A 72089-nucleotide genomic window follows, 5' to 3' on the forward strand; every position below is an offset into this window, starting at 1 on the left:
CTATCTGGGTCTCGTATCCAATAAAAACTACTTACTACATAATTTGTAGTGTAAATTACTTATTTCAATATTTTGATAATAATTATATTTTTTTTTCAATGATTGTATCACTTATTATAGGGATAGTTATATATTCAGCGTCTGAACTTTCAATTTTTTTCTGTTTTGATATCTCAATAGAAAATGGCAACGATTGAATGTCTAAATTTTTAAAATTTTACAATTAACTATCTCTAAATGACATGACAAATGGAAAAGATAATTGTGCACTTTTGTGGCCCAATTTTTACGACTGGCAGCTTATATGGCGATAAAGAGCCAGACCATTTGTCAAACAATCCATTGCTGACATGGAATTGGCCTGACATCCTCATTTTGACCTCCATTTATTGCATCCACCTACTTACTTTTCTTTCTTCCAACGCTAGGTGTAACCAAACCACAAAAACAGAACTCTCTTCTAATCTCCTCTTTGAATCTAAGCTCAAAGACTTCAAAATTTCAAAACTTTACTAATAGCCGCTAATTGAAAACAACTACAAAAACAATAAATTACCCTAAAAGAAAAGAAAGAGAACTTACATCTTCTCACGTGGGAAAAGCCGATTTGAATCTAAGCACCAAGAGAGAGTCTCGTATGATTCGACGTTGTTCAGGTGTGGGTCGAGAGTGAGTTCGATATGGGTCTTATTTGATGCCATTTATGATTTTACTTCAGTTTGAGTTTCAATTTCTGTTGCCTTCGTTTGTAATTTTTTTACATTTTGTATTTGGTTTTGGACTCCTCTAGGGATGGGGATGCAGTCATTGATAATAGAGTTGAACATACATAGGGATAATTGAATTGCAGTCCTCAAGGGATGGGCAATTGCATTGCATTGCAATTTATACAGGGACAATTGAATTTAAAAGTATATAACACTTTTATTTCTTAATTTTATTAATACATATTTAAATAGATTATTATTTTCATAAATTACTAATTTTCATATTATAATATCTTAATTTATTTTATAGCTTCTTATAAATTGAACTAGAAAGAAAATCAAATATTAGTATATTGACAACCAAAAATAAAATAATTGGATAATAATGTCTAGATAAATACAAAAATTAACATTCAAATATACTAATATAAAGCTTTTATAAAAAAAAACACTGTATACTTTATAATGACATGGTAAAATGATATATGTTATCATTATCAGTGATTTTTTTTTTTTTTTTGGTATTTTGAAAATAAGACTGACTATTTTCTCTTCAACGTTGACTGCAAGCAAATAAAATAATGAAATAAACTTTTGGGAAACAAACACCAGGCCAAAGTGTTAGTAAAGGGGAGGGGATAAAATGCACGTTGTTGAGGAGCTTAGATTCAAAGAGAAGATTAGAAGAAAGAGAAGTAGGTGGGTGGGATGCAATAAATGGAGATTAAAATGCAGATCTCAGGTCAATTCCATGTTAGCGGCGGGTTATTTGCAAATAGTCTAGCTCTTTATCGCCATGTAAGGCAAAAATTAGGCTCAAAAAATGCACAATCATTTTTTCTATTTGCCACGGATGTATCGTCCGGAGACATTTGATCGTAAAATTTTATAAAGTCAAATACTTAATCATTACCGTTTTCAGTTAACATATCAAAATAGAAAAAAAATTGAAAGTTCAGACACCGAATATATTATCCTCTTATTATTCAATAGTTGCAGGTATTAATAAAAATTATTAATTATAATTTATTTAATAAATTTCCCTTTTATCTTATTAAAACGACCCAAAAATTTATTTTAAAAAATTTTCATTTAAAATTTAAATAATAAAATTTTTCCATTGGGATAAAAGGGCATTTTCATTTTTCAAAAATAAATATATTTTTACTTTGTTAAATTATTTGATAAAATTTAATATGATTATCTATAGAAACCAAACCTAAAAAATAAACCAAACCAATAAAAAAGTCTATAAACCAAAAGAGAACACAGCAAAAACCCAGCTCAAATCGAATCGAAATCAATCTAAAAAGCCCTAGAAAATGAATTTACTATTTTGCCCAGGACATCTTTCTCCCTATTTCCCTCTAGGCCCTGCCTCAGTCCCTTTTCCCTCCCATTCTTGATTTTCCGATCGTCACCCTAGGCCAACGTCGCCGACTCCTCCTGCGCCGGCATTGCTCTCTGTTACTCCCTCTCCCTCTCTTTCGATCGATTTCAGCGCAAGTCGAAGAGAAGCAGGAGGCTGTGTAATTGCGATTCAAGCTGCGTTCCGGCCACCTGCGTTCGATTTGCGCCGACCGGAGCTCCTTGCTCCGTCTCTTCACCACTCATCTTCTCTCTCCTTCTCTTCCAGCGAGCGCAGCAAGAGTGAGCTACGATTTCTCTTCGACCGACAGCTTCTTTCAACACTGCCTTTGCTCCTCCTTGATTTTTCGCCGTATTCTACAGTCGGGTAAGCATATTTCGACCCTCTTAGATATATTTCATGAGTCCTTTAATCTTAGTTGAAGGATTTGAGGCATCAATGGAGTTAGTGTAGAAATCGGGACCCCTAGCTACTGTTTATGCAGATTAGTTTAGAAAATTTTGCTAAAAATTTATTATTGCAAGCTATAATCCGAGTTTTAGATAAGTTATCTAGTATATATATATATATATATATATATATATATATATATATATATATATATATATGCTAGCTCTTGATGGAAATTTTGATCTTTACCTTCTAGTTGGTATACGAATTGAATTCCTATTGCAAATATAATTGATAAATGTATAGAAATAGGTAGATTATTGCTTCTATTGCAATTTTATGAAGAAATCGAGGATCCCTTAGTATGGCAGCTACTATTTTAGCTGTTAGCCTGAGTTCTTGATATAATATGAAGGAGATTGATATTATACTTTAAAACTTTGATGGAAAATGAAACAATTAGCTTATGTATTATAGATGCTAATTAAAAACTCTGCTATTGTTTCTTAATTGAGGTATAAACTGAAATTCCATATAGAAATGAATGAATTATTTAGTTTAACACAGAATTTGGTAATGGAATTAAGGAACTTTGAAATGGCAGCAGCCACTTTAACTATTCAACTTGAATAATTGCTGATATGATGCAAACTAAATTAATCTTGATGGGAAATAGGTTAACTAGCATATAATGTATGAGTTTAATCAAGAGCTTAAGGTTTCTTTGATATAGTGACAGCCTCTAGCTAGGGAAAATCACAGGTTTTTGCTTGAACCAAGTTTATGTTGGTGGTATATATATATATATATATATATATATATATATATATATATATATATATATATGCTTTTTCATAATTTGTTCTGGATGTTCTAATCATCAAGTTTGATGGGAATTGAGAATGATTTTGAAATGGCAGCAGCTAATCTAACTATTTGCTAACATTATTACTTTGATATGGGACATATGATGTGATAAATCATGTTTTGGTTGAGAAAGGAGCCAATGGGCAAGAAATGTATGGGTTCTAATCAGAAATTCTGATTTCTTTAGCTTGGCAGCATCTAGTTAGTAAAATTTTATGAGTTATGTCAATTGAACCTATATATTGAGCCTATAGATGTACTATGTACAAGTAACAAGTATCGTTGATAATAACTAAGGATGAGATTGAGAAAGAAACATGGGTTATAGTTTGAGATGGCAGCAAATGTGGTTTAATGTAATTTCTTAATGTAAAGTAATCAAAATAAGGAAGTCTTATTAGTAAGTGCATTTTTGTAAATTAGTTATTTGCTAGATAGAGAATGAATGCTATATTTATGTCCTTAATAGGACTTAAAGGAATGGGGGGTATTTTATTTGTTAGTAAGCTATCTAGATTTTAATTTACTGTTCATGTGGAAATTTTAGGAGTTCTTCGTTTAATCTTGCTATATGAGAAGTGTTAAAGTTGTAACTTGCAATTTAGGAACCAAAATATGATTTTTCCTTTAGATAATTTGATGTGTTTGAAGCTTGAATCTTAGATGTGTAGAAGTTATGGTTCATGGAGCCCTGTTCATGCGCTTAGATGAGACTGAATTTAGATTTAATTGCTAACTAATTTCATAAATTGAATTCATGTTATTTAATGAGAAGAGTTATATGATTGCTATACATATTGGGTAAAGGAAATTGATTTTTTGTTCTAATGGCAGAAGCTGCATGGGAATCTCCATGGCTTTTATTTAAAACAAGTTAAGAAATAAAATTATAAACCAATTTCTTGCAAGATAATAAAGGAATTGATGTCTTTATGGCTAACTTTGGTTTGAGATTTGAGGTTTGTTGGTGCATGGTAGTAATCTTAGTAATGTTTATTAAGGAATTTAGAAAACGAGAGAATCATGAAAAAGTTAGCAGCTATACTGTTTGTTTTCATGAGTTTGACTGTACTTAGATTGAAAGGAAGGTTGTATATTTACCATAAATGGGAAATGAATTAATTAGCATATGAAAAATGAGTTTGGATTAGATAACAACGGTTCTTTGATTGGCAGTATCAGATTAGAGATATTCCATGAGTTCAGCTTGAATTGAAATTATATTGATGTTGTAAATAGATTCTCTTCATTTGGCAACAATTATGTTATAATTTAAGTTAGAAAAGGTGGTGAGTGGACAGTCTACACCAGTTATTTGCTACCTCTTATATGTTAGCTGATTTTATGTAATGAATAATTGAATTCCAGAAATTTTCTATGCGGTTGCCAAATTATTTAGCTTTCTAAAGTTGTAATGTGAGAAAAGAATGTAAATTGCACAGTTATTGCTGTTTAATTATTTGGTGGGATTAATTAAAAACTTTGATAGATGAGTTATGAACTCTACTTTTCCTTGAGTATGGGATTTGAGCAATGGATGTTGTTGTTAATATGAGATTCAATATTTTAGTTGAGATTTTGATTGTGAACTTGTAAGTAAAGAGTAATAAATGAAAATTGTTGAATGTTGAAACGGGTATGAAAAAGGAGGATGAGTGTTTGATTTGGTTGATTGTCCGATAGATCGGCTGTGTGAATTTGATTAATAAATGTTAGATATTTGATATTGTCTGAACAGGTAGATAGTCCTATTTTTAGCGGGGGTTCTGTCAAAATTTTGACAGAGTTTTAATTACTTATAATTGTAGCTAGTAAATTAGTTGCTAGATTTATTTAAAGAGATTTCTTACTTTATTCCTTTCTCTCCTCTCAATTCAATTTCTTATAGATCGACCGAACTCGTTGACTACTCCTGAATAAAAAAAAAAAATCAGAACTAGAACTTTTGTCCGCTACAATAAATAGTGCTTTGTTATTTGCTTCATGTGTAGAGATACTACTACATAATGTATAATTTCCTACTTAATTATTACTTATTTAATTTATTGCATAAACATTCATTGCTTTTCTACTTATTTGCATATATATTTATAGTTATACATTTGCATAACCTTTGTTTATTAATGTGCTGCATTAGTTTGATTATTTGTATTATGATATTGCTATGTCTTGTTTGTGTAGAATTGAGATGAAGTGGGTTACCACGGATTTGTAAGGGCAGTATATGATACCATCGGCCATGTATGGAGAGATTGGTGTCCTGTGTACATCTAATGATATGAATGATATGGAAAAGCCACAGGGTGGCCTCCTGTTGATATGGAAAAGAAAAGAGAGCATGAAAAAAAAAAAAAATGAGAGCGCTGATCAAGTGAGGTTGAGACCGGTCAACCATGTATGGGATTGGCTCCCTGGTGCACGTGTCATGAGAGGATGGGTTATGTGTGAAGATGGTTCATGGGGGTTTCGGTGACGCATAAATCAATCTCTACGTGTTTGATTATGTGAATGTGTACTTGTATGTGAGTGTTGTGCTATGTGTTTGATTAGATGAGTGTTCATTTTAGTATGTTAGGAAGCATTTACGTATTGCAAATTGGCCCAAGTCATGAATTAATTTGAGATGTTGGAATTGGGCCAAGGATATGTGATTACTTGATTTATATAAAATAATATGGGCTTACTGTTCGTAAGAATTCATTTGGCGTATATGGACTTTGTGGTTTAGGCTTACTATGGGCCTCAAGGGGCTTAAATTTACCTGAGCTCTAGTGCCGATCTGGCCCTTGGTTTCCGGTCGTGACACTTATAGAAAATCGTATCTCTTTCAAATTATATATTTTACTCTCATTCATGAAAATAATTTTATTTAATATCCTTATCTGTTTATAAAATTAAAAAATATATTTGTTAAATTTATTAAGTATGAAATTTATTGAAAATCACACTAATATTATTAGTATAGAAATTATTATTATTATTTTAAATTTTTTTACTATTTATTTTATTACAGTATATTATAATGTAATATTTATTTTTTAAATTTTTTGTTGAAATTATTATTATAGTGAAATATAATTAATGTAGTATTTTTATTTTAATAAATTTTACTATTTTCATGTATATATATGACTTGATAAATTTATTAAATTATTTTATATAATACTTTCTCCGTTCCATTTTGTTTGCTTGTTATTGTTTTTTTGGAAATCCCAAAATGTTTGCAATGTTTTTAAATTTGTATAAATAAATAATTATATTTTCCATTATAACCTTTGTGATCCTTTATTAAATGAAGGGTAAAATAATTTTATTAATTAAATTGTTAATATGCGTATTTTATCAAACTATGCAAGCAAAATGGGACAGAGGGAGTATATATGCAAAGTAAAATGTAATCTTGCAGTTGCTACACTGTATTTTTTAAAGTTGAAATTCTATTCCTATATGTAATAGACCATTCATTGTAATTCATATGTAATTGACAAAGTAATTCCCTTCGGCTTTTTTTTTTAAAAAAAAAAAAAAAAAAATATTTCTTTGCTAATAATTTACTGTTTTTAATTTGTAGTTCAAGAAGTGTATTATGCATGATCTGATTGAAGAAATAATTTTCTTTATTATATATATATATATATATATCAAAATTACAGATTCAAGCAAGCTTGATTTTTAGATGACAGTCTGCTTAGTTGATGTTTCTGGGAGTTCAATAATCAATAATTGTGCATAAGAGTATCAATTGAAGGACATGCTATATTGGGTTGAAATTTCAGGTGGCACCAACCTGTAGCTGATACCTACTGGTTGCACTTCTCACCCTCTGCTAGGGCTGAGCATATTTCAATTTAACTGACCCAACTGACTGGAGCGAACCAGTTCGTGATGCAGATGCCTAAAACTGAGACCTTTGTTGTTGTACTAATTGCAAATGATCGACTCCATTTGCATTCAGTGATAATATTTGGAATGATATTCTTGCTGTCGTTCCATGAGTTTGGCTTGATTTTCGAGTTCTGATTTTTTATTGTCTCAAAATTTCAGGAGAAAAGGACAGAAGAAATGGCTAGTCAACAGCAAAGTGAAAAGAATGAGCAGAGCAAAGCTCCTGAAGGTATCATACAAATGGTAGAACAACAGTATCAAAAAATTAAAGAGAATGCAGAAACCTATCCATATGTTTGGGGATCATATATAGTAGTATATGGTGGTTTTACCTTATGGACTGCCTACAGGTGGAGAAAACTCCGGAAGACTGAGGACAGGGTACGAGCTCTTCAAGAGAGACTACGCAAGCTTGCTGAATCTCAAGAATCTTCATCTTCAACGACTACTGAAAAGATTCCTTCTTCCATTGATAAATCCTCTAAACAATCTGCAGCATCAACAACTATTGGAAAGGTTCCCTCTTCCATTGATAAATCATCCTCCCCAGGGACAAAGCAGCAACATTGAAGGGAATTCCCTACCCTCCCTTAAAAAAATATATTCTCACAGCTGGTCCTGAGTTCAAACCTAATACCTGTGGCTTTTAGGAGCTTTATGCTAACCATTTGTCCCTACCATAATTTACATTTCTGGGCTGTCCCTGCTCCCCTCCTTCCCAAAATAGCTAGTTCACTTAAACTTCTTCCTCTAAGAAACAAAACAAGCATTTCCATCAAGTTTTGAATATAAATCTCCACTCATTGATAATTTCTCTACTTATTCTATTTAGAAATTCGCAAATTATTGAAGCTGTTAGTCAAATTTATGTGATACTATTGGCTTTTTGTTATATTGCAAAAATTTTTGGCAAAGGTATTTGAGTTTGCTTCCGGTGTTATCTTTTAAAATATATTTTTTATTTTTATTTTATAGTTGTTGCCTTTTTGGTATTGGTGATGCATTATGATTTCTATTTGTTTTTTTTAATTCAATTTTCTGTTAGACTGTTTGTGATACAAGATGTGTAGCTTGATATGGCATTTGCTTTGTATACTTTCAAGCACTTGGGAATTTGCAGTAGGGCTAAATGCTAAAATTTATCCCTGAAATATACAGGGCTAGCTTATTGTGGGATACAAATCTCATGAAAAACATTCCTAAACCAGAAATGAAACCTATCATAGAGATTGTGTGCCAAGAGTGGGACATTTTTCTTAATAGTAAAGGCGTAAAGGCTCAACTAGAGATCTTCTTTCGGTTCTTCCTTTTCTAACCTGAGACTTGTTACTCAAGATATGAGTTGATTGGTTTCATTTTGGTAATGGATGTGTTTTTGAGATTGATTTCAAAAAGTTGAGTTGATAGATTTTTTTTCATTTTTATTTCCTTTTTCTAAGTTTTTTAGGATGATCAATATATGTTGTGAGTTCACAGTTTGTTTTACTTTTATTTTATTGTTTCAATTTTTTTAAGATGAAATTTGTATTTTAAGCATTCATGAAACCCTAGATCGACATCAAGGAGATTGTCATTGAAATGGTTAATATAGTCATTTTTGTTATATGTTGGTTCAGCTTGCCATGTCATTTTCAGCCACCGCAACATTTTTTATCCAAATGATTCTGCCTCATAACGTGTCATGCCTACTATCGTCCTATTTGGACTTCAGGTGAGCCACATAGGCTAAACACAATTTTTTTTTTTTTTTTGAAAAGATTAAAATCTCATTATTTAAGAGAAAAAATCCAACATAAAATGGGGAGTACTATCCCAAATAACATGGCGAGCATGACGATAGGCAGCTCTAGCTAGAGTATGAGCTCCTATATTAGCTTGCCTACGAACCCAACGGACCTCAAAATCAGGGCGAAGTTCTAGTAAATAGAGACAATCCTAAATTACAAGACCAAAAAAAGAGAAATCTGGAGCACTAGAGTTAAGAGCAAAAATAACAAGTTGCAAGTCCACATAAAAACATCCTGGATTGTGGAAGAAGTGCACAGCAAAAAGTAGGCCTTGACGAAGAGCAATCGCCTCAACTATGGCCGAGTCCGGTGTACCTTCATAGTAACCTGAAATAGCTTTCAAAAAAATACCTTCATCATCTTCAAATGTAATACCATATCCAGACATTTTTTATGCAACAAAAATGGCGCCATCTGTATGTCCATGCCAATTTTTTGCGTGAGTAGGATTTTGCAAATTGATGACTAGACTTGGACTTTGGAGAGTGGTGGGGACTTGTGCTAGTGTTGGTGTAGACAAAGTTGATGCAGAGGGAAGGTGAATCATTACTGTACTATTTGACCCTTTGAACTTTAGATTGCCACTAGGATTGGGCTGGTGTATCAAACCCACTTGAGTATGCCTCTGAGCTGTAGTGAATTCTTGCATAGAGTGCATGGCTCGCGTGTAGACTTGAATGGGAGTTAAGTGAACATTTTCCCAAAGCCGTTTGTTTCTCATGTGCCAAATACCCCATAGAATATTAGCAAATTTAGCAATTTTAGGAGTTTCATTATTTTGTATTACCTGCAGAAAAAAATCTTTAAAAGCAATATTAGTGTTGGGCACAAGAAAGCCTCCTAAATTCCAGACTCTTTTAGCAAAGTGGCAATTGATCACAGCATGATCAATACTTTCTACCTCACCACATAAAGGACATCCTTCAGTAACATTAACCCCCCTATTCTTAAGTCTCTCTCTTGTTGGTAAGACCCCTCTAAGAACTCTCCAAATTAAGTCTTTAATCTTAGGTTGCATTTCAATATCCCACACTGTCTTCCACCATGACCCAAATTCACCAACCCTCATCTCAAAAATCTCGCAAGTCACTTTGTAACCTGACTTGACAGTATATACCCCTTTCCTATCAAAATGCCACACTCGCACATCCTCTCTATCTCTAATGCTAAGGGGTATATTAAGGATTTGATGACTCTCTTCCACACTAAATAAACTAATGATTTTTCCAACATCCCATTTTCTCTCCCCACTCACAAATAAATCTTTAACTCTCAAACCCTCATCTATAAATCCTTGCCAACCCACTACCCTAAATGGAGCCTCTTTTGGTAACCATGGATCATGAACCACCCTAATTTTATCCCCATTGCCAACTCTCCACCGTACACCATGTTTCAACACCGTGCTAGTTGACCATATACCTTTCCACACAAAGCTAGGATTCTTACCCAAAGGTGCTTCCAAAAAATCCTTTCTTCTAAAATATTTTGCCTTGAAAACTTTATGGAAAAGGGTGTTCTCACAGGTTAGCAAACGCCACCCTTGCTTGGCAAGCATAGCAATGTTAAAACATCTAATATTTTTGAAACCCATACCTCCTTTATCTTTTCTGCCACACATTCTTTCCCAACTCAACCAGTGAATTCCTTTTCCTACTTCCTGCTTTCCTCGCCACCAAAATCGATTCATCATCTTATGGATTTCATTACAAAATGTCAAGGGCAATTCAAAAACACTCATACAGTAGGATGGAATAGCTTGAAGCACTGATTTGATAAGCACTTCTTTACCAGCTTTGGAAAGAAAATGATTCGACCAGCTGTTCATCTTTTTCCACATTCTGTCCTTTAGAAAGCTGAAAATCTGTCGCTTGTTACATCCAATAACTGAAGGTAAACCAAGGTACATACTATCCTCCCTTGATGTTGTGACCCCCAGTAACTGTTCAATCTGCCTTCTCGTAGTCACATCTGTATTAGGGCTAAAAACCAAACCAGATTTTTGGAAATTGATAGCTTGTCCCGATGCTTTCTCATACTTCTGCAGAATTTCTTTTACTTTTGTTGCTTCACTCGTAGTAGCTTTAAAAAAGAAGAGTGAATCATCTGCAAAAAGCAAATGAGAAATGCGAGGGCAACTTCTACCTGCCTTACCCCCATGAATCCAGCCTTTTCTCTCAGCTTCATCAAATAAAGTAGTGAGTCCTTCCGCACATAACAGAAAGAGATAGGGTGAAATCGGGTCGCCCTGTCGTAACCCTCTACTAGCCAAAATTGGGCCCACAATCTCTCCATTAACAATAATAGAGTAATTAATTCCACAAACACACATTTTCATCCACTCGAGCCATTTTTCTGAGAAACCCAATTTAAGCATAACAGCCCACAAGAAGTTCCAATCAACCCGGTCATAAGCCTTACTAATGTCTATTTTCATAGCACGAGATCCCACCCCACAACACTTCTGTCTTTTAAGGTTGTGCATCATTTCAAAGGACACTAGAATATTATCAGTAATAGCTCTACCCGGTATGAATGCAGATTGATGTTCAGAAATGACTTTTGGCAACACAATTTTCAAACGATTAGCTAAAACTTTAGACACTATTTTGTAAAGAACATTACACAATGCTATGGGTCTAAAGTCTTTAGCCTCTTTAGGGTCAACAATTTTAGGGATTAACACAATAAGAGTATCTGGCAATGAATTAGGAAAAATACCTGCTTGTAGCCAATCATTGCAAGCCTTCACAATATCAGTGCCAATAATGTCCCAGAATTTTTGGTAAAATGCAGGATTAAGTCCGTCAGGGCCAGGTGCCTTATCCGGGTGCATGTGAAAAATAGCCAACCTAACCTCCTCCTCCGAAACAATCCCTGTGAGCCAATCATTGTCATCCTCGCTCACTTTCCTAGAAAGTAAAGAAGTGAGGTACGAAACTTCGTTTGGATGTTGACTTGCACTTGAAAAGATGTCACCAAAATAGTTCTGTATTGATCTTTTAATGCAAGAGAGATTAGTTGACCAATTACCATTCTCATCATGTAATCCTACTATTGTATTTTTCCTGCGTCTTGCTTTGGTTTTTGCGTGGAAGAATCTGCTATTTCTATCTCCTTGGGTTAGCCAAAATTGCTTAGCAATTTGCTTCTTTCTAACTTCCTCCTCGGCTAGGAGAGCTGATAACTTGTCCTTCAAGGCTTGGTTACAATTTTCAGGATCCACCTCCCTATCCATTTCTAATTTTCGAGTAATACTCTTTTTTTGCTGCCAAAACTCTTTATTTCTGCTCCTTCCCCAAACCCGTAAGACATCAATGCACTGATCTCGCTTCTTCAAAATGCACATTTCACTATCGTCACCCCAAGCCGAGGCGACCACTTCTCGAATACCCGAATCACAGAGCCAAGCGTTATCAAATTTAAATGCTTTAGAGTTTGCCGTAGTAGCTGCTGATGTATGAACAATGATTGGGTCGTGATCAGATGTTGGTGAGATAAGTGTATTAACTTTTGCATCCCTAAAATGGTCGGACCAATTCTTGTCTGCCATGGCTCGGTCAAGTTTCTCTCTCGTGTAAACTTTTCCGAACCGTTTCATGGCCCATGTAAACCTGTATCCAGCTGATGGGAGATCAGTCAAGCCACAATCATCAATTGCCTCTCGGAAGCCATCAATAAGAGCTTGTGGGTAAGAACAACCCTCCCACTTTTCAGAGTGTGTGGCCAAATCGTTAAAATCTCCTAATATAAGCCAAGGTTTGTTGCAACGACCCCTCAAAGCTCTAAGAAGATTCCAGGCAGCACGTCTTCTGCTTCTATCAGCTACCCCATAATATCCCGTTAATCTCCATGAATAATCTCCTTCTTTAATCCATGCATCAATACAATGTTGCGAGAAACCTTGAACATCAAGTAAGGTTTCATTATTCCAGAAAAGACCCAAACCGCCGCTCCTACCGTTGCAATCAACCCCAAAACAATTATCATAACCCATACTCCTACACACCTCCTCAAGTCTTTGTTTATGAACTAAAGTTTCAATTAAAAAAACCACTGCGGGCTTATTACTCAAAGTAAAATCTTTGAGTGCTTGAACTGTTCGGGGATTGCCCAGACCCCTACAGTTCCAACTTAGGAGTCTCATTGTGCACGACCATCCCGCTTAACGGGATTGCCTGTAGTTTTGTGTGGACCGTTGTTATCCACAATTCTGCTTCCTGTTGAATCCTTTGTCAGAGAAACTTCAGGAGCTAAACACAATTAATCGAAAGTTTTAAAAAATTCAGACATTAAATTTATAATTATTCTTCTTTTAAATAATAATGTTTTGTAAATGCAAGCATTTGTATGTAAAAGTTTTTGAATTTTTACTATTGATTATTTATAATAATAATATCATTTTTTTAAAAATAAAGAATATAATATATTTGTAATAATAAAATTAATTATTTATTAAAGCATAATATAAAATTTTATTTTACTTAAATATTTTTATTTTTTCAAATGAAAATATTTTATAGAAAAAATTATTTATAGATATTATAATTTTAATTATGAAAATGTCATTTAAAAAAATGGAAAACAGTTGGAAAACATGTCTTTCCCTATAAAGGAAAACTCTGGAGAACAATTGAAAAACTGTAGAAAACTGACTGATTTGAATACAAAATTCCGTTTTTTAGTTTTCTTGAAAAACTTTTGTAGAAAACTATTCCAGTTTTCTATGAGTGAACCCACACTCAATTGTATCTCTAGAGTTCTCTCTTTCTTCTTAGGTTTCTTTTTAGATTTTAGTTTCAAACCACTATTGACTATTTTCTTTGGTAGGCAGTGGTTTTTTTCCATTCATTGTCCATCGGTTTTTTATTTTATTTACTTTTATTTTTAATAATTTTAAAAAATATAATCATTTGAAATAAAATTTAAATTTAGTCTATCAGATCTGTAATATTTAAGAGTATTTTTGGTATCTTCTTAGTGAGGTTGTGTTTTTATTTATTAATTTCTCTACAGTTGTTTCTCATTATTTAAGAGATGTCTTCTTTGTTTTATTGACACTTCGAAATACAAGATGAATTATTGATTATTTGTGATTAGAGACTTCAAATCTTCAAATTCGAATAACTATTATCTTTTTTTATATCAATGCAACCTAATAATGCGATATATTCCTCCATTAAACTTTGATATATGAAACTCTTTTTGTAAATGCCAATTGTAGCAAGTTTATGAAAAAATAAAGTTTGAGACAATATTGTAGAAATTTCTTTTTTATTGTCTTATTTGAAAATAGATAATTTTTTATACATAATATTAACCTCTACTGCTAAGATTATTTTCAAACAGAAGATTTCAATTTTCTATATTTGTATTTCTTATTTTTATAGAGTTGTTATAATGTACTTGGGTTATATTTTTTATCAATGAATCGTCAAATGTTTCAAGAAAAAAAAAAATGTTTTCACCTCCCGAACAAGAGGTTAAATGATTTGATAGCTACTAGAGTGTTTTTATGCTAAATTTTGAAGCTTTTTCCTATTATCTAATAATTACTAATAAGATCTATCTAAAATAAATATTTTTATGTAATTATAAACAATAAATGTCTATTTAAAATTATTATAAAAAATTATTAATATTTTTATATCACATATCAAAACTGAAAATAATACATTCACCTTTAATATATATATATATATATATATATATATATATATATATATATATATATATATAATACTTGACATTTTTATAAATGTAAAAATATAAAATATAAAATATAAAATATTTTTATATAAAATATAAAAATTATTATTATTATGTATAATAAAATATAAAAATAACTATACATTTAAAGGTCATTTGACATTTTTATAAATTATTACTAAAATTTTCTTACCTCCATTTCATAATACTTGTCATATTTGAAAAAATAAATATTTATCACATTTATGCTTTTGTAAAATATATAAATAATTATACATTTAATGGTCATTTGACATTTTTATAAATTATTATTAAAATTTTATTACCTCCATTCCATAATACTTTACACATTTAAAAAACACATTTAAAAAATAAATACTTATTACATTTATAATTTCAAAGAATAGTAAATATTTTGTTCCATATTTACCCTTTTGTATACGACTAATAATTATTAATTCAATTTAATGATTTTATTAAAAAATTAATATTAAATTAAGAATAAAATAATTAATTTACTCAATAACTTATTATAACTTAGACACTATTTAAACGGAAGTACCAAATAGTTTAATGAAGCAAAACTTCAAAGACTAACCAGAAATGAGAATATAATTATGATTGAACTTGTGCGACTCATCACCCCCTCTCCACCTCATTCTATCCAGAAGGTTAACGTTTAAACTTTCATAACTCACAAGTACAATTATCTAATACTAGTCATCAGAAACATCCTCATTAATACCATTGCTAATATCAAGGTCGACAATGGATTTGTTCTTTACTTTTGACAATCTACTAGAAGATTTCAATGGTTTCAAAGGTTTCCTGACCTTCTCTGCCTGCAACTCCAGCCCTTTTTCTGAAGGTTTCCGCCTCCTCTTCATTCTCGTACCTCCTGTGTCCTCTGTGAGAGCATCCATCATCATATAAAAGTCAGTGACATCCTCAAACAAAGAAAAAATGCTCAGAATATAATTATCCGCATCAGATACTTATATAAAGGGTTAACAAACACTATGGCTAACATCATTCAATGCTTGTGGTGCACAGAAAACACACTTTCTCTCAATATGGACCTTCCTCCCCCTCAGCCTCTCATAATCCAGATGAACTTATTTTCAGCATCAATTATCATTCACAAATAACTATGCAGGCAGTAAATAGGCCACTCGCCTGACCATCAGTTCAGATAAAGGAATCAGAAATCAATTAAGACAGCGAGTTATAACAATAACACATCTCCACCAACACTCAAGTCATAAGAATAACAAGGTTTCATCACCCAGCATAATTAATTAGAAGAAGATTGATTAATTATCTTTTGAAGCTCATACATTAGATTAATTATTGATTAATTTTTATGCTCCTACATTTCTTTTTAGAATCTTGTCTCCTTCAGTCTTTCCTGCCACTTTAACCTGGTAGTCCGCATTCATAGCTTTCACTAAACATTTTGGACTTAAAAGTCATGTGAGAAGCGAAAGCCAATTAGAAAAGTTCACAAATTTTATTTTGTTTTGTATCCTCCATGATCCAATGAAGAATTAACCATCACAATTTTGTTAGAAAAGATTTTCTGAAAAGTCAATATAGCGATTTCAACTCGTTGCTACCACTTTTGGCTGCTGGACAGATCAGTTGTTTACTTGGGAAGTCCTAGGTAGGGCTGTACGATCAGGCGAATTATGACCCGCCCATGACCCGAAAAATAGTACTTAAAGTTTATAAAAGTCAAATAAACTAAATAAAAAAAAAACATTTGCAATTAATGCTTGTCATAAATGTTGATTCAGGTTTGCCAAAACCGATTGAACAGCCATAGTCCTAGGAGTTCTGGATCCAAGTTTATGGTTTGATGCAACCAAAATTATGGTTAATCATTGTGAATTAGAAATTAATGCAATTTGAATAAGAAATCCATGCACTTCAAACCCTTAACCATGCTTGATGTTACCTTCAAGTGGACTTGATTCACCGTTCCTTGCTAGTCCATTCTGCTCCGCTCCTTCTGAAAGAGGGGATCCAGAATGATTACTGTCCATCAACTTTGAAGAACTTCCCACACATTTGTCCTGTTGCTCTAGAATATCAGGACAAGGAACAGCTGGCAAGAAGCAGACTTCTTCCTGTGACATATCTGAATCACTAAAAGCATCTTTTTCCACTGTCACAATATCAACTTCTTCATCTTCATTAACAACTAATTCTTTTACCTGCAAGAACACTAAATATTTCAAAACCATGAAATAAACCGAGGATCTGTGAAAGCAATGGATCTTCTTTCACCTTTTCAGTTTCAGGTATTAGATCAAATTCATCTTCTCGCTCCACATACTCTTCATTTTCCTCCAGCTCTTTGAAGTCCGGTGCAAATGCACTCCAGTTCTCAGTATAATCCTTAGCCCAAATATACACCAAACCAGTCAAGGAAACAGAAACTACAATGGGATGAACAGGATGCCATGCTAAATCAATCAATGCTTCCTTTGGACCTTCAAGGATTTTTACAAGATGCCCACCCCTATCCCATATATAGATTTTGTGCTCCCCTTTGCTTGCAGAACCACCAATTACCCATTCACCATCACCACTGAAACAAGGTGCTTTCCAGTGCATCTTGGTGATAGAATCTTGGAACTCTCGGAAAAGTGCTAAGCACTTCGATCCAACGGTCTTAATCTTCTCAACACCATCTAGATCATCAATGGTTCTCTTTATGTCCTCTAGAGCAGTAACGTCATTTTTCGAAGGCAGAAGATTTTCATAGATTCTAATTGTCCGATCATTTGAATTTGTAAGCAGATACTGTCCATTTCTACTGAATACTATGTTCTTTATCACGGCACCACCAAGAATGGAAACCATGGCATGCACTTGGATGCTTTTGTGATCTATTATAAGTATTTCCCCTTTCGAATTTCCCACATAAACCAAATCTCCATGCTTGTTAAAGCATGCAGCAGTGGGTGTGAAAGAAGGAGTCCCATCTGAAGATTTGTTGCGAGATGGAGGGGCAAGTCCATTGCCCATTTCAGGTACCATAACTGGAAGCATGATTGTGCTTCCTGTGTTTAAGTCAACAATCATTGGAGCACATGAAAGTGGGCAAGCCAAGCAGAGAGATGGAGCAGAGGAACCAGGATGCAGGCGAGCTAGCAGTGGTGTCTGCTGAAGAATAATGCGTGTAATCTTTTCTCCATGGACAACATCCCAAAGTGTCAATGATTTATCTGCAGCAGAAACAAGAATGCGATGACCATACTTTGACCAACAGATGCTTGTTATTGCAGCAACACATTCCTTATCCCGAAGCTCTTTAGCAATTCCTCTAGTCTCAAAATCCCAAATAATGCAACTTCCATCAGAGCATCCAGCTAGTGAAAAATAAAAACAAGCATCAATAGCAAACAAATATGAATTTAGAATATCTACCATCAGCATGGGCAAATTTCCTTATATAGTCAAAGTGAAAAACAAAGGAGAAAATACAGCTTAAAAGCACAGGCATTGAGGCATGTCTTCCCTTTCGTATCTATATGAATCAAGATGAAAAGTACTCAAAATATGGATAACAAGTGAACAACTTAAAGAAAGAAATCTGTTATTAACAGGTGCATTCTTATAGAAACATGAGAAACAGCCATTTCTCCTGTTTTGCTCAATTATTAGTATCTTGCATATTTCATTACTTCCATTTTTTAAGTTATGTTTTATTGAAAATTGTTGTCTATCATTGATTTCAGTTAGTTCAAAATTGCTTCAAAAATTCCAAGTAGCAGCGCCCGAGTCAGAACTAGTCACTCCAATCCAGATTGATTCCATGACACTGTTTCCATTTACATTATTGTTTCTACATTCCATTATTTAAACCCAGATTCAGATGGTTCTTAGTTAACCATCGTATACTTGGTCTGAGAATAAAATCCAACTAGGGGACCAAAGAAAACACAATGTTTCACCTACTATCCTCTTTATGACTAGTAAACCACATGGATCAATTTTCCACAAATATGTCTACTAAACTAAAAATCAAGGAGCTGATTTTCAATGATCATCGAGGAGATTTGTGAATAAAGAACAAAAGAACTCATATGAAGTATTCCACTCAAAACTTATGTACTTGGCTCAAATACTTCAGAGTAATTTAGTAAATGTGAGTAAAAACAGTCACAATCAATTTAGAAACTGGCCATGCTTTCAGTTTCTATACAAACAAAATATACTGCAATATACATGGATTTAGGATTGGTTTTACTAAAACATGTACTTCAACCATTTTAAAATGCATTTATTTTACCATGTACTAATTTCATAACTGATAGCATGACCCTGTCATTTAAAGCCAATATCATATACAATAATGGAATAGATAAAGCCTAAATATGGGAGCGAAACCTTCATAATGTGTAACATTAGCTATTTAGTATTTCAGCATCTACTATCAACCTTAACCGTTATTTTTTGATATTCTGTGCTCTCACTTGATAACAAAGTGCTAAATAATTAAAATTATTTAGTAAATAAAAGAATGCACTTGAGGGCCATGACAAAATTTGAGAATAGAGAGACTTGATATCCAGAGTCTTCAACCATTGCTGCAGACAAATAGCCAAACTTATAGAAGGAAGGTGCTCATAAAAGACAAGCTAAAAGGAGAAATTGCTTGTTGTAACATCTTTTTCTTTGGCATCAGTTATTCACTGAGAATAAATTTTAGTCTTGCACGGGCTAATTCACATGTAGAGGGCATCTATAGTAATTGATAAGGAATAGGACTAACCTAATCTGCAAGCTCAGTGAAGCACACACCGCTCCAAACGTGCAAGTGAAAGCTAATGTATAAACAAACTGAATCATTATTGAGCAGATGGTTTGAATTATAAGAATAAATATTTGCAGGAAAAGGATGGGGGAAAAAGAGATTGTGCCCAGGCACATTCATCCATACCTTGCATTCACACATTAAATTAATATTCCCCAGTTCATACATAATTTTCCTTGTTATTCATTTACCAATTTTCTAATTAAAAAAAAAAAAAAGGAACACTGATAAATATTAAACCACAATTTAGAGATAGATTGCACTTTGCACAAAAGTTATGCATATGACTACATATTGTGTTTCCCCAATCATAGTTCCTAAAGCTTCAAAATACAAACTAACTTTAAAAAAAGGGTTGAGGACAACCAATGATTCATTTAAATACCAAGAATTCATTTGACGCACATTTTTTAGGAAACCCAGTGATTCAATCATATGAATATGTAAAACAAAGGATTTCATTCCCAAAAAAAAGTCCACTCCTGGCCTCCTACACACCAACTGAAAAAGTATATCTTCACAATTAGAATAAGAAATAGAAATTTGAAAACATACCAGCAAGAAGAGTGCCACGACGATTGAAGGCAATGCACTTCATAATCCCATGTTCCAAATACTCCTCAATGACCTCTGGAAAATCTCCTTGCAGAGGATCTTATCACCAATATACGACACATTATACATTCCTTATATGTAAATACTGACATATAAAAGGCCATAAAAAACAAAGAAAAATAAAAGGAGAGAAAGAGAGAACTTGCTCACCTATTATTGAAGCGTTCATGGTCCTTCCTGATTTATAGATTATCAGAATGCGAAGTGGGGTTAGGTCAAGTTTCAAAGTTCTGAAATTGGTTTAATTTTGCCGTAATTCTCACAATTTAATATGCCAGAATCAGGAAGAGAGACGAAAGAGTTATGCGGAAAGGTGTAGTCGACAGAGGCAAACACTGTGAAGTTGAACCGAGGGCACAGTTTATTTTGCTGTTTTTCTTTTGGAAAGAAGCTCACTTTCCTCGCGAACTTGTCGCAAAAGTAATTAACGAGTTCCTCTATTTTTAGCAAATTACTATGAAGTCCCTATGTTATATTTTCGTCGCATTAAAAATGGTCCTTTCGCTTTTTACCGTCTATAGATGAGGAAAAGACATAAATGACCTGCTGTAAAATATGTCCCTTATCTTACCGATGGGAGAAAAGTTGGAAACCAGTGTAGTGGGAAGCTCTATACTGGAAAGAGGGGCAAGGGGCGGTTTGTTACTTTCCACTTTATGGAAAAAATTAAAAAATAGAAACTTTAAACTAGGAAGAAGTTGTCCAATAAGAACCACAACATCGATTTTAAGAGGAATCGTGAATATAGATTCCAAGAATAAAACTACCCGCACTTTGTTGTGGATAGGGATTGGCTGCATGGCGGGTACCCATAAAAAATAAATTATTCGAATCCATTAATAATGTAATAATATAAATACTTGAATCACTTAAAAAATAAATTAATAATATCCAAATCCGTCGCAAATCCGTTTACAAATGCCTACGTACTATTTTAATCTGCTTAAATACCCCATTTAATCAGCAACTATTACAATTCTGCAAATCTAAAATCCCTCATATAATGCACATTCATAAATTGATACAATCATAGCATTATGAAGACATCAACAAATTGAGAGTACAAGCAAATCATCGTCATATCAAACAAATGGAACTATTGCAGAAACACATTTTATTTTTTGCATGTAGAGATTTCACATTTTGTACAAAAAGCTGAAGCCATAAATTAATTCAACAATTCACAATCTCTGTCTATTTATATGTGTTTAAAAAAAAAAAAAAAAAAAAGAAACAAAGCAAAAAAAAAAATGAGAATGAAAAAAAAAAATCAAGAACGAACTTGTATGGCTGAAGAGCAGTTGTACGCTTGAAGAGCACGTCTACCGCAAAGGCGATGGCGAAGAACGAAAGCAACGGAAAGGTCTTCAAGAAAGACTGTGGCTGTAGAAGTGCAGAAAACAAGCGGCGCAGAGAAGGAAGGAGAGAGGAGAAAATACGTTTCACTTGAGTTGTTATAATTAATTATAGTTGCTATACTCCTGAAACTATATACTAGACTTCTAAGTATAAATATACTAATATATATGATGATACTAATAAAAGAAAATAAAACGACATTTAATTAAGATCTAATTATAATTTTTTTTTTTGAATAAAACAAGCTTTCATCTTATTAATTCAACTTATCAAAAGCCAATACATCCATGATAAAATCTTTGGAGGGATAGTACCCCACTCCATAAAATCAGCATGTAATAGAGCTGCTCTTGCAAGAGAATGAGTAACTTGATTAGCTGATTTACAAACAAAAGAAATAGAAGACAAGTTAATGTCACTCATCAATTCTTTAATTTGTTTAACGATCAAACCAAGATATGATAAATCCTGCACTTGTGAATTGATCAAATGAACAACCACCATACAATCTGATTTGACCAACACACTTTCTTTGAGATTCAGAGGCTTCAACCAGCTCAAGGCTTCTCGAATCCCTATAGCTTCTGGCACAGACGCATTCAACGTAGTTCCACAATTCCTACTTCCTCCTCCAACCATATTCCCATCATGCCTCCTTAAGATCCAACCGCAAGATGACTTACCTGAACTACCATCATATGCCGCATCAATGTTCAGTTTAAGCATACCAGAATCTGGGTTCTGCCATCTGACCGAAGAATTCAAAGAAACAGCCTGAACACCTGAGATAGGGAGCTTGATTTGTTGCGCCTGCTGCCATTCAACCATATTTCGTCGAGCACCATAAAGGATTTTGTCTACATTCCACGCCCTCTGCTCCCAAACTCTTTTATTCCGATGCAGCCATAATTCCCACATAAGGAAAAAAGATAACTGCTGCTGCTCCTTATCTAAGAACATTTTACAGCAATCCAACCAATCTTCCATACTAGAGACTCCATTAAAACATCCAACTCCACTCATGCTCCAAACTAACTTGACATAAGCACAGTTATAAAGACAATGTAAGACCGTTTCATCATTAGCCAAGCAAATCGGACATAAAACACTGACCTCAACTCTTCTTTGATGCAAGTTCCTGGCCACTGGTATATGATTAGAAACAGCCCTCCAGACAAAATTGAGTATCTTCTTTGGCACATCCATTTTCCATAAAAAAATCCCCTTCCCACCCTGGTTTGAGTCTGCAGGTGGAACCAATTCTCTCAGTTTGCGATACCCACTTTTAACCAAGTAGCTTCCTCGTCGTTCAAACAGCCAGCTCCAAGAATCATCACATCCTGCACCCACAAGCAGTATCTTCTTGATCTCATTCACTTCCAAGGGAGAAAATAAAGCCATTAAAATCTCCTCATCCCAGCTACTACCCCCTTCACTCGTTAAGAACGTACCTCCATATCCGCCAGACTAGATGTATTATTAGAAATAACCCGAAAACCAGGGACCGAAGGAATCCATAGATCCTTGAAAACAAACGTATTCAGACCAGACCCAACGCGCCTAAAGGCTCCTTTTCCAATCAACTCCTGCGCAGCATGCACACTTTTCCAAATAAAGCTTGGGTTTGATCCAAGCTCTGCCTCCAAAAAAGTCTTCCCATGAAAGTATCTAGCGCTATACACCTTAGCAACAAGAGAATTCGGGTAACATAGTAGTCTCCAGCCCTGCTTTGCCAGAAGGGCAATATTAATGTAACACCCGCCACCCAATCCCGAGAGACTCGACGGCGGATGCCACATTCGGTGCCGGAGACACCGTCTTAACTTAACATATAAATCATAAAACTAAAATTTTACATTAGAAGTAATTGGGTATTCACAAGTTTCATGAGTATATTATTTTTTTTTATAATAGAAATGTCATTTCATTTTCTTATCTTTTTTTTTTAATATATATACATTGGGAACAATCCTACAAAAATACTGTAAGAATATCCCTTTAAAAACTGAGCTCGCCAAACATGTGAATACAAAATACTCCCAATGAAACTCCAAATGTCCAACATCTCCAAATAATTATTATAACACAACAACACTTTTATGTTTTCATAACTAAATAAATCCTCAATAGTATTTTCGATTCATCAATTACTTGCATTCATTATAGATATCAAGTCTTAATGAAGTAATCATATCAACTGACTTAAAATATTTCATATTCACTCATTTAATAAATCCTATGCTTATCTCCAAATATATAAACCAAAATAATTTATTATTACATATAATTCAAATAACATAATCTCCAAAAAATGTAATAATTATACATGCCATAATTCTTAAGTACATAAATCTCAATCGACTACTACCAAATTAGTGACTTCTGCTTTGATAAGATGCTTCTACTCTTCAAGTAGCATCCACATCTTCAACCTACGCGTGATAAAAATCGACGCGCTGAGTATAAAACTCAGTGGTGCTCATAATTCACATACTTACCAAAATTGCGATAGCAACTTACTTAAAACACAAATTTCGTAAAATCATTTATAATCATAAAATCTCAAATATTAACATGCATTTACATTTATAGCAAAAGAAATATCAAATAAACTATGAATTAACAACATGAAGAATTTAATTCTTTCAACTCATAAATTCATTACTTGCACATTTATTATACCAATACATATACTATTTATTTTTAAAACCTTGTACCGGAATATCATGCTTTGAAAATTCATTTGATAACATAATCATTAATTTCCAAAGTAAAGTTTACTAAAATAATATGATCTCATTCGTTTAATTCAACTACTTTGAAAACAATAAGACGATTATAAATACAACTATGTCTTCATTCTTTTATAGCAACAATAAAATGTTATTTTTCGTTAAGGCTCATACTCATGCAGAATGAACATAAGCAGATTTGATCGTGGCCTATGTTAGCGCCACCCCCATCACATACTCGTGGCCTATGAAAGCACCACCCCCATCACACAATCGTGGCCTATGAAAGCACCACCGTGGCCTATGAAAGCACCACCCCCATCACACAAATAAGCGCGTCCGCCTATTTATAAGGGCTGATAACCCTAGCATATGATCATAGCTTCACAATAACAAAATCAATCTCATCATACCACGTTTCAATCATGCATAGTAGAGCCCAAATCAAAATCATTCTTGCACAAAAGCAATAATTCTTAATCAAAAACACTTCATTACTTAATACCCATCACTTCAAAATTTCTCAACTTACAACTTACACAAATTACCACATTCTTTTTAAGATAGTATATATATACAAAGCACTTACACTTTAAATACCCATTTCTTTGTTAAAACTCTAAACATATAAAAGTTATCAAATAATCATACTTATGTCATATATATAATAATTATGTAAGCTTTACTACACTAAGGTGGTACCAAGGGGAGGAATTTCCTTCTCCAATCACGCATGCTAACATAACTCTTATGCACAAAAGTATCCATTTCAACCCTCATCATGCATTATCTAAATCAATTCCACACCTTTCCAATTTATATCCATTTAATGATATCCACAACAACCCTTCTCACACTTATGTTTTATTTTTGTCAAATAAATTCTAAAACATACAAATAATCAAGAGCACTTCATCACACATGATTTATACATACTTTTATCCAAATAACCCTTTGATTTAGGACATAGAAAATTTCCAGCATTAATATCACCTTGACCTTTTCTGGGTTTTTAGGACATAACTTGAGTTATAGATTTCCAAATTAAGTGAAGTTTGATTCATTAGAAAGCTAAGACAAAATTCTACAAATGTTATCAAGGGACAACAGCCCAGATCAATCTGTAATATGGTGAAAAAAGGCTAGGAACACAGACCAATAGTCCAGACCTGATTCAGCAGCACTAATTCCAATGTTTATCCAATTCCTACTTATCCAGACACTCAAATCAAACCAATCCAAAACCAGAGAAGTCTCAAGACACAGGGAAACAACTCTCATGAAGAACTCAGAATATAATCTTATCATTATAGTGGTCAAAATGGGCACTCAATTCAGTGATGCATGTAGCCCGTCATAACAGAGTCAGTTTGGGTTTTTCAGCCATAAGTTGAACTATATATATCCAAATTGGACACAAGAGGATGGGTTGGAAAGCTAAGAAGTAGACCTATAACTTTCTTGAAGGACTCAGACACAAAGGAAAACTCGAAAGGATCAAAAAAATAGTCCTTAATCTCACTCAATAACATTTTTCCCAATTTCAGCTTACTTAAATCATATACAAGGTAGGGATTTCTACCACATATTTCATACTCATCATACATCATCTTAAGAGCATAAACCAACAAAGAGAACAAGAAATCTTAAGGCCTTTTTCATCAATAGGTTCTGCCACTTTTGGAAGATGAAGAAGAAAATGTTTTCCTCATCAATTCTACATATAAACATGCTTAGAAATCTCCCAAGAACACATTTATACCACCAAAATTCAATAATCAAATCATTTCATATAAAATTCCCAATTTTCACAAAATAGTAGAAACTTCACAAAATCAAAAATTTAAACAAGGTAGGAGGATTTATGAACACTTACTTTAAAACAAGCCTTAGCAAGCTTAGATTAAAGCATTCTAAGCTCCAACTTTGCCTTTACTCCTTGGTAGAGGTTTCCTAAGCCTTTGGCTTTCCAAGTTTCTTGAAAATAATCACCACAAATCACTTCTCAAGCTTTAAACTCTAGGATTGATTCCTTAATCCAAGTTAAATGGGTTGAATTTGATGGATTTAGCTAAGGATGAAGTTGAAGAAAAACAAAGAGAAGAAGAAGAAGAAGGAGATAGCCAACGCCAAAGAGAAGAAGAAGGAGAGAAAGTGGTTGCTCAAATTATTGAGCACAAGGGTATTTTAGTCTTTTCTCAACATTGGATGGCTAGGATTGAGTCAATCTAATCTAATGGCTACAAATATTCTCCCAATTAAATTCCTTCAAAATATTATTTAACACAATAAAATCCTCAACTTTACTCCATAAAAATAATTCATCTAATTTCCTTAATTAATATAACACCATTTCAAATTTACTCCATACAAATATTGCCTCTAATTTTCCTTACTTAATATCACACCTTAATTAACTATTCACAAATTTTCTAAATTCTCTAAAAATATTTATTACTTACTTTCTACCCATAAAAATAATGTATACATACTCCAAAAATATTATAGAAAATATTAAACATACATAGTAATTTTTCTGGACCAAAATAATATTTATTCCCGGACCGATGATACTATTCACAGACCGGTAACTTACTATTTTAGACACAGAAAAATGGGGCGTTACAGTTCTACCCCCCTTAAAGAATTTCGTCCTCGAAATTCACTTGAATTAAATAATTACAAATCTCATAATATTTTTCCGACTTCATTTATTCTTCCTTAATCTGCTAGCACTTTAATCTCATAATTATAACATAAACTTCTCTTGCATATGAACCGTTTAGATCTGTACTATCCTCTTTAATTCTCTTACAAGAAAACTCCATAAACATCTCTTATTCTATCTAACACTCAATCCAATGACCTATATAACTCCCATACCAAACATTTCATCATATAAGATACATATCAAGGTATATCATTAAATATCATATTCGAAGATTTGCATCAAGTCAATTCTCATAAAGCATGATGAGATTATCTGAACATATACTGAGATCATATAGCTTATTCTCATAACAGTATTCTCCTGAGGTCATATAGCTTAGTATTATAACAGTGTTAATAACTTAATTGCTGCATGATACTTAATCTCAAACACTGTCATGCATATATACATCATGCATACTTGCAAGTTCAACTCAAGAGAAAAAAATAATAATAATAATAATACCAAAGTTCCAAATCTCAATACATAAAAATATTTATACACCATCACAAAGTTATGCAAACCATGCAATGTGCCATATAGACTATCCCAACTTAACCATTTATCCATAACGATTTGGTAGTTCCATCCAAATAGAATTCACTAAGTCATAGCAATTCCACCCTTTTTTTTTTAATCATAGATATCTCACAAAAATCCATAAATCATCCATGACTTGTACATACTTCTATTAACTATTAACCAATCTTTTCTATCGTCACAATGATCACTTATAAACTCTTATTCATTTTGGCTTCGAATTTATTCTCATATAAGCATAGTGAGATCAACACGAACCACAAATTTGTTTTTTTTTTTTTTTTTTTATATATATGTTCATGAAATCTCAAAAATATAGAAATTCTTACTTCTATACTCTGATGTATCATTCCTTCTATTTCCATCAACTCTGAATAACCAATGATTCCTAATTTGTCAAAAAAAACTCTACATATTGACTCTCATTCCATTTAAATTATACTAATTCATACTCGTTCGCATTTCTGTAATTGATTCTTTTCTTAATATTCATACAATAACATGACTAGATCCATTCGTACTTATTTAATTCATTGGTATAACATCAATTTACTAGTTGGACAACTATTCCGCCATGTCCGATGTCATTCATCAACTCACTTAACCATCATGGTCCAATATTTATATAATATAATTATCTTGATTTCTTTATAGAAGTTATTTACTTTTTCTCGGAGCATAGAATCTCTCATTTAAACAACAGTCCTTATTTATAACATCCAAATACTTTAAACATCAAAAGACTAAATCTTGTTGAATGGAATTCATACTTATACCATATCAAACCATAAGGTGCCACAATTCATACAAGATCCACTACTAGGCACATAAAGATTAAAGTAATTTATTTCTTACCAAAAAGCACAATTCACTTTTCTTCTAACCATAGTAATTCATATTATTCCTGATGTTCATACATCTGAAAAATAGCTGATGAATACCACAATATACTTTACTCCACCAAGTAGTAATTATTTTTCATAAATAAAAATCACTTCTGATAATGGCTTTAAATAATGTTTCATTCACCAATAGTATTTCTTATGAAAAAAAATACTTATCACCCCTTATTATAGCAAATCACCTCAAGTCATTCATCATTTAAACCTTATAAATATCATTTATGTAAATACACCAATTAATATACATATTCTTTCCAGAAAAAAAAAATATCTATCTCAATAGTCATAATAACTTCTACTAACCAAAATCATGTAAACTTCATCAATTGCATATATTAAAATCGATACTCTAAGTAGATTCTATTGTCCTTAAATCCAAATCATTTACTTCTCTTATTAGATCATACTAGCAACTCATTCACAACATACGCCTTCCTTAGGCACATATACATACATTCATGCATTTTATGAATGCATTTCACATTCAACAAATATTTAACTTCAACTTAATATTTATAATCTTAACAGGCATAACTTAATATATCTTCTTGTGCACACAACCATACAAGTTCACACTTCATCTTACATACTTATATTATATATAAATGTTATTTTCATGTTTAATTCGTAAACCAATATACTTCATAGCCCATGAATCTGTATAAGTGAATTCATTTTCATTTATAAAATAATCTTTTCATTTATCAAAACTTTATAAAACCGCACTTGAAAATTTACTTAAATTAATTTTTTTTTTTATATCCACAGTATTCAATAGAAGGGAAAAATCCTCATAACAAAATCATTTACATAAGCACCATTATTAAAAAAATATGCTTCTTATGGATTCAAAATTGACAAACCTTTTCACAAGTCACTCATGCTATCAATAGCATGGATACAAATCAATTTCGAAATTAAAATTCATATCTTCACAAGTCAAATCTCAAATATACTTCTAACACTTGGAACTCATATCAATTCAAGAAAAAGAACATCAATCCTTAACGCCTTAATACTATCTTATCTCCAATAACCACCACATCGAATCTCTATCCCTTATTCTCTAAGAATTCCTCCAAGAATCATTCATTCACATGGTCCAGAAGGATATAACCATTAATCATCAGTAGGAACCTCAATAACATACTCCGCTTACCACAACACCATTCTCCAATAGCTGGTTGTTTCCAATTCAAACCAATATGGCATGTATTTAACTTAAATTACTCATACTCTCACTTCAACATAGATAAATTCCTACACAATACACATAGTCCTAGAATCGTCTAAACCTATGCTCTGATACCACTAAATGTAACACCCGCCACCCAATCCCGAGAGACTCGACGGCGGATGCCACATTCGGTGCCGGAGACACCGTCTTAACTTAACATATAAATCATAAAACTAAAATTTTACATTAGAAGTAATTGGGTATTCACAAGTTTCATGAGTATATTATTTTTTTTTATAATAGAAATGTCATTTCATTTTCTTATCTTTTTTTTTTAATATATATACATTGGGAACAATCCTACAAAAATACTGTAAGAATATCCCTTTAAAAACTGAGCTCGCCAAACATGTGAATACAAAATACTCCCAATGAAACTCCAAATGTCCAACATCTCCAAATAATTATTATAACACAACAACACTTTTATGTTTTCATAACTAAATAAATCCTCAATAGTATTTTCGATTCATCAATTACTTGCATTCATTATAGATATCAAGTCTTAATGAAGTAATCATATCAACTGACTTAAAATATTTCATATTCACTCATTTAATAAATCCTATGCTTATCTCCAAATATATAAACCAAAATAATTTATTATTACATATAATTCAAATAACATAATCTCCAAAAAATGTAATAATTATACATGCCATAATTCTTAAGTACATAAATCTCAATCGACTACTACCAAATTAGTGACTTCTGCTTTGATAAGATGCTTCTACTCTTCAAGTAGCATCCACATCTTCAACCTACGCGTGATAAAAATCGACGCGCTGAGTATAAAACTCAGTGGTGCTCATAATTCACATACTTACCAAAATTGCGATAGCAACTTACTTAAAACACAAATTTCGTAAAATCATTTATAATCATAAAATCTCAAATATTAACATGCATTTACATTTATAGCAAAAGAAATATCAAATAAACTATGAATTAACAACATGAAGAATTTAATTCTTTCAACTCATAAATTCATTACTTGCACATTTATTATACCAATACATATACTATTTATTTTTAAAACCTTGTACCGGAATATCATGCTTTGAAAATTCATTTGATAACATAATCATTAATTTCCAAAGTAAAGTTTACTAAAATAATATGATCTCATTCGTTTAATTCAACTACTTTGAAAACAATAAGACGATTATAAATACAACTATGTCTTCATTCTTTTATAGCAACAATAAAATGTTATTTTTCGTTAAGGCTCATACTCATGCAGAATGAACATAAGCAGATTTGATCGTGGCCTATGTTAGCGCCACCCCCATCACATACTCGTGGCCTATGAAAGCACCACCCCCATCACACAATCGTGGCCTATGAAAGCACCACCGTGGCCTATGAAAGCACCACCCCCATCACACAAATAAGCGCGTCCGCCTATTTATAAGGGCTGATAACCCTAGCATATGATCATAGCTTCACAATAACAAAATCAATCTCATCATACCACGTTTCAATCATGCATAGTAGAGCCCAAATCAAAATCATTCTTGCACAAAAGCAATAATTCTTAATCAAAAACACTTCATTACTTAATACCCATCACTTCAAAATTTCTCAACTTACAACTTACACAAATTACCACATTCTTTTTAAGATAGTATATATATACAAAGCACTTACACTTTAAATACCCATTTCTTTGTTAAAACTCTAAACATATAAAAGTTATCAAATAATCATACTTATGTCATATATATAATAATTATGTAAGCTTTACTACACTAAGGTGGTACCAAGGGGAGGAATTTCCTTCTCCAATCACGCATGCTAACATAACTCTTATGCACAAAAGTATCCATTTCAACCCTCATCATGCATTATCTAAATCAATTCCACACCTTTCCAATTTATATCCATTTAATGATATCCACAACAACCCTTCTCACACTTATGTTTTATTTTTGTCAAATAAATTCTAAAACATACAAATAATCAAGAGCACTTCATCACACATGATTTATACATACTTTTATCCAAATAACCCTTTGATTTAGGACATAGAAAATTTCCAGCATTAATATCACCTTGACCTTTTCTGGGTTTTTAGGACATAACTTGAGTTATAGATTTCCAAATTAAGTGAAGTTTGATTCATTAGAAAGCTAAGACAAAATTCTACAAATGTTATCAAGGGACAACAGCCCAGATCAATCTGTAATATGGTGAAAAAAGGCTAGGAACACAGACCAATAGTCCAGACCTGATTCAGCAGCACTAATTCCAATGTTTATCCAATTCCTACTTATCCAGACACTCAAATCAAACCAATCCAAAACCAGAGAAGTCTCAAGACACAGGGAAACAACTCTCATGAAGAACTCAGAATATAATCTTATCATTATAGTGGTCAAAATGGGCACTCAATTCAGTGATGCATGTAGCCCGTCATAACAGAGTCAGTTTGGGTTTTTCAGCCATAAGTTGAACTATATATATCCAAATTGGACACAAGAGGATGGGTTGGAAAGCTAAGAAGTAGACCTATAACTTTCTTGAAGGACTCAGACACAAAGGAAAACTCGAAAGGATCAAAAAAATAGTCCTTAATCTCACTCAATAACATTTTTCCCAATTTCAGCTTACTTAAATCATATACAAGGTAGGGATTTCTACCACATATTTCATACTCATCATACATCATCTTAAGAGCATAAACCAACAAAGAGAACAAGAAATCTTAAGGCCTTTTTCATCAATAGGTTCTGCCACTTTTGGAAGATGAAGAAGAAAATGTTTTCCTCATCAATTCTACATATAAACATGCTTAGAAATCTCCCAAGAACACATTTATACCACCAAAATTCAATAATCAAATCATTTCATATAAAATTCCCAATTTTCACAAAATAGTAGAAACTTCACAAAATCAAAAATTTAAACAAGGTAGGAGGATTTATGAACACTTACTTTAAAACAAGCCTTAGCAAGCTTAGATTAAAGCATTCTAAGCTCCAACTTTGCCTTTACTCCTTGGTAGAGGTTTCCTAAGCCTTTGGCTTTCCAAGTTTCTTGAAAATAATCACCACAAATCACTTCTCAAGCTTTAAACTCTAGGATTGATTCCTTAATCCAAGTTAAATGGGTTGAATTTGATGGATTTAGCTAAGGATGAAGTTGAAGAAAAACAAAGAGAAGAAGAAGAAGAAGGAGATAGCCAACGCCAAAGAGAAGAAGAAGGAGAGAAAGTGGTTGCTCAAATTATTGAGCACAAGGGTATTTTAGTCTTTTCTCAACATTGGATGGCTAGGATTGAGTCAATCTAATCTAATGGCTACAAATATTCTCCCAATTAAATTCCTTCAAAATATTATTTAACACAATAAAATCCTCAACTTTACTCCATAAAAATAATTCATCTAATTTCCTTAATTAATATAACACCATTTCAAATTTACTCCATACAAATATTGCCTCTAATTTTCCTTACTTAATATCACACCTTAATTAACTATTCACAAATTTTCTAAATTCTCTAAAAATATTTATTACTTACTTTCTACCCATAAAAATAATGTATACATACTCCAAAAATATTATAGAAAATATTAAACATACATAGTAATTTTTCTGGACCAAAATAATATTTATTCCCGGACCGATGATACTATTCACAGACCGGTAACTTACTATTTTAGACACAGAAAAATGGGGCGTTACAATTAAACTCCCTAAGGCACCTGAAACTTAACCCACCGTCTTCTTTTCTCTTTGCTAATTTCTGCCATGAAGTCTAGTTAATGCCACTATCTACAGAGGATTTCCACCATAACCTGTTCATAGCTTGTTCAATTGTATTCACAATGCCCAACGGCAAGAGAAACACTTGCATAAGATAATTAGGAACGGCTTGTACAACTGTTTTCAATAAAACTACCTTCCCAGCTCGACTCAACATCTTCCTCTTCCATCCACTGATTCTGCCCATTACCTTATCCAACAAATAATTAAAAACTTCTCTTCGATTCTGGCCCACAACCGTTGGCAACCCAAGATACTTCTGAAAACCGGAAACCTGCTTCACTTGTAGCTCTGCAATTATTGCTTCTTGCATGTCTACTGGAGTATTTTTAGTAATAAATACTTCAAATTTTGTAAAATTAACTAGCTGTCCAAAAGCCTGTTGATAGAGGCGAAGGCAATGTTTTACCATAAAAGCATCTGCCATAGAAGCTTTGAAGAACAATAATGCATCATCAGCGAAAAAAAGGTGACTAATTTCTGGAGCCGACGATTGTACTTTTACACCTGACAACTGCCCATTTCTATGAAAGAAGGATAACAAAGCTGAGAGAGCTTCCGCACAGATGATGAAGAGGTAAGGCGACAATAGGTCTCCTTGCCGTAAGCCCCTCTGTGGAATCACCGGACCAAAACTCTAATTATAATTATTAATAGAAGTTTAATAGTAATGATGATAAGTAGCTTTGAAAATTTTTAATTAATAACTTTTTTATTTTTAATAAATTTCATAATTACTAAACTATAAAGCATCCAATTAAATTACTAAGACATGAATATATAAAATTTTTTTTAATATATTTTATGAAAAAAAAACTAAATTCAATTTATTAAGATGTTATAATTTAATGTACTTAATTTTATTAAAATTTTATTTATGAATAAGATTATTCCACTTCCGATAATATTTTATTCATTAATAACTATTTAAACTATAAATTATTATAGTTGTCAAAAAATATATGTATTTATTCTTTGTGCGTACATCTTACACAAGAAAGTTAAGTGTTAAGTTGGTTTAACCAATATGCATAGGTCATGGGATCAATATTTTTGTTGATCATATGGGTAACGAGGTGTCATGGGATCAATACTTTGATCATCGAATTTTGCCATAAATCATATGGAAAATGAGGCAGTTAACGGGCGGGTATCCGACTGCCTAATGCGGTAATCACTAGCCATAAATCATATGGGTAACAAGGCAAGTAATGGATACTCGATAGTTACCGGATGCAGTAATCACTACCCAAACCCGTCAAAATCAAGTTGAGTTCAATTGTCAACCTAGTTGCGGGCTTTATATTTAATTTTATTTTATTTAAATGTAATTTTGTTGATAGAATTTATAATTATTAATTTTATTGATACGATTGCTATTCAATGTTTACTCAAAATATATATATATATATATATATATATATATATATATATATATATATATATATATATATATATATATTTACTAAAAAAATGTATATTCATTTTATGGATTTTTTTTCACTATTTTTTATTATATTTTAAATAAACGATTCATTTTTATACTTTTAGATTTTTGGAGTTTTCCATCAAAGAAAAAACTTTTGATATTTTAGCTATCAAACAAATTTTTTAAAAATAATTTAAACTACTTATATTTTTTCATACATTTTATTTTTATCATGAAAGAAATATATATATATATATATATATATATATATATATATATATATATATAATGGATAGAAATCCGAAGAAGTTAGTGTTAAGCAAGTATGTTCTAACTTGCTTGGTATTGTAGTTGCAAAGAAATGTAAAAATACTAAAATATCATTTATTTGAATTGGATCTATTGAGACTTAAACTTATATTGAATCTGTTCTACATAAAAAAAAGTAACCAATTATCACATATTTCAAACTAATAAAATTAAATGTTAAGATAACTTATTTATTAAAAAATATTATTAAAAAATTAGATTAATTTAGTTTGCACTGTGAAAATGGTGGAGAAGAAAGTACGTGGTCTTATGGGAGGTAGAAAGACATTAAAGTGATGGAATTTAGAAATACAAATAGAGTTACAATGATAAAATATTAAAAATGAATATGGGCAAAATAGTAAAAGCAGAAACTAAAATACTGTGCATGTGAACAGTAACCTTTAAGCAAATGACAAAGGGCAAAATGGAAAAAGTATTAAAAAGATGTAGTTTTACTGGAAAGACAATGGTTGTGAATATGACAAAGGGCAAAATGAAAAAACATGAAAAATGATTGGTTTTTCTTGAAAAAACGTTGTTTTATGAATAATGTTTTTGTTTTCACTTTAGTATATACATATAATATTCTTATCTCTATTTATGAATTTTAATAAGTGATGAGATGAAAGTTTAGGACACTTATGATGGAAAGTTCATAAATTCTCCATCATTATCTATCGATTAAAAATAGATCAGAAGATAGGGTGTTTGAACACTTAAATTTCCCACCCTAGATATCCAAGTCAGACCGGAACCCTCAAACTGGACCAGAATTGAGCAAACCAAAATTAGTATAAAACACATTAATAATTTATATTGATTTGGACATAACTCCTTACCCGGGTTGAGTTTCCCCACAAACTCAACACTAATGGAAAATCGATATCGAGAGCTTTCCAACAGTACCTTATGGGCCCAAATTGGAGATCAAATAGGTCTCAAACCAATCCAATTAAAAGAAAATCAATTGAACCCAACTGGATTAGCAAAAGATCAGCAAGCCACCCAACCTTGCTCGGCCAGCCGTTGGCCACTAACCGGCCACCCCTAATCAGCAACCAAAAAAAAACACCATCCACATCGATTTCCGTGCCAAATGCCCTCGATTTGGTTGAAGATTCTTCTCTCTCGCTTCGGTCTCGTCCTTCTCGCCGTTTTTCCTATAAATAGCAGCCAATTTTTAGCTCTAAAACACATAAAAAAATCTCTCTAAACATCTTGCTCATTACAAAGTACATTCTGGAGGTTTTAGTTGAAATGTTCCTTTAATTTTTAGATATCTTCTCATCTCCTCCACTCTTCTTGAGTGTTTTAAATGAGCAGCCGATATTCCTCCAGCTCACTTTTCCCTAATATCTTATTTAACCTCGAATTTAGGTTCTCTTATCTTTGGCTTGGAGCCTCCTTGGTTTACCATGCCCTCACTAAAAGCCTCCCTAGGTTTGGGTCCTATTTGATTCTCCAAAGCTCACTGAATTAGATTTCTCCTTTTGAGATCTAGGTCAAGCAAAAGCTCCACAACGACAAGGTTAGGACTTCTCCCATTTTCCTAAGAAGAAGAAAAAGCTGAGTCGGTATGCCCTCCAATCAGCCCTATAATATCCTCAACTTTGTAGTTCCTGCTATTCTAGCTTTTTCGATGAATTCGGTTATCCGAATGAAAGGAAAAATTAGAATAATGGGAAACACTAGATATTAAGGATGTGAATATTAATTAAATGGTAATTAATGTGATTACAAATCAATTTGAAAGATTAAAGGAAATCAAAAATGAGTTAAAGAGGAATGACTTCTTGGGAAAGCACGATTATACCCGGAAAGCCCGAAAAATGGTAATTTGAGTATGACTTTTCTTAAGTGGGGTTTAGAATATTAAATACACTTGGTTGATACCTCATAGGACTAAAGTAAAGTGATTAAAAAGATTAGAGTGCCAAAGGATGAAGGAAAAACAAAAGGGAGGATTATAGTGCAATTTTCATTTAAAGGACATGGAAGGAATTTTTAATAATGTTTAGTATATATTATTATGAAGAGATGGAGATAACCACGCCATTTTCCACCCACTTTTACAGCCCAAGTCGTTCAAGAAGAGAGGAGGAGAGTTTTGAGTACAAATCAAGCAAAAAGGAGGTGAAAATCAAGGAATTTTCAAGTAATTCTTAAGAAAAGGTTAGTTATCTTCACTTCCTCCTTCTTTTCTGTGGATTAATGTTTGAATTCCATGAACTTTGAAGTGAGGTGCTTGCTTGTTCATTCTGATTTGGTGAAGATGAAGTGATTAGAATTGAGTTTAAGGTGATTTAAGATGATTGAAACTAGTTATGTATGAATTCAAAGTCTAATTTGCATAATTCACCAAGATGGATGATTTTGAGTTTGTATTTGATATGCCATGACCTAGGGATTCTGATATATCTTATATTATGATGTTATGTAAGTAATAGAAGAGTTGAATTGCATGAATTTGTGCTGGAAGTGAGTTGAGAATGCTTGAGCAAACATATCATTATTGGACCTGTTACAGTTGGGCTGTCTGAACTTCAGCTTCTGTAATTGACCTATTTGACTATGCAAATGAACTTCAAAATTCATGAAATTTTATATGGAGATATGCTGAGATGTTGGGAAGGTCGTGTTAAAAGGGGAAGGCCATTGGATAAAAGAAAATGGAGTTATAATTAAATGAGTGCAGGCTGCTCAGCATGAGAAAAATTGACATTCAGATTCTATAATTATGTCATTTGACAATGCAAATGAGCTTTAAAAATTATGAAATTTTACAGGGCAGTACCCTAAGATGTTGGGAACATGCTGTAAAAATTTCAGGGCAAATGAATATGAGGAAAGTAAGATATAGCCAACGGAATGCAAGCTGCTCATATGCTGAAATTCTGCATTTCATAAACATTGAATGAATTTAGCATGCCATTGACTTCTATTGTTTTAATTGTTAGTAGTATGTTTCTAGGATGTGGTTAAGTGTTGGATATGAAGTGTTTCATGCTTAAACTAAAGTCATATGACACTTGGACAAGCATAGTGAAAAGGAAAGAAAAAGCATGATACTACATTCTAATGCTTAATTTGCATTCCTATAGAAGTGCATGTGTGTATATTATGTAGTATGAAGTTAATATGAGTATTAATCTCATGCTACATCTTCGGAGAGAAAGGGAGTTGAGGAGAGGGTGGTTGCTAGAGGAAAAAGGCTAGGGGAGCCTTCTAGCTCAGGTTAGTGTACTATGCCTTTCCTACTTTTATTTAAACAAAATGAGATTGATTTTGCAAAACGTTTTCAATGGATTTACTTTATGAATCATAATTATAAAAAGTATTAATGATTTCACATGTTTTTAAAGAACAAAGCTTATTTTGAAAGCATACGACCTAATGACATATGTAAATGAATTTTATCATTCTTATACCTTGAAAGAGGAGGATGTTGGCCAATTGATTTCTGTAGTATGAGGGGTGGCCGTGACTGAATGATTTTAGTAGTGTTTGTGAAATGAAATGTTGCCCACAGTGATTTTAATATTATTACATGAATGGAATGGTTTAAAAGTCTTACAGCTGATATAGACATGGTTATTGCCCCGAATATCACTTCATTTGTTGAAGTTGATATTACGATCGATTGAACATGGATATCATCACTAGATGAGATATGATTGATATGAAATTCTCCCTCCATGTTGAGGTTGTAGATTGCTCCCTCTTCTGTTGAAATCATATCACAGATTGAGGTTGGAGATAGCAGGTCTAGATGTGCACATTAGACACTGATGGCCCTCGGAATTGATTCTATAAAAGCTGTAAAGACTACATTATGAATTTATGATTTAAATGGTATTATTATTATTATTATTATTATTATTTCCTTTAACATGGTGGGTTTATGACTTATGATTCATTATTTTATACAAAGAGTTTGATTTGATAAGTGTTTATTTTATAATAGTACACCACTAAGCAAAATGCTTAGCGATAGTTGCTTTTGTGCTATCGCAGGAAAAGGCAAGGAAAAAGAACTAGGAGAGGATCATTTTTATTAGACGTAGATAATATGCTACTGATGTAGCTATTGTATATTTGACTTCTTTTGGAATATGTATGATGTATTAAACATTACCAGAACATCTATGTATATTTGAGCAGATACATGTAAATTATGATTGTATGAATTTCTATTATGTATCTAAGGTTTGAAAAGGATTTCAGTATGTAATTAAACCATCCATGGGCTTATGGGTTATGGAACCATTTTATGTTTTTGCTAATATAATTGATGTTTAAGAAATCATATTGAGCTTAATGGAAGTTATGTTTCATATGTTTAGTAAATTAGACATTTCTTTATAACAGATGAATGAACCAAAAAGAAGTTTTACGTTTAATAAGTAAATCTACTTTTCTACAAGATATAAATGAATGAATCAACAATATTAAGTCCCTTGTAGTATACTTAGTAAGCATTTATAAGACTTAAGTGCTTATTAAGTATATTAAGGGCGACATGCGATGTCTTACAGTAAGGTAAGGTGTGACATGTTTATTTTGGTATCAGAGCGGTTTTAATTGCATATTGGATCATATTTTTGCTAAATATAAATGTGAAATGTAATTTGCTCAAAGATGAATGTTTTTCTGCGATAGTATACAGAGAGCGTTTTGTTGTCGATAGATAGTATGGAGGGTGTTGGTCAGGGAGATAATTTTAATCCTCCTGAGGAGCAGTCTGAGGCAAGGCAGGAAGAAATTGGTGATGCTCCCGAGGGTTCTGATGTCCCTGTTGCACCAGCTGCTGACCCTATTGTAATGCCCCATTTTTTCTGTGTCTGAAATAGTAAGTTACCGGTCTGTGAATAGTATCATCGGTCCGAGAATAAATATTATTTTTGTCCGGAAAAATTACTATGTATGTTTAATATTTTCTTTAATATTTTTGGAGTATGTATACATTATTGTATTCACATGTTTGGCGAGCTCAGTTTTTAAAGGGATATTCTTACAATATTTCTGTAGGAATTTTCCCAATGTATATAAAAAAAAATGCAAGGAAAATGAAATGAAATCGCTATTATAAAAATAAAAAAAAAATTTACTCGCTAAACTTGTGAATACTCAGTTACTTCTAATTCATAATTTTAGTTTTATGCTTTATATGTTAAGTTAAGACGGTGTCTCCGGCACCGAATGTGGCATCCGCCGTCGGGTCTCTCGGGACTGGGTGGCGGGTGTTACACCTATAGCCCAGCAGATGGCTGCATTATTGAGGCAATTGGCAGGTAACTTACAGCAGCAGCAGCAGCCAATTAGACAGTATGATAAGTTGGTTAAGTATGGGGCCACAGAGTTTTCAGGCACCACTGACCCGATGGTAGCTGAGCAGTGGCTAGAGAGGATTGATAGGGTTTTCTTAAAGCTCCAGTGTGATGATGCCCAGAAGTACGATTATGCAGTCTCTTTACTTCAGGAAGATGCATATGAGTGGTGGAAGACAGTTCTTAGGAGCAAAGTGCAGCCACCAGTTCTGACTTGGGCAGACTTCCTGAGGGAGTTCAAGAAAAAGTATGTTCCGTCTGCCTATGTGGATGCCAGAATAGAGGAGTTTCTGCAGCTCAGACAGGATCATAGGACTATAGTGGAGTATGAGAGGGAGTTTACGCGGTTGAGCTATTATGCTGGGAGTCTGTTAGTTACAGGCAGGGACAGGTGCAAAAGATTTGAACAGGGATTGAAGCCCAGTATTAAGAGTCATGTGATCGGCTTTGAACATGAGAATTTTTCTGCATTGGTATCACAAGCTCTGAATCAAGAGAAGGTTGAGCAAGAAAAGGCTACAGAGAAGGAGAAGAGTGTCAGGAGGACTTTCCCAAGGGCTAGTAGCTCTATTAGCAAGAAGAGGAGATTTTTTGGTCCATTTCCTCCTAGATCTAGCAATGTGAGGCCACAGAGCCAGACACAGTTCAGACCACCATTGCCACCTCCACGAGCTCCTCCAGTTACTCGTAGTTGTGTACATTGTGGTAGATATCATGGAGGAGTGTGTAAGTTGACCATAGGAGCATGTTTTAACTGTGGCGAGGTTGGACACTTTGTGAGGGATTGCCCTAGACCGAGAATGACTACGAAATATGCAGCCACAGAGGGATCGATTCAAAGACCAGCTGCTAGTTATGGATCTTCTCAGTCTGTAGGCAGAGGTAGGGGCAGAGGTAGAGGTAGCATGTTGGGTAGTCAGGGGACAGTGAATCAACCAGAGCCTATTGGTGGGCCAGCTAGAGTTTATGCTATGAGGCAGAGGCAGGATGCCGATTCAGCTGATGTAGTGGCTGGTATGTTTTCTCTATTTAATCATGATGTTTATGTGTTGTTTGATCCTGGATCATCTCACTCTTATATTAGTGCTGGGATTTCTTGTTCTGCATCTGTTCCTTGTTTGAGATTGGGTTATGATGTGCTTGTATCGAGTCCTTTAGGGCAGGAGGTTATTGTTAATAGATTATATCATGATTGCCCACTCATGATCCAAGGTCAGATATTCCTTTCTAATTTAGTTGAGATGCCCTTCAGAGATTTTGATGTTATTTTGGGTATGGATTGGTTAAAAAAATATCAGGCAGTGGTTGATTGTGACCTTAAGAAGATTATATTTAAACTGTCAGAATATGTAGATGTGGTGATACAGGGCAAGAGACAGATACTTCCTTCATCTGTGATCACTGCAGCTTTAGCTCAGAAATTGATTCGTCATGGGTGTGAGGCATACTTAGCTCACGTTGTTGACACAAGGGTAGGTACTCCTAATCTTAAGGACATTCCTAGTGTGTGTGACTTTCCAGATGTGTTTCCAGAAGAGTTACCAGGCTTGCCTCCAGAAAGGGAAGTTGAATTTGAGATTGAGGTTATGACAGGGACTCAACCGATCTCCATTACTCCTTACAGGATGGCTCCTGCTGAATTAAAAGAATTGAAAGCCAAATTACAGGAGTTGCTTGATAAAGGGTTCATTCGCCCTAGTGTGTCACCATGGGGAGCTCCAGTGCTATTGTAAAGAAGAAAGATGGCAGTTTACGGTTGTGCATCGATTACCGCCAGTTGAATAAGGTCACAGTCAAGAATAAGTATCCTTTGCCAAGGATTGATGATCTCTTTGATCAGCTTAAGGGTGCTTCTGTATTCTCTAAGATAGATTTGAGATCGAGGTATCATCAACTCAGAGTTAAAGAGCAGAGTATTCCTAAGACGACATTCAGGACTCGCTATGGCCATTATGAGTTTCTAGTTATGCCATTCGGATTAACTAATGCTCCAGCAGCATTCATGGCTTTGATGAACACGATCTTCAGACCTTACCTTGACCAGTTTGTTGTGATTTTTATTGATGACATTCTAATATATTCCAAAACTATAGAAGAGCATGATAAGCATCTAAGAATTATTTTTCAAACTCTTCGAGAAAAACAACTTTATGCTAAGTTTTCTAAATGTGAATTCTGGTTAGCACAAGTTGCTTTTCTTGGTCATATTGTATCTGTAGAGGGTATTGCAGTGGATCCTGGTAAGATTGAGGCTATTTCCAGTTGGAAGCCACCAAAGAATGTTTCTGAGATTCGTAGTTTCTTGGGTTTGGCTGGCTATTATCGCAGGTTTGTTAAGGGATTTTCTATCATTACTTTGCCCTTAACTAAACTATTGCGAAAGAATGTTAGATTTGAATGGACAGATAAATGTCAGGAGAGCTTTGATAAGCTGAAGAAGTATTTGACTGAAGCTCCAGTTTTGACTTTACCTACTCCAGGTACAGAGTTTACTGTTTATAGTGATGCTTCTCATAATGGATTAGGTTGTGTGTTGATGCAGGATGGAAATGTTATTGCTTATGCATCACGCCAACTTAAACCACATGAGAGGAATTATCCTACACATGATTTGGAACTTGCAGCCATTGTATTTGCATTGAAAATATGGAGACATTATCTTTATGGTGAGAAATGCTATATCTTCACTGATCATAAAAGTTTGAGGTATCTGGGTACTCAAAGGGAGTTGAATTTGAGACAGAGAAGATGGCTTGAGTTGATAAAAGATTATGACTGTATTATCGATTATCAGCCAGGGAAAGCTAATGTGGTAGCAGATGCACTGAGCCGTAAGACTGTTGCTAGCCTGAGAACTACAGAGTTATCTCTAGTCCATGATCTACGGTCTATTAATGCGAAGTTTGAGACGATTTCTGACAATTGGGTGTTAGTTAATCTTCAGGTTAAGCCTCTACTGGTTGATCAGATTAGAGCAGCAATATTGACTGATGATGAATATCAAAAGATTCTTTCAGAGACACAAGATGGTAAACGACCAGAATTTTCTGTCAGTAGAGATGGGTTATTACGATTTTGGGACCGGTTATATGTTCCTTCAGATTTAGATTTGAGACATCTCATCTTGAAGAAAGCACATGAGTCTCCATTTGCTATACATCCAGGCGGGACCAAGATGTATAGGGATTTGAAGAGGAACTATTGGTGGACTGGTATGAAGAAAGATATTGCTGAATTTGTAGCTAAATGTCTAACTTGTCAACAAGTCAAGGCAGAACATCAAGTACCAGCAGGATTACATCATCCACTTTAGATTCCAGAATGGAAATGGGAAAGAGTGACTATGGATTTTCTAATGGGACTTCCACTGACTCAGAGGAAACATGATGCAGTTTGGGTTATTGTGGATAGATTGACGAAGAGTGCTCATTTCCTACCTGTAAGATCAGATTATAGTTTAGAGAAATTGGCAGAAATATATATTGGTGAAATAGTTAAGCTACATGGAGTGCCAGTATCTATTGTTTCTGATAGAGATCCAAGATTCACATTTAGATTTTGGACTAGCTTACAGAAAGCCCTGGGCACTAGATTGAATTTTAGTACTGCATTCCATCCTCAGACAGATGGTCAATCTGAGAGGATTATTCAAATATTGGAGGATATGCTTCGAGCTTGGGTTCTTGAGTTCGAAGGTAGCTGGGATAAATATTTGCCTTTAATGGAATTTGTTTATAATAACAGTTACCAGACCAGTATCGGAATGCCTCCATATGAAGCTTTATATGGTAGAAAATGTAGGACACCCCTATGTTGGGATGAAGTTGGTGAAAGGCAATTGCTAGGTCCTGAAATTATTCAACAAGTAGAAGAAAAGATCAAAGTAATTAAAGAAAGATTGAAAGCAGCTGCAGATAGACAAAAGTCATATGTGGATCTAAAGAGAAGAGATTTAGAGTATAATGTGGGTGATAAAGTATTCCTTAAGGTTTCCCCTTGGAAGCGTGTTATGAGATTTGGTAGAAAGGCAAAATTGAGTCCTCGCTTCATAGGACCTTATGAAATACTTGAGAGGATTGGTCCATTGGCATATAGGTTAGCCTTACCACCAGAACTCGATAAGACTCATAATGTTTTCCATGTTTCTATGCTTCGGAGATATAGATCTGACCCTTCACATATATTGCCTGTAGAATCAATTGAAGTTAATCGAGACTTCACATATGATGAAGAACCGGTGGCTATCATAGCTAAGGAAGTTAAGCAACTTCGGAATAAACAGATTCCCTTAGTTAAAGTGTTATGGAGAAGCCACTCCAGAGAAGAGGCTACTCGGGAACGTGAAGAAGATATGAGAAGACAACATCCACAATTATTCAGCGATCTATAACAGGTAAAATTTCGAGACGAAATTTCTTTAAGGAGGGAAGAGTTGTAATATCCTCAACTTTGTAGTTCCTGCTATTCTAGCTTTTTCGATGAATTCGGTTATCCGAATGAAAGGAAAAATTAGAACAATGGGAAACGCTAGATATTGAGGATGTGAATATTAATTAAATGGTAATTAATGTGATTACAAATCAATTTGAAAGATTAAAGGAAATCAAAAATGAGTTAAAGAGGAATGACTTCTTGGGAAAGCACGATTATACCCGGAAAGCCCGAAAAATGGTAATTTGAGTATGACTTTTCTTAAGTGGGGTTTAGAATATTAAATACACTTGGTTGATACCTCATAGGACTAAAGTGAAGTGATTAAAAAGATTAGGTGCCAAAGGATGAAGGAAAAACAAAAGGGAGGATTATAGTGCAATTTTCATTTAAAGGACATGGAAGGAATTTTTAATAATGTTTAGTATATATTATTATGAAGAGATGGAGATAACCACGCCATTTTCCACCCACTTTTACAGCCCAAGTCGTTCAAGAAGAGAGGAGGAGAGTTTTGAGTACAAATCAAGCAAAAAGGAGGTGAAAATCAAGGAATTTTCAAGTAATTCTTAAGAAAAGGTTAGTTATCTTCACTTCCTCCTTTTCTGTGGATTAATTTTTGAATTCCATGAACTTTGAAGTGAGGTGCTTGCTTGTTCATTCTGATTTGGTGAAGATGAAGTGATTAGAATTGAGTTTAAGGTGATTTAAGATGATTGAAACTAGTTATGTATGAATTCAAAGTCTAATTTGCATAATTCACCAAGATGGATGATTTTGAGTTTGTATTTGATATGCCATGACCTAGGGATTCTGATATATCTTATATTATGATGTTATGTAAGTAATAGAAGAGTTGAATTGCATGAATTTGTGCTGGAAGTGAGTTGAGAATGCTTGAGCAAACATATCATTGTTGGACCTGTTACAGTTGGGCTGTCTGAACTTTAGCTTCTGTAATTGACCTATTTGACTAAGCAAATGAACTTCAAAATTCATGAAATTTTATATGGAGATATTCTGAGATGTTGGGAAGGTCGTGTTAAAAGGGTAAGGCCATTGGATAAAAGGAAATGGAGTTATAATTAAATGAGTGCAGGCTGCTCAACATGAGAAAAATTGACATTCAGATTCTATAATTATGTCATTTGACAATGCAAATGAGCTTTAAAAATTATGAAATTTTACAGGGCAGTACCCTAAGATGTTGGGAACATGATGTAAAAATTTCAGGGCAAATGAATATGAGGAAAGTAAGATATAGCCAACGGAATGCAAGCTGCTCATATGCTGAAATTCTGCATTTCATAAACATTGAATGAATTTAGCATGCCATTGACTTCTATTGTTTTAATTGTTAGTAGTATGTTTCTAGGATGTGGTTAAGTGTTGGATATGAAGTGTTTCATGCTTAAACTAAAGTCATATGACACTTGGACAAGCATAGTGAAAAGGAAAGAAAAAGCATGATACTACATTCTAATGCTTAATTTGCATTCCTATAGAAGTGCATGTGTGTATATTATGTAGTATGAAGTTAATATGAGTATTAATCTCATGCTACATCTTCGGAGAGAAAGGGAGTTGAGGAGAGGGTGGTTGCTAGAGGAAAAAGGCTAGGGGAGCCTTCTAGCTCAGGTTAGTGTACTATGCCTTTCCTACTTTTATTTAAACAAAATGAGATTGATTTTGCAAAATGTTTTCAATGGATTTACTTTATGAATCATAATTATAAAAAGTATTAATGATTTCACATGTTTTTAAAGAACAAAGCTTATTTTGAAAGCATACGACCTAATGACATATGTAAATGAATTTTATCATTCTTATACCTTGAAAGAGGAGGATGTTGGCCAATTGATTTCTGTAGTATGAGGGGTGGCCGTGACTGAATGATTTTAGTAGTGTTTGTGAAATGAAATGTTGCCCACAGTGATTTTAATATTATTACATGAATGGAATGGTTTAAAAGTCTTACAGCTAATATAGACATGGTTATTGCCCCGAATATCACTTCATTTGTTGAAGTTGATATTACGATCGATTGAACATGGATATCATCACTAGATGAGATATGATTGATATGAAATTCTCCCTTCATGTTGAGGTTGTAGATTGCTCCCTCTTCTGTTGAAATCATATCACAAATTGAGGTTGGAGATAGCAGGTCTAGATGTGCACATTAGACACTGATGGCCCTCGGAATTGATTCTATAAAAGCTGTAAAGACTACATTATGAATTTATGATTTAAATGGTATTATTATTATTATTATTATTATTATTTCCTTTAACATGGTGGGTTTATGACTTATGATTCATTATTTTATATAAAGAGTTTGATTTGATAAGTGTTTATTTTATAATAGTACACCACTAAGCAAAATGCTTAGCGATAGTTGCTTTTGTGCTATCGCAGGAAAAGGCAAGGAAAAAGAACTAGGAGAGGATCATTTTTATTAGACGTAGATAATATGCTACTGATGTAGCTATTGTATATTTGACTTCTTTTGGAATATGTATGATGTATTAAACATTACCAGAACATCTATGTATATTTGAGCAGATAAATGTAAATTATGATTGTATGAATTTCTATTATGTATCTAAGGTTTGAAAAGGATTTCAGTATGTAATTAAACCATCCATGGGCTTATGGGTTATGGAACCATTTCTATGTTTTTGCTAATATAATTTATGTTTAAGCAATCATATTGAGCTTAATGGAAGTTATGTTTTATATGTTTAGTAAATTACAGAAAAAAAAAAAAAGACATTTCTTTATAACAGATGAAAGAACCAAAAGGAGTTTTACATTTAATAATTAAATCTACTTTTCTACAAGATATAAATGAATGAATCAATAGTATTAAGGCCCTTGTAGTATACTTAGTAAGCATTTATAAGACTTAAGTGCTTATTAAGTATATTACGGGTGACATGCCATATCTTACAGTAAGGTAAGGTGTGACAAGCCCACTGATTCTTCACGAGTGTCTCGCCAAAAGGCTAAGGTAAGTCCTCTATGGTCATTAACTCAATTCTCTTCATTTAAAATGGCTCCAAAGAGCCTTTCTTTTTAAATTTGGCAATCCAACACCAAAACAATCTTTCTTACAAATAGACAATTCAATACCTTGAAAAACATGATAAACAAGGTCTTTAATGAACCTGTTTTTCTCAATTAAAATAAATCAACACCCATTTTAGCATGGATAGAACTGCTTGGTTCTAATTCCCATTATAAAGGATACACAGGCAGGCTCGATTATCTAAACTCATATTGCGGACTAAATTCACCAAAAACCACCTATTTTGTTCTTCTTTTCACATTGCAATTGGGAGATGTGTGATTGTCCTAGAACCTCCATCAAGGGGCTAGAGATAATACTTCCTAATTTTGTAGTTTAGTTTTCACTTTATTTTATTTTTTTCTTCATTGCTTTTTCTTCTTTTTTTGCTTTCTATAAATGTCATTCTTAATGTTTGGAAATGGATCAATAAGTATGATTTCTGATCTAATTGTTGCAAATGAATCATGCTCCTGATATTGCTCAAATCTGATCATATTTCCACAATTATAAGGATTAGAGCATGTGCAACCAAATATGGGCCTAAAATTTTCCAATTCATCCTAAAGTATCTTCAAATCAGTAAAGTAATTTGATACAGATCTCTCACATTGTCTAAAAGAATTTATCTCCTCTTTTAAAAAAGAAATCCTCAACACATTCTCTTGAGAAAACCTCTCTTTAAGATCCTTCCATATATCTTTTGCTTTCTCAATCTAAATAATACTCTAAGTTATAGATGGACATAAATAATGAATTAACTGTGATAAAATCATAGTGTTGCAGTGTTTCCACGCAGAATATGTATGATTTGTAATAATAGGACTTCCCAAAGTCCCATTTATGAATTTTAACTTGTTCTTAGACAACAAAGCCATCTTCATAGCTCTAGATCAGGAATGATAGTTAGGACCAATAAGAACAGGAGAAACTAGAATTAGAGCTGGATTCTCATTTGGATGGAGAAAATATGTACTCAATGGATCTTGAGTCAAATAAATTACAAGTGTAGTCATAACTTGTTCAAACATGAAATATAATGAGCAACTTTTGATTTAAAGTATATCAATATAATCAAGATTGAATGAAGAACAAGGAAAAGTAATTTTGGTATGTTACTTTGAAGTAAAACACGAATTATGACGTGTTTGGTTTCAAAGAAAATGAAGGAAAATGGAAAAGAAAATATTAGATTGATAGCCCTGCTACCATGTGAATTTTTGTGAATTTGAAAGAAAATATGAAATTGAGAAAAACAATAGTTCTCATTAATTGGTTAATTTGCTTTACAAGTATATATGTTTATCTGTATAAAGAAGAAAAACATACTAAACTAACACAAATTACAGCTCCAATAAATTACACAAATGACATCTCAATCCGTGTATGCTAGCTAATTGCCTTCTCTTGGCTAACTTTCCCGTCAACTTTCTATTGCTGCTGTAGAATATAATACTAATTGATGGCTTATCCATCTCCAACAAGAATTGATTTTAAAAAAAAAATTCATTCTTGTTTTTAAAAAAAAAATTCATTTATGAATGAATTTTCATGTTTAAATTAACTATTGAATCCACTTCGAATATATAAAGTGTGGTCTGTATGATTATTTGTAATTCTTGATATTATTTGTAAAGAATTATATTTCAAAAACAGTATCTTATTCATTTATTCAAACATCAGCAACAGTTTAAAAGAAGAAAAAAATGCTAAAGTTTAAATGAATTTACGAACTTAATAAACTCATCGGAGTTCATTGTCAACACGTAGCTATTCTTCATCTTCATCATCATCCTCACAGCTTCATCAAATGCTTTCTTTTCATGTTCTTCCCCGTCAAAGAACGATTCACCATCATCAGCATCACCAACATCATAATCACCACTTCCATTTCTAAGCACGTCATCAACAGGTCTAATAACAACAAGGGTTGCCCCTTCATCAAGTAATTAACCTGTTTCCGGTAACTCTAACACAGGCAAATACCATACCTTCATATATAAATCCGGTATTCGGCTCCTTTCCAATGACGATTCTAATATTTCCGATGAAATTTTTTCATTTCTCATATAAAAAATCTCACTTTTCCCTACAAAAGTCATTCCTTGCTTGTTAACATCACTTATTATCATATTTTCAAGGGCATAATGTTCTGCTAAAACTATCTTCAATGACCATTGCCTTGCAAACGCATCAATCAAGCAAGAAATTGTCCACACAACGCGTAACTTAAGCTCTTCTTCAGTCAAAACTTGCTCAACTGTATTTTCTTTTAAATGACCTTTACATTCTTGAAATGAAGTAGCTCCAAGAACAATGCAACTCTTGATCCTGCTACCAAATTTTGCTTTCCATTTAAGCAATAGGCGAGTAATATGAGATACTATTAGAGGAGTTTGCAATTTAATTTTTAGGAGTTGCTTTGATACGTTGAAGGAACTGGAGAGATTTGCAAATGAACTTACTTAACAGAATCTTGAAAAGATTTAAGGGAAATAGCCTATGGTTTGATTTTGAGTTAATGGGTATGCGAGGAGGGATTGAGAGAAAAATGGTGTTTGTTTGAAGGATAAGAGACACAAAGCGTAAACTGAAAGGCAAAGAGTAAGAGATTTAACATCACTTAGTTTGTTAAAGATAATGAGAAGAAGTGAGTCTGGTAGAAGATCAAAGCAATTTTCTTCTGAAGGATTCATTAATGGGGTTTTGTTATGGATTTTGTTTGTATGGTTGAAGGGACGAAATTGGCTTTTGAAGATAACGAGAGTTTGGCCAGTTTGAAAAGCTAAAAGGTAAGAGGACAAGACAAATACACGACCAAAACTAAGGACGTGATTGAGTTAGAGCAGAAGTTGTTGACCTTCTTTTCCCTTCATTTTTTTAAGAAAAAAGTTATTTATTATTATTATTATTATTATTTGATGATGCATATTCTAAACGCAATACCATAACAAAAACGTTGTTCATAGAACACTGGCTTTTTTAATTATTATTTTCTTTAGTATGAGGTAGGCGTAGGCCTCTTTATTTATTGCTCTAAAATTTCAGTTTTTTTTTTTTTTTTTTTTTTTTCTTAGGCACCGAACTTTTGAACCATAAGGTATTAATTATTATCTCCCAACCAAAGTACGCGGATCCCTCCTGTATTATCTATATATATGCCGACTTGCAGGAAACCCGTTGCAACAGATGATATATTAGTCTTAGAGTAATCAGTTCACTTAATTGGTGAATTTCAGTTCAGAAGTTTTTATATATATATATTTTTTTTAAATAAACTCCAGCTAAAATTTAGATATCAGAAAAGAAATAATAAATATTAATTTTATTTCATTTAAAAATCTACCCACTCTTATTTAAGAAATATTTTATTTTTAACATATTCAAAATTAAATAAGTTTCGTGAATAAAGTATATAATTTGCACTCAAAAGAATGCCCAACAGACCTCGAGAAGTGAGATGTAACTAGAAAGAGTCATTTTAAATACTCGGGAGAAAGCGCATTTTACCCCCTTTTCAAGCTATTTCAGAAAATAGCGATTTGCCCTCTTTGTAAACCTACCTTAAGCGAATTCTAATTAATTGGGGTCATTATAATTTTTGATTAATGTGCTTTTCCCTTCAAGACAAAAAAAACCTGGATTAAGAGTATTGCCTAATCATTAGACTACTTTCTAAAAACATTTAGTTAAAGACATTTGCTAAACATTTAGTATTTGAGAAATACAGGAAAGCAAGGAGAGATTAATTCTATCCTCTGCAACTTCTATTAGACTACCCGCCCATTTCGCACGTTGTCAAGTTTATTTTGCAAAACCGAAACACCTCTTTCATCTCAGTTAATTTATGGACGCTTGTAGATGATAATACAAGAACCATCCGAGAAAACAGCTGGTGTCAGACAGCATTGAGAATAGTCACTCCAATCTTCAACTTAGTGGTGGTGGTGGGGGAGGTGGCTGCATCAACATTTGTTGCATAAAGGGTCCTCCAGGCAACTGCTGTGGAGGTGGTGGCTGCCGCCATACTTGTGGGACTCCCATTCCCATAGCCAGTGGCGGAGGCCTTGGGAGAGGGGCTTGAGCTACCTGGGAAGGGGGCGGTGGCATGTTTGGTGGCGGGGGCCTGAACTGCATTTGAGGTGGAGGCATAACTGGGGGTGGCATGGCTTGACCTGGCTGTGGTGGTTGAACTTGACCCTGCCAAGCAGGTTGTCCTGCTACCTGCATTGGTGGGAAAGCTGCATTTGGTGGGGGTGGTGGGCGGAGTGCTGGAATTGGGGCTGGAGGAACACCACCATTTGCAAATGGGCGTGGAGGCACTGGTGCACCGACTGCTCCATTGGCCTGAGCAACGGTTGGCAGCTTTGGAGGCCCACTAGCAAACAGAGTGTGAGGCCTGCTCTTTTGGGCACTAGGATTGCTTGCAGCCAAAACTCTCTCTGTATCATAATAATTAAACCACTTCTGTTAAAAATATGTAAATAGAAAACTTTACTACTGTATTTCAGATCAAAATAACTATCACAGTATACTTTGACCAGATAAGGAACCTCATAGTAAGAGGTTAGAAAATACGTAGCACAAGAATATATTAGAGCAATAAGTCGGTCTACAAGCCTCACCTGCTGGGGTACCATGACGCTCCCCTTTCGTGTCTTTCTTATATGCATACGATACAGTAATCTGACGGTTGCAAAGATATTGACCATTCATTGCCTGTTAAAATCCAGAAAATTTACATATGCTTCAGTAAGTACAAATCAAGTCATAGTGATTACTTAAATAATGAGACAAGGTATTAACTATCCAACCATTTCAGCTAGTAACCATTTTAAACTAAACCAAAGCTTCCTGTTAACCTAAATATAAAATTGAATCAAACAGCGATATTTAGATTAACCAAGCATAACCAAACTTATTTTTAGAGGTTTGCTTCAGTCCAGTTGATTTTAGTTTAGTTTTTAGGTCTAATGGGCAGAGAAGAAGAAGAAAAGATTTTTGGGGGGGAGGCAGGGATTGGAGAAGAAGAAGGAAAGAACGCTTCAGAAGTAGAACCGAGGAAGAACTTACAGAAAAAGGAGTCTTGCTGGGAAGGAAGAGCTAGAAGGAAAGCAGATGGCAAAAAGAATAAAGAGGGACTACTTGGCGGCGCTGCCTCATAGAGAAGATTTAGACAGCGTCACAATCTAAAACTATTGAACCCACCCCCACAAAAAAAAATAGAGCCAACTCTTTATCTGTTTTTCTTTTTTGGCTCGATGGCAAGAATGCTGGCTTGATCACAAACCACCACGAACTTTATATTTTTTTCTTTTTTTTTCCTGAAGCCAAACTAGAAACTTTCACTTCCAAACCAAACAAACTAAGGTTTTGAAATAATCAAACCAGATTAGATGAAAGGATAAGGGCCTTCAACTTTTTCATGGTCTCCCACTAGGTTCAAAATTAAGTTGTGGAAAAAGTTAGTACAAAAACTTTCAATTTAGGATGAGTTTAGCACAATTGTTTTCCAAAAATAATAAAAAATTTTTTTTTTTTCATTTTTTGATATTCATTTTAAAATGGAAAGAAAACTAAAACCATAGACAAATGAAGGACGATGCGGTTTTCCAGCTTCTTCTGTTCATCTTACAATCGATCCTTGTCAACCACCTCCACCACAATCATAGATTTCAACTATCAAAATCCCCCAGCTCCACCACAATCCTAGATTTCAACTACCAAAATCATCCACCTCCACCAGAACCCAAAACCCAGATAAAACTCTTACTCAAAATCCCAAATGATTGTGGCTCTACTCTCTTGTTGCACAAAGTGAACATGCTTCGCCAATTTGATGCTACTCCACTTCTCAACTTCAAACCAAAAACTGATTCAAACAATCAACCCACTGCACTTCTCACCCATATAGACTACTCCTGATTTGTCCAAGTTCCTCAATCTCATGCCTGTCTTCTTTTACAGCAACTTTCTGGATTTCTTTCCACCTTTATTCATTTTCGCAAACTTTATACTTTTGATTTTTCCCATTCCATTGGCACGTGCGGTATCAATTAGATTTTGGTTCAAGATTCTGCATCTAAGGGTGTAAAGATGGTTATGAAGAGAGCTGCAGTTTGGTGTTTGGTTGTGGATAATGGAGAAAGGATAGCATATGGAAAGCTTTTGGTTTTGGAATCCGCATTTTCTTTTTTCATTTTAAATGTCTTTTATTACTTTGAAATACAGAAATTACTTTATTTTTTTCTCAAAAATTGGGATAAGTTCATCATTAGTCCAAAGTTTAATTTACGATAATTGAAATCGCAAGAAAGATGAGGGGTCAAATTAAGCATCTATCCTAGATGAAATAGTTTGATGTATATCAGAAATTGAATTTTAACCTGATAGTATAAACCCCCTAAGCATCTAAATCCTGGATGAAATGATTTGATGATATTTTGATGCACATGAGGAATTGCTTTTAACTTATAGTACAAACCCCTAGTAAACAGGTATAATTCTCTCTATTTCTAAGCAATTGAAGTACTTCTAATCAAATGAACCAATACTATTTTCCTGGATTCATTAACTCCAGAAACTAATAATATTTCTCTGGAAAATTTGAGAACATAAATGCAAATGGAAAGGAGGGTACCTCAATTGCCGCATCAGATGCCTCAAAAGAATCATAGCTAATGAAGCCAAAACCACGGGAATTTCCAGTCTCAGGATCTCTCATTATCTGAAAAATATAAGTGCAAACCATCAGAAGACAAAAGCAAGTATGAAGTATGCTTCACATTTTGATGAAATTAGCAACAAAAATAATCAGAAAAAAAAAAGTTTTTATCAATCACATGCCTGTGTAAACAACACACACCTAGATGTTTCAAATAAATGAGAGAAAAATAACTTAAATTTGAACCTGCAACTTATGGTACCCACAAAGCCAGCTTGCTGTGCATAAAGCATGCCACATTAGTGGGCTTAGGGTGACCCAGCGAATATTTTTAATATTTTTTATTAAATGGATAATTCCATAATATATAATTACCCCACATTGGTGACCCTTGCTGTCTAGTAAATCAAAATAACTGTACTACTTCCACCATAGTTGTTAAATGTGAAAAATTAAACATCAGAACAAATTTAAATATAAAAAACCCCAGAATTTCTAACACTAAAATAACACAATCACAACATTAATGGCTCCATCTGCCTTAAAAAGATGAGGAGAATTAATGTGTAAGGTAATTATCATGTAGTTCAAGAATCAGAATGCTTTTTAAGTTCTTATTCCCAAGTGAGCATTCTTATAAAAAGGATGGTAAGCCTATTCTATATATAATAGTATCTAGGCCAAAAATAAGGCTAATATAAGATAAACACAAGACTGAGATAACCTGAATCCACTCTAAAATTTGATTAGTGTAGAGTCTATCCCTGAGTTCTATACAACTACTAAGGTCAGCAACATCAGCCATGCTCTCATGACAGTCCAAAAGCTTGCACTCAAACCATGGAGCTTCTAAGGAAGCCCAAAAGGTTTATTTGGCACACCAACAGGAAACACCAACCATTTTAAACAAAATTTCTTTAGTTTTCATGTCACAGCAAAAAACAGGAGCCTCAACCCCCACAAACAGATACATGCACTCCTTCCGTTTCTTTAGCTGAGGAAGAGGAGGATTATAAGCACCCAGATTTGTCAAATTTGAGATTTCATAAGACTTGAAGATTTCACTAGCAATACTCATCAACAATGATCAGTTGGTCATTTCAAACTTCACAAAACAAGACAGATAAATATTATGGATCAGACAGGATGTATTTAGCTCTTATAGGACACGGGCTTATAATTTTATTTCCCTCCATCATTTGTTTGCATTTTTACCCAAAGTTCCTAGACACAAATTCAAACTAATAGTACTATAAAATCAGATGCAACCGAGATAAAGTTCAGGGGAATCACCTTGGGATTGGTAACTATAACTCCAAAGGCACTAAAAGTATCATGCAGAAGTTTCTCATCGACATCCTGCAAAATGTAAAATTGTTAGTTTCAAAATCAACGGTAACAAAAATATCCGCCACACCCAGCATTCTTTTGACAAAATTAAATCAACTTACAGGGTCCAAGTTTCCAATGAATAGATTTGCTCCTACATCCAAACTCTTTTTATCTTGCGATGCCTAAAACCGAAAAAATACAAAAATGAAAACCACAATAAGTTGACATAGCTAAAAATCCTCACAACCAAGTAACAAAACAAACAATCAAAGCTAATGAGCTTAAATTTTTTGTACCTTATTTACACGAATTGGCTTCCCATAAAGCTTAATCATATTCAAAACCTTAATTGCCTGCATATTAATCAAATTTACAGTTGAAGCAGTCCTTCCAAACTAATAAAAACAATAAAGAAAAGCCAGGCAATGCCCACTTGGTATAAACTTACATAGTCAGCATCTTCTTCACTCCTGAATTCTACAAATCCATATCCTTGGTGGAGATTTGTTACTCTATCCTTTGGAACATATACATTAACTACAAATAGAGAGGATAAAATTAGGAATAATATTAAACTAATGAAAAATAAAACTCACAATAACAGAAAGGAGAAGAGTTTAAAGAAAAAAAATTGAAGATGTTACCAACGGGACCTGCTTGAACAAATAACTCCCAAAGCAATTCCTCAGCCACCTGAGGATCAAGATTGCCGACGTATGCGGTGGCGTCTTGGTTCCTCTCCGCCGAGTGTTGGCCAAGTAAATTCGCTCCAACTCCAGGAGCGATTCGGGTTGTCATTATTTTTTTCAGAAATGGAAGAAAGGCTGGTAGTGTCCGTGAGTGGTTGGCGTCTTGCCGACGATGAGAGTAGGTGCCGCGGTGGTTTTCGAGGCGCGTTGTCACGAGGTGCGTATATTTACTTTACTCGTTTTAATTTTTTATTTATATAATACTAAAATATAATTTTTATTTAAAATGAAATAAATACAATAATTAATTTATATTGACTTCATTTATATAATAAATTTTTTTATTACATATCATGCACTCTAACATCTAATTAAAAAAATATTATTTCTACTTCCCTCTTTAAAATAACATTTTTTTAAACTCTAAAAATAGCCGTTTTCATTTATATTATGTTCCGATTATATTGTGGTCAGTTGTAATGTAAAAAATATTATATTAATAATCATTATCTAAAGAGATAATTATATTTTTAGTTTCTGAACTTTCCCTTCTTTTTATTTTTATGTCTCAATAAAAAACGGCAACAATTAAACTTTAATTTATAAAATTTTACAATTTGGTGTCTTGGTGTCTTTGAACGATGAAGATGTAGCAAGCAAAAAAATGATTATGCATGTGTTGAGTCCAATTTTTATCATACAGCAGCTTACTAGAAGGAGCTGAAATATTTGCCAGGTAAGCCCTTGATGATATGGAAACATTAGGAAATCACCATTATGACCTTTTTTATAATTGTCTGTAATTACAATCCTGCTGTCAGATTACTTCTTCAAACACACGCAGTTTCATCCAAACAGAACTGCATCGTTGTATCTATTTGAAGAAAATAGCTATTCGTTTGCAATAAGCACTGTGTTGAACAGTGGAGTCGCCTACTTATCCTCTTCTTCTCAACTCAACAAAGCCAGAGGCAGAGCCAATTAAAAATAATAACAATACACTATATATTGTATTAAAAATTAATAAAAATTAGAATAACCTAATAGATATAAAAAGATAACAAATCTAAAAACAAATGAGAAAAGAGATCATATGAAAATGCAAAATTAAAAGAAAAATTTCAAACCGATCAAAATATTAAAGCAAAAAATAGATCAAAAAGGGAACTCACCAAAATGCAAATTGAAAAATGAAAATCAAAGGCCAAATCAAGAGAGAGAGAATGGAGAAAAAAATGAAGGCAAAATCGAAGAAATGTTGCGGAGAGAGAGAGGTGTTAGGATACCGGCAATAAAAATACGAGAATAATTAAGCAGCGGAAATATTAAAATTGGGACACGCAGAAATTTACGTGGTTCACCCTCAACTGTTTAGGGCTACGTCCACGGGACCAACTCCGAATATTTCTTCCACTATTAAAAATAGTAGGCTTACAAAGAGAGTAATACAAAATAGTGGCACTCACAAGTGTTTCCCAAAAACACCCTAATAATCTTCACTATTTTCTAAACCCTTCGTTTTAAGAACCCTTTCTTAAAACTCATAAAAACTCTCTATTTTTCTCTCACTTATTCTTTCGTTGCTCTTGTTGGTGCGTCTGTGCTGAATGCTCCAGCCTCTATTTATAGGCAAAGATTTGAGAGAGCCGTGCATTGCTCATGCACGGCTCTTCATTATTTTCAACTGGCATGCCAACCATTCAATGGTTGGTTGCCAACCTTTGATTTTTTTTTTTTTCTTTTCATAATTGTGTGGGTCCCACTTGAGTGGGCACACCACCACCAACAAATCTCCCCCTGCACGCTCAAGTGGGGACGTTAGCCATACTCTCCATCATCCCTGCAGCTAATCGGCAATATTCAAACTTGTCTTTTGGAAGAATCTTCGTTAACATATCTGATCCATTTTCATCTGTATGGATCTTCTCAAGCTGTAACTGCTTCATCTCCAATACATCCCTGATCCAATGATATCTAACATCAATGTGCTTTGATCTTGAATGAAAGGAGGAATTCTTCCCAAGATGAATTGCACTTTGGCTATCGCAGAAAATCAAATATCGTTCTTGATGAATTTCGAGTTCATTCAAGAACTTCTTCATCCACAACAACTCTTTGCATGCTTCTGTTAGTGCTATGAATTCTGCCTCAGTTGTTGATAGAGCAACACACTTCTGCAATCTTGACTGCCATGACACAGCTCCCCCTGCAAATGTGATTAGATACCCTGATGTGGACTTTCTCGAGTCAACATCCCCAGCCATATCTGCATCGGTATAACCGACTAATACTGGCTTCTCATCTCCAAAGCATAAACATACTTTGGTCGTACCTCGAAGATACCTGAAAATCCATTTCACTGCAGTCCAATGTTCCTTTCCAGGATTTGAAAGAAACCGACTCACTACTCCGACTGAATGAGCAATATCTGGCCGTGTACAAACCATGGCATACATTAAGCTTCCAACTGCTGAAGCATATGGAATCTTTTCCATCTCTTCCTTCTCTCCATCAGTAGAAGGGCACTGTTTTGAGCTTAATTTAAAGTGATTAGCAAGAGGACAACTAACCGCTTTAGAATTTTCCATTTTAAACCTTTGAAGTACTTTCTCAATGTACTTCTCCTGTGACAACCATAATTTCTTGGTTCTTCGATTTCTCGTAATCTTCATACCAAGAATCTGCTTTGCTGGTCCCAAGTCTTTCATAGCAAAAGACTTACTTAGCTGTTTCTTCAAGCTATTAATTCTGACAGAATTTTGACCAACAATCAACATATCATCTACATAGAGCAAGAGAATAATGTAGTCATCATCAGAAAATTTCTTTACGAAGACACAGTGATCTGAAGTGGTCTTTTTGTAACCTTGCTCCCCCATAACAGACTCAAACTTCTTGTACCACTGTCTTGGTGCCTGCTTCAAGCCGTACAGGCTCTTCTTCAGTTTACAAACATAATCTTCTTTCCCCTTTTTTATGAAACCCTCTGGCTGCTCCATGTATATTTCTTCTTCCAAATCTCCATGTAGGAAGGCAGTCTTTACATCCATTTGCTCGATTTCCAGATCAAAACTGGCGGCCATTCCGAGCACTGTCCGAATGGATGTCATTTTCACAACTGGTGAAAAGATTTCATCAAAATCAATACCCTTTCTTTGATTGAATCCTTTCACAACCAGTCTAGCTTTGAATCGTGGTTGGGAGCTGTGTCCTGCTTGATCCTGAACACCCACTTGTTCTTCAAAGCTTTCTTTCCTTTGGGCAACTTTACCAGCTCAAATGTTTTATTCTCATGTAAGGATTTCATTTCTTCTTGCATGGCTTCAATCCAGTTCCTTTTGTGTTCACTTTCCATTGCTTCTTCAAAGCATTCAGGTTCTCCCCCGTCAGTCATCAATACATATTCATTTGCTGAATATCTAGTAGATGGTTGTCTGACTCTACTAGACCTTCTTAATGTTTGAGAACCTTCCGGTGCTGGTGGCTGAACATGAACATCATCAAAATCTTCTTCTGGTTCATTTTGATAAGGAACTTCTGGATTTTCTAACTCTGGCTCTTGTTCTTGTGGAACATTATCTTCATCTCCAACTTGTCTTTGTTCTGTTGTTGGAGGAACTATTTGCACATCTGTTGAATCATTTTCAGATCTATCGGCAGCTTCCTTCTGAGTCGTTTCAACATCTTCAATAGTCTGATTTTCAACAAATACAGCATCTCTACTTCTTATCATCTTTTTCTGGAGTGGATCAAAAAATCTATAGCCAAATTGATCTTGGCCATAGCCAATGAATACACATTGTCGAGTCTTGACATCAAGCTTAGACCTCTCATCCTTAGGAATATGCACAAATGCTTTGCAACCAAACACCCGCAAGTGATCATAGGAAACATCCTTTCCTGACCATACTCGTTCTGGAGTATCATACTGAAGAGGAACACAAGGTGAACGATTTATAAGATGAACTGCTGTAAGAAGAGCTTCACCCCAAAATCTTTTAGACAACTTTGCATGTGAGAGTAAACATCGAACTCTCTCCATCAAAGTTCTATTCATCCTCTCAGCCAAACCATTCAACTGCGGCGTCTTGGGAGGTGTTGTTTGATGTCGAATACCATGCTCTTTGCAGAAAGCATCAAATGGCCCAGTGTATTCTCCACCATTATCTGTTCTGATGCACTTCAGCTTCTTGCCTGTCTGTCGCTCAACCAAGTTTAGAAATTGTTTAAAAACATCTAAAACTTGATCTTTGGACTTCAAAGTGTATACCCAGGTCTTCCTAGAATGGTCATCGATAAATGTAACGAAGTATCGATTTCCACCATATGACATCGTCAATGGTCCACACAGATCTGAATGTACAAGATCTAACACATTCTTCATTCTGGAAGGCTGAGAAATCTTGAAGGCTACTCTATTCTGCTTTCCTGCCATACAATCAGAACATTTCTCTAAATGGACTTTATCCAATCCAGATAGCATGTTGTTTTTTACCAGAGTTATCATTCCTTTCTCACTCATGTGGCCTAGTCGTTTATGCCACAATTCAACTGCACTGTCATCCTCTGCTACATTAAAAGCATCTCGGGAGAGCTTCGCATGCATCACATACAGCTTTGGATCTTTCTTTCCATTTGCTATCACCATGGAACCTTTTGTGAGCTTCCACTTCCCATTTCTGAAGGTGCTACAGAAATTTTCATCATCAAGTCTGCCAACCGAGATTAAATTTGAATGCATGTCTGGTACATGCACGACATCTTTTAAAATTAATCTCGAACCATTTTCTGTCTCCAGGCAGATATCTCCCTTACCGACGACTTTCAACAGTTTACCGTCTGCTATCTTGACCACACCCAAATTTTCTGGTGTGTAAGATGAAAAATTCTCTCTCCGGGATGTTGCATGAAGTGTAGCCCCACTATCAATTACCCAACTGGTCTCTTGGGTTGCAAGATTGATAGTGTCTTCAATGAACAGTTGGAATTCAGCAATGACATTAGCTTCATCATCACTGCTTTCTTCTTTCTTTGCCTTGCCTTTGATCTTCTCTTGATCACTTTTGAACTTCCGGCAATACCTTTTAATGTGCCCCTTCTTCCCACAATGATGACACACAATATTGGCAAATTTGTTTGATCTACCTCTGCTCTTATCTCTTGTATTTGTACTTCTAGATTGGCTCCTCCCTCTGGACTGGTTATTTCTTTTAGCATCTGCTAAAAAAATGTCTGACTGAGATGAAGAAGGATTATGTGCTTTTCGTCTCATTTCTTCATTCAGAACAGCAGTTTTAACAAATTCCCAGCTAACTCCACTCTGTGGTGTAGAGTTTGTTATTGATATCTTCAGAGTCTCCCAAGATTCTGGTAAGGAGGCAAGCACCATAAGGCCGAGTATTTTATCATCAAATTTTATGCCCATATTTGATAGCTGGTGAATAGTCGCCTGCATTTCACTCAAGTGATCTGCTACAGAAGTACCTTCTTGGTATTTGAAATTCATCAGCTTCGTCAAATAAAATAATTGGTTGTTGCCGGATTTTGAGGCATATAGCTGTTCAAGCTTGTCCCATAATGTTCTGGCGTGAGTCTCGTTACAGATGTGGTTGTACACATTATCATCGACAAATTGTCGAATATAACCACAAACTTGTTCATGCTCGAAAGCCCATTCTTCATCAGTCTTGTCTTCCGGTTTGCTTGAACCAAACACGGGCAGATGCATTTTGGTTACCATAAGGAGATCTCTCATTTTATTTCTCCGTATATGGTAATTTGCGCCATTTAGACTGATCATTTTGCTCGTTCTAGCTTCCATGACTTTTTGAGTGAATAGTAACAGTATATATGAATAGTACTAGTATACGAGAATAGTAAATGTACACGTGAATAGTACCTGTATGTGTGAATAGTACTATACGTGAATAGTGCTGGGCTTAACGGGCTCAGCAACAGTAACGTCAATAGTAACTATTCACTATCAACTGCGAGTTACTATTTTACTATTCATCACTAAGTCGATTTTGCAACGTCTTTCCGAGCGGACTGCACCAACGGACTCGTCGTAATTTTCTCGTCTTCGTGGTATATTTATTTTCAAAATATATCCACGGATCCGGTACCGCTATCTGACCGGCTGAACCAGGCTCTGATACCACTTGTTAGGATACCGGCAATAAAAATACGAGAATAATTAAGCAGCGAAAATATTAAAATTGGGACACGTAGAAATTTACGTGGTTCACCCTCAACTGTTTAGGGCTACGTCCACGGGACCAACTCCGAATATTTCTTCCACTATTAAAAATAGTAGGCTTACAAAGAGAGTAATACAAAATAGTGGCACTCACAAGTGTTTCCCTAAAACACCCTAATAATCTTCACTATTTTCTAAACCCTTCGTTTTAAGAACCCTTTCTTAAAACTCATAAAAACTCTCTATTTTTCTCTCACTTATTCTTTCGTTGCTCTTGTTGGTGCGTCTGTGCTGAATGCTCCTGCCTCTATTTATAGGCAAAGATTTGAGAGAGCCGTGCATTGCTCATGCACGGCTCTTCATTATTTTCAACTGGCATGCCAACCATTCAATGGTTGGTTGCCAACCTTTGATTTTTTTTTTTTCTTTTCATAATTGTGTGGGTCCCACTTGAGTGGGCACACCACCACCAACAAGAGGGATAGGTATATGATGTGGTTGTTGTTTAGTGTTGACGTTGTTAATGGAGTCTTTCCCTTTGTATCTGGAAGAAAAAGAGTACCTTGGTTTCTTTTCTATCGTTTGATTAAAGAGAAGGAGATTGTTAGAAAACATTAAAGGGAGGTTATAATGGTAATTTTTCAATGTTTCCATATCATTAATGGCTTACTTGGCAAATATTCTAGTTCATTCTCGCCAAATAAGCTGTCATGTAATAAAAAATTGAGTCCCACATATGTATAATAATTTTTCTGGTATGCCATATTAGCCGGAGACACCAAATTGTAAAATTTTACAAATTAAAACATTCAATCATTACTGTTTTCTATTAAGACATCAAAATAGAAAAAAAAATAAAAGTAAAAACACCAAAAATATAATTATCCCTTATCTAAGTTAGGTTTGTGCTGTTTTTTTTTTTTTTTTTTTTTAAGTTATCCAACTTGAGTTAATGAAGTATGAATGTTTTTCATCTCTTTAATTTAAATTTCATTTTGAGTTTGATTTTATTTCAAATACCTATTTTAAACATAATAACTAATATCTAATATTTTACTCGCAATTCAATGCATCGGGACATAAATATTTTGTTTAAATAAATTTTGTTACTAAATTAAATTGCTATTTATTTGGATTAAAAATAATAAAAATTAACATATGTCCTTTTATCATTTATAATTAACTATATAAAGATTTTTCTCCCTTTTAAATAATATACTTTATAAAAAAAATAAAAGGACTACTATTTCAAAAAGAATGATAAAGAATTAAACTGGTTGAAAAAAAAGACTATTATTACTTGTTAAATTAAAAATATATTTAAAGGTAACTAAAAATTTTGCAATATCTAATTTTATATTTAACATGCAATTACTTTTAATCCAATTATTTCAAGATTTTTTCTTGATACCTATTTTAAAAATTATTTTTACAAAAATACATCCAATTAAATCATAGAAAAATTTTAAAAAAATTCCATAAATTTCAAAAAAATTGAAAATATATATTGAATAAGAAGAGAGCTCTCAAATTTTTTCACCATTTCATATTTAATATAGAAAAACTGAAAATGAAAATGATAGCAAATATGTTCAAAAAGCTATTTTTTCATTAATTCAAACTCATATTTGGTTACATATATGAGATTATGTGATGCAAAAGCTCATCAGTTAAGCTTGATCCTTCTCTTAATTTGACCACCTTAGTGTTAATTCCTAAGATTGATAATCCTACTCGGATTTCCCAATTCAGGCCCATTAGTCTATGCATGGTTCTGTATAAGATTGTTACCAAGATTATTGTTAATAGAATTAAATCCTTCCTTCCTCTTGTCATTGGTTCGGCTCTGACTAGTTTTATTACGGGAAGGAAAATTACTGATAATATCATCATTGCTCAACTATTCACTCTATGCGTAGAAAGACGGGCAGAAAAGGGTTTATGGCTATTAAGGTTGATCTTAAAAAGGATTATGATAGAGTGTGTTGGGATTTTCTTTATGATTCCTTACAGGATTTGGGGATTCCAAACTCTTTAATCGAAATTATTATGAACTACGTCTACGGCTTCTATGCAAGTTCTATGGAATGGTGAGCTCTCTGATATTTTCCACCTTACTCATGGTCTCCGTCAAGGGGGTCCCCTAGCCCCTTACTTATTTGTAATTTGTATGGAAAGATTAGCTCATTGTATTACCAGGGCGATTCGTGATGGCTCTTAGAAGCCGATTACTCTTAATAGATGTGGTCCTCTGATTACTCATCTTTTTTTTTTTTGTGGATGATCTGTTCCTTTTTGCGGAAGCTTCAGAAGATCAAGCGAAAACTATTAATTCTGTGTTGGCTGATTTTTGCTCTAGCTCAGGTTAAAAAGTTAATGCCACTAAAACTTAGTGTTCTTATCTATGAATGTTTTGGTCTCTCGGAACTGCCCCCTAGGCAGTGTTTTGGGTTTTCGTGAAACTACCAATTTCGGCAAGTACCTTGGTATGCCGCTCATTCATGGTAGGATACACTTATAATCATGTCCTTGATATGGTGGCTAAGAGACTTTCTAACTAGAATGCTACGCAATTATCGCTAGTTGGAAGGATTACTCTTTCTCAATCAGTTTTAGTAGCTCTTTCGATTTATTCCATGTAAACAGCCCCCTGCCGAATCAGGTTTGCCTCTCTATTGAAAAGTCTTGTCGACAGTTTATATGGGGTTCTACTTCTTCGAATCGGAAGTTGGCTTTGCTCCCTTGTTTGGTGGTTCAGTTACTAAAGGTCGTGGGGGTTTTGGGTATTTGTAGTCTCTCAACTTTGAACGATGCTTTTATGTTGAAATTGGAGTGGGGTCTGGTTCATTCTCCTGATTGTCATGGCCCTTGGCATGGCTGAATATTGTCCGCTTTGGGCCCTTCCGTACGAGGTCACCCTCACGGTTTTGTTCTTGGGGGAAATGGGAAACTTCCCAGGAGGTCACCCATCTTAGGATTTCCGTTAAGCGAGCACGCTTAACCCTGGAGTTATTCCAACTCTCCAGCCATTTCACCACCAAAACACGTCCAACCATTCAAGGCACCACCCCTCTTATGTATAGGACCACCCCCTCGTACTTAACTGATGTGGGATTTGCCTAAGTGTAGCCGGTGGCCCCCGTCACTACACCCCCCTTAGGGACTCAGCGTCCTCGCTGAGGTTTGCCCCACCACCGGCCAGAGGAACGAGGGTCGGCTCTGATACCAATTGTCATGGCCCTTGGCATGGCTAAATATTGTCCGCTTTGGGCCCTTCCGTACGAGGTCACCCTCACGGTTTTGTTCTTGGGGGAAATGGGAAACTTCCCAGGAGGTCACCCATCCTAGGATTTCCGTTAAGCGAGCACGCTTAACCCTGGAGTTCTTCCAACTCTCCAGCCATTTCACCACCAAAACGGGTCCAACCATTCAAGGCACCACCCCTCTTATGTATAGGACCACCCCCTCGTACTTAACTGATGTGGGATTTGCCTAAGTGTAGCCGGTGGCCCCCGTCACTACCAAAATAAACATGTCACACTTTACCTTACTGTAAGACATGGCATGTCGCCCGTAATATACTTAATAAGCACTTAAGTCTTATAAATGCTTACTAAGTATACTACAAGGGACTTAATACTGTTGATTCTTTCAAATTATATCTTGTAGAAAAGTAGATTTAATTATTAAATGTAAAACTCCTTTTGGTTCTTTCGTCTGTTATAAAGAAATGTCTCTTTTTTTTTTCGTAATTTACTAAACATATGAAACATAACTTCCATTAAGCTCAATATGATTTCTTAAACATCAATTATATTAGCAAAAACATAAAATGGTTCCATAACCCATAAGCCCATGGATGGTTTAATTACATACTGAAATCCTTTTCACACCTTAGATACATAATAGAAATTCATACAATCATAATTTACATGTATCTGCTCAAATATACATAGATGTTCTGTTAATGTTTAGTACATCATACATATTCCAAAAGAAGTCAATATATACAATAGCTACATCAGTAGCATACTATCTACATCAAACAAAAACGATCTTCTCCTAGTTCTTTTTCCTTGCCTTTTCCTGCGATAGCACAAAAGCAACTATCGCTAAGCATTTTGCTTAGTGGTGTACTATTATAAAATAAACACAAATTTATGAAATCAAATTCTTTATATGAAATAATGAATCATAAGTCATAAACCCACCATGTTAAAGGAAATAAGAAAGAAAAAAAAGAACAATACCATTTAAATCATAAATTCATAATGTAGTCTTTACAGCTTTTATAGAATCAATTCCGAGGGCCATCAGTGTCTAATGTGCACATCTAGACCTGCTATCTACAACCTCAATCTGTGATATGATTTCAACAGAAGAGGGAGCAATCTACAACCTCAACATGGAGGGAGAATTTCATATCAATCATATATCATCTAGTGATGATATCCATGTTCAATCGATCGTAATATCAACTTCAACAAATGAAGTGATATTCGGGGTAATAACCATGTCTATATCAGCTGTAAGACTTTTAAACCATTCCATTCATGTAATAATATTAAAATCACTGTGGGCAACATTTCATTTCGCAAACACTACTAAAATCATTCAGTCATGGCCACCCCTCATACTATACGAATCAATTGGCCAACATCCTCCTCTTTCAAGGTATAAGAATCATAAAATTCATTTACATATGTCATTAGGTCATATTCTTTCAAAATAAGCTTTGTTCTTTAAAAACTTATGAAATCATTAATACTTTTTATAAGTATGATTCATAAAGTAAATCCATTGAAAATATTTTGCAAAATCAATATCATTTTGTTTAAATAAAAGTAGGAAAGGCATAGTACACTAACCTGAGCTAGAAGGCTCCCCTAGCCTTTTTCCTCTAGCAACCACCCTCTCCTTAACTCCCTTACTCTTAGGAGCTTTTCTTAAGAATTACTTAAAAATTCCTTGATTTTCACCTCCTTTTTGCTTGATTTGTAATCAAAACTCTCCTCCTCTCTTCTTGACCAACGTGGGCTGTAAAAATGGGTGGAAAATGGCATGGTTATCTCCACCTCTTCATAATAATATATACTAAACATTATTAAAAATTCCTTCCATGTCCTTTAAATGAAAATTGCACTATAATCCTCCCTTTTGTTTTCCCTTCATCCTTTGGCACTCTAATCTTTTTAATCACTTCACTTTAGTCTTAGTAAGTATCAACCAAGTGTATTTAATATTCTAAACCCCACTTAAGAAAGGTCATACTGAACTTACCGTTTTTCGGGCTTTTCGGGTAAAATCGTGCTTTACCAAGAAGTCATTCCTCTTTAACTCATTTTTGATTTCCTTTAATCTTTCAAATTGATTTGTAATCACATTAATTACTATTTAATTAATATTCACATCCTCAATATATAGTGTTTCCCATTATTCTAAGTTTTCCTTTCATTCGGAAACCGAATTCATCGAAAAAGCTAGAATAGCAGGAACTACAAAGTTGAGGATATTACACTGATGCTTTATGGATCCAAATTATGCGCTCTAAGTATAGGTTGGGGAATGATGTTGTTCCTGTTGAGTTTCAAGGGACAACCATTTCTACTGTTGCTAAAGGCATCAAGAAGGTGCTGCCTCAATTAAAGGATGGGTTAATTTGGGTTATTGGTGATAGGAGAAATGAGTGATTTTGGCTAGATGCTTGGGTGGATGTGAATATTATTTTAATTGACTGCCTTTCTGCGACCTTTGCCGGATGATATGAGATATGATCTAGTTGCTTAGTATGTTACAAATAATGGTGTGTGGGATATTGCGGCCTTTGCTCAATTCTTACCTATTACAATTATTAATCGGATTCTTATGATTCGTGTTCCTTCAAATGAGCTTAGGGAAGACAGTGTGTTCTGGGGACTTTCCTAATCGGGCAGATTTACTGTTCAATCAGCTTATGACCTCTTAGTTAATGGTGTACCTCTTACTTCTACTGGTACCTGGAATATTATTTGGAAATGGCCTTACGACAATGAATGCGTAGTTTTTTATGGCTCATGGCTCATTATAAACTTCTCTCTAATGCTGAGAGAAAACACAGACATCTCTCAGGAGATGATACTTGTCCTATTTGTTATAGTTTTAATGAGTCCAACTTGCATGTGATTCGTGACTACTCTTTTGCTAGAACTATTTGGAGAAGATTGCTCCCGAAAAAAGATAGCTTTATTTTTTGATTTCTCATCCCTAATTGAATGGATTCTATGGAACTATAAGTGCTGTCATGTTAGTATGGATGATTTGGGTTGGCCTTCTCTTTTTGGTTCTATGTGTTGGTTCATATGGAAGAATAGGAATGCTATGATTTTCCGGGGTCAAGCTCTTCAACTGATGAATTACTTCATAGGGCCATAAATTTTGCTAAAGATTATAGTATTTTGGCTACTCATTTGAATACTAATGTGATTATTAGATTTAATCATCGGATTTCGTGGTCTCCTCTGGTGGGTAATAGCTTCAAGCTGAACACAGATGCCTCTATTCCTGTCTTGGGTGGCTGCGGATTTGTTGGTGGCCTGGTTCGTGACAATTTGGGTCATTGACAGTTGGGTTTTGTGGCCAACGAAGGGATCACTACTGTGCTTAGGGCAGAGCTTTGGGCCCTTTTCATTGGTATTCAATTGGCTCATGCAAAAGGATATTCCAATGTTTTTGTTGAGCGTGATAATTTTGCAACTGTCTAGATTGTTCATGGTGCTACTGAGCCTCCTGTCTCTCTTTGCTTGCTTGTCTTTTGTATACAACATCTTCTTCAGCTTGGGTTTATTCAGAAAGTCTCCCACATTTACTGTGAAGCGAATATTTGTGCTGACAATTTCTCCAAGGCTGCTCAACATCTTCCTTATGGAGTCTAGCTTTTGGAAGTTCCCCCTCCTAGTTTACTACAGTATCCTAGTTTTGGTACTAGTTCTATAGCTGCTAGCCACTGTCTTGCTAGCTAGCTTTGTTCAATCCCTTATTTTTACCCAAAAAAAAAAAAAGAAAAAGCTCATCAGTTAAGCTACTAATTTTATCTTTAGAAATGGTTGAGAAGATCTCAATGCTAGATTGGAAACTTATTGAAGTTGAAATTTCCATTGAAATTAATAGATTCCTAGAAGGTATATAAGAGATCAAACTCAAACAAGGAGAAGGATGATATATAAGAGATTACGTCAAGGAGAAACATTAATTAACATTAGATTTTTTTTTAAATACTTTTTTGTTAATAAATTTTTTGATTAATCAATAATTATCTATGCTATACATAAATGTGGTAATACGGGGAAATAATGGGATTTCATATCTTCCCTTTTCTCCATTAAAACACAAAATCAAACATATAGGTATGGGGAGGGGCCAATTCTTGTCTCTTCTGATAGCCCCTCCTCACATTTTCAGTTTTGTTTCAAATTTTTATATTTTTTATTAAATAAATTACGGGTCTATGTCTATTCTGACATATATCTATGTTATTTATATTTCTACTATTGTTTGTGTTTTATCTCCATCTTTTGTGGAGTTTATGATCTCTCCATTTTATGTGGGTTTTTGTTTTGTTGTTTACATTTATTTGGATTATTTGGATAGGTTGCAATTTTTGGAGAATTTTTCAACTATACAATGATCTTCGTCTTTTGGAGCCTGGTAGTGCGGGCTGTTCGTCTATTGAATTTAGTAGTTCAAATCCTCTTTGTTCGTCATAAGCAACCACTTTTGAAGATCTATCTGTTTTATTCAAGTTCACTTTCTATTTTTTATTAGGATTACTTATTAGATCAGCGAATAATAATTATTTTATAGTTTTGTTCTATGTCAGATTTTCAGGAGAGGGGTCATGTCCTCCTTGTAATATTTGTATTGATTTGAAGGTTTTTTATAAAATCCTAATATTATCTTTAAAAAATGAGATTTCCTATAATAGCCTTAGATTAATTTGCAATTTCTAATATATCCGTTTACTTAGATTTTTTAGGCAATTTAATTGGATAAACCATTTATCCTTTTAAATATCATTTTAGTTGTATTTTTTATTGTCTTTAAATTGGAGAAATAGATTCCATTTATCCTTTTAAATATCCTTTTAGTTAGATTTTTATGCATTTTAATTGGAGAAAACATGTGTATGTATTTTCTCTATTTGATCTTGCATTATTATTGTCCAACAATTTTTATAATTAATACATCATCGTCATCATCTATTTCTACTTATTCTATTAGTAATAATTCTTTCCACCTACAAATGAAATTGTTGAGGTGATGCAAATAGATGAAATAAACAAAATATAATTGGTAGAATCAAATATCACTAGCAAACACATAATTGAAATAAAAATTCAAGAAGTAATGGAATATGGTAATAATTGGAATGCAAGCGCATACCTGACAGTTTTGCTTAATTAGATCCAAATTCATTTCAATAACTCCAATATTCTCCAAGTTCGGGTGTCACATATTTTTTTTAACTATTTATTTTTCAAAATTAAAAGATACACAAAAAGACATAATTATTTACAAATGATATATAAAAGGGGTAATATTCTGTACAAAATAATTTATGGCAGGACAAATACAAAAAGTGTCAGAATTCTATATAGCATGATTTATCGAGTGTTCATTTTGACCAAAAAATTTAAGATGTTTAAGCATATTATCTAGTATGTTAATAAGGTAGGAGGCATTTTTTAACATCATAGACAATATCAAACAAAAAATGGATAGATTTGTATATATTGTCAGTTAAAAAAAAATCAAAAGCATAAAAAAAAAATAGTTTTCTTGTTCAGTCATCATCAGTCGACTTGCAAATAATATATGTATCATAATTTATTTTTCATTTCGATTTCTTTGCAAAAAATCAGTGTTATTTCACATAATTTCACGAGTTGACTAATAACTCATGAATTACCATGTTTTAGGTTCTTTACCAGGCCGATGAGTTTGAGTTCTATGAAAAGAAACAAAATGATCTTCATTTGCATTTAAATCCTCATTGTTATGTGTTAATTAGTTTGTCATTAGTTATATAATAATAATAATATGTTGCTATTAAAAAATATATATCATGATTAAATAAGTAACAATAAGTTCAAAGAATTTCACGAACCTTGATTTAGATTGAACTCTAGAGTCTTGAAAATATGGCAATTCGCTTTTATTCATTTGAGTATTTTCAAATGATTCCTGAGATGATCTTAT

General features: G+C 33.8%; 3 protein-coding genes, 2 long non-coding RNA genes and 1 pseudogene across 6 annotated transcripts; 1 reads left to right on the forward strand and 5 right to left on the reverse strand.

Annotated features, from left to right (window-relative positions):
- The first annotated feature begins 2023 nt into the window (after positions 1–2023).
- Positions 2024–8132, forward strand: LOC105635952 (uncharacterized). The gene is made up of 2 exons (XM_012219096.3): positions 2024–2442; positions 7378–8132. The coding sequence occupies exon 2, from the start codon at positions 7396–7398 to the stop codon at positions 7786–7788; it is 393 nt and encodes a 130-aa protein (XP_012074486.1). The 5' UTR covers positions 2024–2442; positions 7378–7395; the 3' UTR covers positions 7789–8132.
- Positions 8133–15299: 7167 nt separating this feature from the next.
- On the reverse strand, positions 15300–20560 carry LOC105635951 (Transducin/WD40 repeat-like superfamily protein). Its single transcript, XM_012219095.4, has 5 exons — positions 20305–20560; positions 20095–20193; positions 17004–18091; positions 16672–16930; positions 15300–15621 (listed from the first exon to the last, which is right to left on the reverse strand). Exons 1-5 carry the CDS (start codon positions 20321–20323, stop codon positions 15431–15433), a joined length of 1656 nt encoding a protein of 551 aa, XP_012074485.1. The 5' UTR covers positions 20324–20560; the 3' UTR covers positions 15300–15430.
- Positions 20561–23770: 3210 nt separating this feature from the next.
- On the reverse strand, positions 23771–27168 carry LOC149496128 (uncharacterized). The gene is made up of 2 exons (XR_016320824.1): positions 26122–27168; positions 23771–23945 (listed from the first exon to the last, which is right to left on the reverse strand). It is a non-coding gene; the product is annotated as an uncharacterized LOC149496128 (long non-coding RNA).
- A 3052-nt stretch (positions 27169–30220) lies between these two features.
- On the reverse strand, positions 30221–33118 carry LOC149496129 (uncharacterized). The gene is made up of 2 exons (XR_016320828.1): positions 32572–33118; positions 30221–30395 (listed from the first exon to the last, which is right to left on the reverse strand). It is a non-coding gene; the product is annotated as an uncharacterized LOC149496129 (long non-coding RNA).
- A 16191-nt stretch (positions 33119–49309) lies between these two features.
- Positions 49310–50667, reverse strand: LOC119371195 (F-box protein At1g30200-like; annotated as a pseudogene).
- Positions 50668–51610: 943 nt separating this feature from the next.
- Positions 51611–56884, reverse strand: LOC149496130 (uncharacterized). Of its 2 annotated transcripts, none has more exons than XM_037640886.2 (8): positions 56621–56884; positions 56416–56504; positions 56264–56320; positions 56087–56149; positions 55929–55994; positions 54612–54698; positions 52597–52690; positions 51611–52413 (listed from the first exon to the last, which is right to left on the reverse strand). In XM_037640886.2, exons 1-8 carry the CDS (start codon positions 56763–56765, stop codon positions 51902–51904), a joined length of 1113 nt encoding a protein of 370 aa, XP_037496814.1. In that variant the 5' UTR covers positions 56766–56884; the 3' UTR covers positions 51611–51901. The 2 variants fall into 2 exon arrangements, with proteins under 2 accessions (XP_037496814.1, XP_089578166.1); XM_089722040.1 differs by having other exon boundaries at positions 56612–56884.
- Positions 56885–72089: the final 15205 nt, after the last annotated feature.

Source organism: Jatropha curcas, chromosome 5 (genome assembly GCF_041381405.1).
Source record: "Jatropha curcas cultivar XTBG-Jc1 chromosome 5, XTBG_Jcur_1.0, whole genome shotgun sequence".
Lineage (NCBI taxonomy): Eukaryota > Viridiplantae > Streptophyta > Magnoliopsida > Malpighiales > Euphorbiaceae > Jatropha > Jatropha curcas.

Bases quoted from the DNA above. Each gene is read 5' to 3' on its own strand.
- LOC105635952 (XM_012219096.3), top strand. From the start codon at position 7,396: ATGGCTAGTCAACAGCAAAGTGAAAAGAATGAGCAGAGCAAAGCTCCT.
- LOC105635951 (XM_012219095.4), bottom strand. The intron at 18,092-20,094 runs GTATGTTTTCAA...ATTTTTCACTAG, and splicing joins TCGTGGCACTCTTCTTGCTG to CTGGATGCTCTGATGGAAGT. The intron at 15,622-16,671 runs GTAACATCAAGC...ATGCTCTCACAG, and splicing joins TGAATCAAGTCCACTTGAAG to AGGACACAGGAGGTACGAGA.
- LOC149496130 (XM_089722040.1), bottom strand. From the start codon at position 56,765: ATGACAACCCGAATCGCTCCTGGAGTTGGAGCGAATTTACTTGGCCAA. The intron at 56,150-56,263 runs GTACAAAAAATT...TTTCGGTTTTAG, and splicing joins AGCCAATTCGTGTAAATAAG to GCATCGCAAGATAAAAAGAG. The intron at 52,414-52,596 runs GTGAGGCTTGTA...ATTATGATACAG, and splicing joins GCGTCATGGTACCCCAGCAG to AGAGAGTTTTGGCTGCAAGC.